General features: G+C 42.3%; 1 protein-coding gene across 1 annotated transcript; it reads left to right on the forward strand.

The window, feature by feature from the left end:
* The first annotated feature begins 21,464 nt into the window (after positions 1-21,464).
* LOC131244235 (repetitive proline-rich cell wall protein 2-like) lies at positions 21,465-27,042 on the forward strand. The gene is made up of 2 exons (XM_058243874.1): positions 21,465-21,719; positions 25,985-27,042. Exons 1-2 carry the CDS (start codon positions 21,548-21,550, stop codon positions 27,040-27,042), a joined length of 1,230 nt encoding a protein of 409 aa, XP_058099857.1. The 5' UTR covers positions 21,465-21,547.
* Positions 27,043-72,089: the final 45,047 nt, after the last annotated feature.

Here is a 72,089-nt window from a genome sequence, read left to right on the forward strand (position 1 = left end):
GGGGAGCAAAGCATACGCAGGTGATTAACTGTTCAAGCTATTGGGTGTCAAGATGTTGCTGACGGATAGGGGCAGGAGCTCGTTCGGTATAGCCTGTTGTATGTGATCTGCAATCTGGCAGAGCCCGGTCCAATTCTCATGCTAGAGATTGAGAGAGCCCCTCCCTACCTTCCATTGCACATGATTTTCTAGAAGGGGGGAGAGGGATTGGATGTGTTTCCACATTGGAGAGAGGGAGGAGCTGTAACGAGCTGACGTCCCATTAAACGTAGTCCCATACCTGGAGTTGACGTAATCAGCCCACAAGCTGTGGCTGGACCCTTTCTTAACCGACCATGCCATTTTGAGTCTGAGAGTAACCATCACCTCCTTGAGTTTCTTGATTCCGAGGCCGCCCTCCTCCGTCGGTAGTGAGACCTTATCCCACCTGATCCAGTGACACTTTGTGTTGCCTTCATGCCAGCCCCACAGAAAATTGGAAAAAAAGGATTCCATCCATTGTAGGATTTGGGTCGGTATCAGCGCAGCCGACACGACATGAATCGGAATCCCGCTAAGAACATGATTAATAAGAGTACACCTGCCGGCTTGGGATAGAATCTTTGCCTTCCAGCCTTCGATCTTATTCTGAATTTTCTCCAACAAGGGATGAAACAGAGCCACTCTGCCCCTACCTTTTGAAAGAGGAACCCCAAGATATACAAATGCCTCTAAGGAGCAAGGAGTCCCCAATCTCCGTTGAATGCTTCTAACCCTGTTAACCGGCAATTTTGAGGAGTGATGGACGCAGCTTTTGTGGAGATTAATACGTTGCCCTGACGCCGCTTGATAGTGTGGGAGGAAATCTGACACTGCTTTGATGGAAGAGCTCCCACCATTGAGAAATAGAACGGTGTCGTCGGCATAAAGAAGATGGGAGATTTGTTTGCTCCTACTTTTGAGTTTGAAAGGGGAGCAAATTTGATGTTAGATAAGATTAGCAAAACCTCGAATCAGAACCTCTGTCGCGATAATAAACAGGCTTGGGGATAAGGGATCACCTTGGCACAAACCACGCGTAGAGTTGAAGAAGCCAAAACTTGCCTCGTTGATGATGACTGAGAACCAGTTATTATTCCAGCATTTTTCGACCAGATGGATCCAAGACTGAGAAATGCCAAAGCATTGTAATACACTATAACGCCCTGAAAATCGGGGGTCGAGCAGAAGCTCAGCTCCCGAGTTCCAACGCATCACTTATGTAACATAGATAATGATGATTGAATGTTATTCATATTAGTGCATTAAACATGAGTAGGATTATACCAAAACAGCATATCATACTCCAGAGACAGTTAACTTTCGCAAGCGGAAGACTGTGATAAATATATAAAATATATAAACTGTTGTAAGTCTCCAGAGTGTGAACATGATTCCAGGTTAAATATATATATGTATACTTCAAAAATGAACAAAATGAAGATACATGGGTGTTCCAAAGGTGTAAAATAACAAGTGTAATGACATCTAATCAGCATCCCTATAACCCCGTCGATCAGAACATGGTCTACATAGACCCGCCTGATAGCTGCATATAAGAGAAATCCTCCTCATCATCATAAAAGTTCGGCTCCGCCTCATACGCATTGCCATCATCTGAAACTAAAATAAAGTCTGGTGGGTGTTTAAAACACCGTCCCGTAACGTGGGAGTGAGTGATCAACTCAGTGAAACAATAAAGCAAAGGTTAACATGTTATCAATTCAGTCAAGCAGTAATGATAACGCAATACAACAATCAGGTCCTAAGTACTCTTGTTAATGCAAGAATGATATGAAATAATGATGCATGCCCTCGCCTGCGCTCCCTTAGTGACTTCATCTCATGATCGCGCATGAAACACTTCCTTAGTGCTTGACCTGCTACGCCAAACGCACACGTAATGCGGTGCATGAACGTGATTACCAAGTTCTTATTAGTCCTTTTCATACAGCAAGATTGAGAAGCTAAGGTACCTCCCTTATATCAATTCCCAAACAATGATCCATTCTAGGGTCGTCAGTCCTAGCAAATCTCATACGATGTTGCGGTTTTAGGTACAAAGGGCTCGTCACCTGATCAGTTTAGGCCTAGTTTATACTCTAGTTGTTACGGAAAGACTCGTCGCCTCTGCGCGGTCTTAGAGTATGCTCGAGGTCACTATGAATAGCTCGTCACCTAGATGTAGGCCGATACCTTGAATACAGTGTCCCATACTACCGTATTCAGCTCACAACTCTGGGTTGCTCACTGGACACTACGGGGAGGCTTGTTACCCCAGCGTAGGCCGACAGCTCGACCACGGTGTCCATACCACTATGCCCGGCTCATGAGTCTTAGCGGATCGAGATACTAAGGTTAAAGGGGTTTCCACTGGTGAGTTTGATACCTTAGATTCAAGTAGTAGCGTCTATACATGGTGAATACACATCGGGTCAATCGGGTTACGTGACGAGCTCAACTGTACGAGTACACGTTAACTTAATCGACATGGAGTGCGTAAGCATTCCGTATGGCCTAACTACTGTCAACAACCCAAGTACGACTCGAATTCATCGAACACGTCTGGCGTTGCGAAACAACCTTAGCCACCAACTCAGGACCTGTTACCGATTGCCTGGACTATATAATAGTCCCAATCACACTCAATTCCAACAAGTAATCACATGAGATAGTCAAAATAGTAATGAACAAGTAATTCAAGTACTACAATCATTTGAGCATTTTATAAGGACACGTATTGAACATGTTATCCTAGGCATGTATTTCATGCATAAATCATGCAGTTAGATTTTAGTCACATGAAGGAATTTATACATATAGCCAAGGTAGTTGAGAATCTCATCTCAACACCCTTAGAAAATACAATTCAACAAACACTTACTCTTTCAGACATTTTATCGAACACTTAGACCACCTTTCAACATACATGATGTATGTCGGTTACAACATATATTAGGACAAATCCTTTCACCAGGGAGTTGTCACGTACACAACGATTATGTATTTGCATGCAATAGCCATGGCAAGCACAATTTATAATTCCGCATCCATTCAAACATTTCAATAAACGCATTGAATGCATTTAAAAGCAACATAGTTTATATCTATGTGTAATATATGGAAACATCGTATCTAGCATATGTGATAGCATTCAAGTCAGTTATAGATCATTAGCTGACATTGAAAGCCTTGAAAATCATAACCTAAACATTTATAGTCCGCACCTTACACCGGTAAACGCATAACAAACTCAGTTTAACCACTAAGTCTTTATCTACAGCACCACAACAACCTATATCAGGGAATAGGTTAGTATTTCATCTATTACACTAGTTGGAAACCCTAAAACAGGTTAGGGTTAGGATTCCTTACCCAAGTACGTTGTCAGAAACGCCGGTATAGCGATATAGATGGGGTGGTTGAGTGCGTGGAGTAGCGGGATCGAATCCCAAGAAGAATTGCCAACTCAGTCTCTCACTTCTCTCTCTTTCCTTCTCTTTTCTCTCCTCCCTCTCTTAGGGTTTTCCAAATTCGTATGGAATGAGAGAGAGAGAGGGTTTAAGGGGCTTATATAGGCCCGGAACTGATGGGAATGGCCTCAGGGCCATGATATACTTAGGTTATAGCCAAAGGGCATTTGTTTCGATCCAACGGAGCACGTATGGAGGCCCCTTTTCTACACGTGGCCGGACTTAAGCTTCCTGACATTGGATCTAGGTCAGGTTAAGTTTTTGGTCCGATCGGATTTACAGATCGACCATGGCGGACCATTTTCAGTTTAACGGTCACCCGCACTCGATCAGGGCCACAAGTACACTGACATGGGTTGAAAATTTTTCCTAATCCAAGGGTATAATTGGGTCAAATTCTGACGGTTTGAATACTTATATTTGGACCTGCAAGTGAACGACTCAGTTTACTTAAGTTTGGGTTTATTTCTTAAAGATATTCGCGTTTCTCACACACTTTGCTTCGGGCTTAAGTTGTGCGTTTCTGAATATTATTAGGACTTGATTTCTGGATAATTTTCAAGTCCAACAAGGCGGTCATATTCGTATAGTTTCGTAGTTATCGGTCTTTCGTCGTACCGTCCAAGTCCAATATGGAGTTTTGATGTGCTCCTGAGGGCAACTGGGTTTAGAGATGGATCCTAAGTTTTTAGGTAACATAGCGTTAGCAGTTCTACTCATTTGAGTCTTATGGTTTGTATTTAAAGTAGTTCAAGCTAATTCTACTGAGTATTTAGTTTAGTATTTAACTAAATTATGCCCTAATTATGATAGAATATGGTCGTAGGGTAGTTCTACGCCCATTTTTGAAACTTCTAATTAGTATATTATTTTAATTATTTTTTTACTAGTTCATTATCAAGTCTAGTTCATCTCTACCAAATTTCATTAGATTTTGTATTGTAGAAAAATTTTAAAAATTCTAACAGTAGCAGTTGTCCAAATTAATAATTTTCAAATAGTTGTCACAACGACCTATATTTAACTATATTAAAATTTTTATTATATTTTTCATTATTTTTATATGAAACTAGGCTTATCAAGCTTTAATCTGGCTTTTAAATCACCTAAATCGGAGTTATAACGAGGGAGATATGACTTTTCAAAGTCGGACGAAATAACTGCAGAAAACAGCAGTAAACGGGCCGCCCGGCCCACTGTGGCCCTCCTGGCCTGCTGGACGGCGAGGCCATCGCCACTCGCTGTCCTATCTGGGGTGGTTTTACCACCCAATATTTGAAATAGGTATATTTTACAAACCGAAATGAGTTATTTGACGTGCAATATATGTTTTTGGGGCAGGAGAAGCTGATCTATCCAAATAGCCTACTTATTTTGTGAGATTCTAAAAGGTTAATGGTTAAAAATCTATTTTTCATATTTAATTACTATTCATTGTAATTTTTTGTTTAAGTATTATTCTTCATCACCTAAACTTTAAGATTTGTATCTAATATGAAAGTACTTAAAAAAATTTGAAGAATAAAGTGGTGAAAGGTGAGATTTTTGAAGGAAATGAGAGATTTTGAAGGAAATGGGTTGAAAGAGAATTTGAGACTTTGGGATTGAGTTTTTGAGAAGTAATTAAGGTGTTAGGATTAACCCATTGTCTAAGTACGTCTAACTCTAGGTTGGTAAAAATCCGGGGCGTTACATATACCCACCAGAAAGTCCCATTCTAGGCGATCATATCCGTTTTCCATGTCTAACTTAAGAATGATGTTTCCGCCTCTAGTCTTTCGATCAATCTCCCTAACCATCTCCTGGGCCAAAGCCACACTTTCCACTATGGAACAGCTCTTGACAAAAGCCCTTGCTTTGGTGAAATGTTGTTGGGGAGGATCATTGCCAACCTGTCAGCAATTACCTTGGCAAATATTTTATATACACAATTATATAGTGTAACGTCTCAGAAAAATCCGTACAAAGACCCGAGTACCGCTTCAGGCAGAAATCGCTAAGGATCAAATTATGAAGAAATTAAACAAAGATTAATTAAGTACAAAATAAAATTAATTAGGAGATTAACTTGAACTATTTTCTATACGAACTGTAAGACTCAAAACCAGTAGAATCGCTAACTCTACATTACCTAAAAACCTATGATCAATCTCAAAACCCAATTGCTCTTGGGAGTATCTTGAAACTCCGTATCGGACTTGGACCGCGCGTGGAAAGCTTGATTAATGCGAAACTATACAATCATGACCACCTTATTAGGCTTAACAACCATCTCGAAAATCAAGTCCAAATAGTATCCAGAAACGCATAACTGGAGCCCGGAGCGAAGTGTGTGAGAAATGCGAATATCTTTAGAAAATGAACTCAAACTTAAGTGAATTGGGCCGTTCGCTTGCAGGCTAAATTTAAAGTTTAAGACTGTCAGATTCTGAACCAACTACACCCTTGAATCAGGAGAAATTCCTTACACATGTCAGTGTACTTGTGGCCCTGATCGAGAGACGATGACTGTTCAACTGAAACTGGTCCTACTGAAACTGGTCCTACGCGGTAGATATACGAACTTGATCGGACTGAAACTTTAACGTGACATAGATCCATTATTAAAAAACTTTCACTGGACCGTATGCAGGAAATGGACCTCTAGATGAGCTCCGTTGGCCCGAAACAACCACTTTTTGGCTATAACCTAAGTATACCATGGCCCTGGGGCCATTGACATCAGTTATGGGCCTATATAAGAGCCTTAACCCACCCCTCTTATTCCATACAAATTCCTTAAAACCTAGGAGAGAGAAGAGAGAAAAGAGAAGGAAAGAGTGAGGAGAAGTGAGAGAGAGTGAGAGATAGTTGCTAGGATTCGTTCCCGCCACTCCACGTGTCGAATTATCCTTCCTGTATCGCTATACCAGTGATTTCGACTCCATTTTTGGGTAAGGAATCCTAACTCTAATCTGTTTTAAGTATCTAAATAGAGTAAATGGTGAAATTGCTAACCTATTTCATGCTATAGGTTGCCGTTGTGTCGTAGACAAAGATGTAATGTTCTAACTGAGTACGATACGAGTTTACCAATGAAAGGTGCGAACTATAAATGTTTAGGTTATGGTTTTCAAGGCTTTCAATGTCAGTTAATGATTTATGACTGACTTGATTGCTATAACATATGCTTAGATGCGATGTTTCCGCGTATTACATATATATATGAACTATGTTGAAATTAATGTATTCCATGTGTTTGTTGAAATGTTTGTATGAATATGAAATTATGATTTATGCTTGCCATGATTGTTATTCGGAAATACATGATTGTTGTATGTGTGGAAACTCCCTTGTGAAAAGATTTGCTATAATATATGTTATAACTAATTTATTACATGTATGTTGATATGTGTAGTTTAAGTGTTTAATAAAATGCTCGAATGAGAAAATGCTTGTTGAAATGTATTTAATGATGGTACTAAGATAGGATTCTCAATTACTTTATCTATAGCTACAGTTTCCTTCATACAACCTAACTTTCTACTGCGTGATTTATGGATGAAATGCCTATGTATAATAACATGTGTACTATGCATTTATTGAAATGCTCAAATGAGATTTATGTTTAATTTGGTTGTCACATGCTGATTGGACTATCATATATGAATGCCTATTGTGTTTGAGTATGATTGTGACTAATACGTAGTCCAGACAATCGGTAACGGTTTACGATCAGTGACTGAACTAGTTTCGTCACGACAGATACGTTTGATGAATCTGAGTCGTATGCTGATTATCGATAGTGGTTAGGCCACGAGGAGTGCGTATGCACTCCATGTCGATTAATTCAATGTGCGCTCGTACCAATCAAGCTTGTTAAGTAACCCAATTGGCCTAATGTATGTTCACCATGTATGGACACTACTGGCTGAATCTAAGGTACCACTTACCAGTGTAAAGTTTGTTTAACCTTGGACCACGATCGACTAAAACTTATGAGCCGGACATGGTGGTGTATGGGACACCGTAGTTGAGCTGTCGGCCTACGCTGGGGTGACAAGCCTCCCCGTAATGACCAGTGAGCAACCCAAACTCATGAGCCGAATATGGTGGTGTATGAGACACTGCATTCGAGCTGTCGGCCTACGCTAAGGTGATGAGCCTTTACCGTAGTGATCTCAAGTATAAAATAGGCCTATGATCAGGTGACGAGCCCCTCGTAGTGACTTCGAGTGTGAATTAAGCCTACGCTAAGGTAACGAGCCTCCCGTAGCGACCTATAGTGTAAACTCGCGAACTTGCCTATCGTATGTAATTAACTAGGATCGACGACCCTAGATGGATCATTGTTTGGGTAAATGATATAAAGGGAGGTACCTTAGCTTCCCAAACTTGTTGTATGAATAGGTCTAAATAAGAACTTGGCTAATCACGCACATGCACCGCATTGCATATACCTTTGGCTTTGGAGTTGAGCACAGCGGGAGTGTTGCATGCGCGACCGTGAAATGATGTCACAGAGGGAGTGTAGGCGAGGGCATACATCATTATCGCATCCCATCCTTTTATTAACCAGAGTACTTAGGAATACTTGTTGTATTGCTTTGTCATTACTGCTTGACTGAATTGATAACATGTTAACCTTTGCCTTATAGCTCTACTGAGTTGATCACTAACTCCCACTCTGGGACAGTGTTTTAAAACACCAACCAGACTCTATTGTAGTTTCAGGTGATGTCGAGGCTTACAAGGCGGAGCTTGACTTCTATGACGACGAGGAGTTCTCCTACCTGCAACTCTTTGGTGGGCCTATGTAGACCTGAAGTTGCATCATCGAAACTATAGAGATATGGATTAAATGACATTACACTTTATCATTTTGTATATTTTGGAACTAAACATGTAATTATTTAACCTGGTAACATGTTCATATTCTGGAGACTTACAGCAACTTATGTGTTTCATATATCTATCATAGTCTTCTGCTTGCGTAATCTAATTATCTCTAGAGTATGATATACTGATCTAGGGTAATCCCATTCATGTTTAATAAACTAATATGGACAACCTTTAATCATCATTATCTATGTTGCATAAGTGATGCGTTGGAACTCAGGAGCTGAGCTTCTACTCGACCCCCGATTTTCAGGGCATTACAAGTTGGTATTAGAGCATGATTTGGATTAAACTGGACCTAGGTTATGGTCACATGATGCATACTGACATACTTTGATTTAGGAGGGAGTGTTAAAACGTAGAAACAGTCTTAAGATTTTCAATTTCGCCGACAGGTGAAACTGACCGTTGAAATCGAACCCGTAGGCATCTATGATCATGTGAGGTGATCCCAATTCTTTTCTAGATTGTCAATCGATGGGTTTAAATGATAATTTAACATGTTCCATACTCAAATAACCCAAAGAGCATGAATATACTCGAGACAGGGGGACCAAAGTGGTCCCTGCACACATACGGCACCCCCCCGGGGGGGGGGGGGGGTAGCATCGCCCCTGGGTCGAGCCATCACCCACATGTCTAGTGGACGACGATGGCATCGCCCCAACCGTGAGCCCTCGTGGTCCACGGACACCGGGCCGACTGGGCCGGTTAGACCGGCGCTTGTACACACCTGTGGGGCCTATGAAATGGTGTAGGGACCCCCCTTTCCTCCCCATTTGCTCCCTTTCCTTCATTCCTACCCCTCCAAGCTCTCCAAACTTCAAAAAAATCTCATGTTCCCACCTCAAATACTCCCTCCATTCTCATATCTTCTTCATCTTCTTCACTATATACCCATTTCCATCATTCCTTTCAAACCCATCTCCTATCTCCCTCATTTCCTTTCATTTGAGCACACAAACCCTCCTTTGTGTCTTAAAAATCTCAAAGTCCAACAACCCATCCTATCCCTCCATTTTATTTCACCCTCATGGCTCTTTTTGAGCTCGTGACGTTTCTCTTATGGGAAAGAAGAGGGCTCCCAAGAATGAACCCAGGCCTAGCCGCCCTACCCGTTCAAGGCGGCAGAAAGGCGTCGAGGCTAGCATAAGCGTCTATCGGGAAATAAGGACGAAACGGGATCTTAATTCCCAACTTCCTCTCGAAAGAGCTCTACTGGTGGATATGGCACATGGAAGGTTTCAAGGTCGTAGGGTTCTCTTTGAAGCACACGTGGATGAGAAACTATGTGGGTTTAATCTAGCGATGGATCTCCTATTAGATGCCGGTTGGGGTCCCGTATTTGAGGGCAAGTCTCGTGCGAATGAGAGCATTGTCCGAGCCTTCTACGCCATATACGAGAGTTACTGCTGGAGCCCCTACAGTTCTCTATCCCCGTGGGAAGGCGGGAAGCCATTGTCAACATGGACCTGATAGCCCGGATCATGGGGATGCCCCGTGGAGAGGTTCATGCTAGCGAGAAGAACCTCAAGAGTGCACGTGAAAAAGATCACCGCACGCGATTTCTTTGTGGCTGATTGGTCCACTGGAATCCAGGCAATTCCGTCCTGGCGTCCAGGATGACTCCTGATTTTTGCCTGCTTCACCACATCTTCACACATAACGTGTATCCTAGGTGGAGCAATTGCAACAAATGTACGCATCTGATGGTTGACTTCCTATACCGAGAGCTGGGCAAGGAGACAAGCTGTGTCTGCCTACTTACGTCTTACTACAGATAGTTCAGACCACGCGCTTTCCTAGGATAGACATTTCACTCCCATTCGGCCAACTTATATGCAAGCTTGCTCGTGGACTTGGCTCAGAAAGGCTTGCGCCGATCCATTTCATCAACGACACTACTCTCAATAACATGAATATTGGGCCATGACAATGTCAAGCCCGACTCGATGAGAGTAACGATGAGACGGGAAGTGCAGAGGAAGAGAGTGATGAAGAAGGCGGAGATGAGATAGATGAAGAAAGCGAGGAACAGGAAGAGCAGGAAGAGGAAGAAGAGGAGGCCCAAGACTCTGATGGGGGCTCTCCACTCGTTACACATGAGCCCCACCGTGATCGGGCTGCTATAGAAGCCCACTTGGCTCAGATTGAAGAGGGTCAGGCTGCCCTGTGACAAAAGGTCAGTGAGACCCGGGCCAAGCTTGAAGAGGGTCAGGCCTCCATGAAACAAAAATTCAAGAAGGTGTCTCGCACCTTGAAGGCTATCCTGTGTTATCTGCAGGTCAAGGGTGCTCCTCCTCCATCACTAGATTCTGACGATTGGTCCTATGTTGTATTCATCTTTGGGTTTTCTTTACTTTCCTATTTCCTGTGTTATAGCCTTGATAGGCTTAGTAGTTGGGTAGGTTTGATGGTGTATTTGGTGTTTAAGGCTTTAATTAGGTTAGCTTATATGCGTTTCCTGTCATGATTCATGTAAAGCTATATCTCATGTATTGTGACAAATTTTGTTAAATAAAATGCATGCAGCTCCTTTTGCTATGAAATGTGTAGAATGCTTGAGAAATTGAGTGTTGTTATGCAAAATCTTACACGTGTTGCATCCTATGTTGTATATAGAAAATGCCACATAAGGCCACACGGAGTACGACACGTCTTACACTTGACAACTGGATTGACGGGGCACCTCCCCTCAGCGATAGCCATACGGACCCCAGTTTGGGTCCGGATCGCGAGACTATGCCGGATTCTCAGCCGGCCACTGGCCCCACAAATGGGCTGACACCTTTTGCACCACTAGTTTCGGAGCAGAACCGTGCGTCCTCGTCGACGCCCCACATGCCTCAGGTGGCTTCTCCTCCTTATAGGTTGGAGCAGATGATGCCCCTTATGCAGCAGCAGCAGCAGCAGATTTGGACCACCATAGCAGGGGCCCTTGCCCAGAATATGAGTGTGGTTCCACCTGCATCACCTATGCACTCTGCTGGGAACATGAGTGCCAGCGGCTTATTTGACTGATTTCAGCGCTTCCGACCTCCTACTTTTACAGGTACTCACAGACCTGAGGAGGTCGAGTATTGGCTTGACCGCATCTCTAAGATGCTGAAGCCACTACACTGCACTGGCCCCACAAATGGGCTGACACCTTTTGCACCACTAGTTTCGGAGCAGAACCGTGCGTCCTCGTCGACGCCCCACATGCCTCAGGTGGCTTCTCCTCCTTATAGGTTGGAGCAGATGATGCCCCTTATGCAGCAGCAGCAGCAGCAGATTTGGACCACCATAGCAGGGGCCCTTGCCCAGAATATGAGTGTGGTTCCGCCTGCATCACCTATGCACTCTGCTGGGAACATGAGTGCCAGCGGCTTATTTGACTGATTTCAGCGCTTCCGACCTCCTACTTTTACAGGTACTCACAGACCCGAGGAGGTCGAGTATTGGCTTGACCGCATCTCTAAGATGCTGAAGCCGCTGCACTGCACTGAGGTAGAGCATGTCGAGTTGGTCACCTACATGTTCGAGAAGGAGGCTAGTCTCTGGTGGGATAGCGTCCTATGGACAGTGCCTGCTGCATATGTATGGACATGGGAAGCCTTTGAGACTCGCTTCCATGAGAAGTACTTTCCCCTCATGTACCATAATGAGAAGGAGAGTGACTTCCTTTGCCTCCGTCAGGGAGGAATGACAGTAGTAGAGTACGAGAATAGGTTTACGGAGCTGGCCAGATATGCTCCTTTAATCCTAGCAAACGAGCCGATGAAGATGCGGCGATTTTCTGAAGGTTTGCGACCTGAGATCTACTTGAAGATGTTGCGTTAGCATTAATAACTATGCTGAGCTAGTGAGCATGTCCCTACGAGTTGAGCAGGATAGGGACAGATTATCCCGTATGTGCATGCCCATGATTCCTAGGCCTCGACCAAACTTACCGAGCCGACTGTTCCTCAGTAAAAGGCCGCGAGCAGATTATTCTCATCGGCTTACGGTTCCATCGACACAGCTGAGACGGCCTGATATATGGTGCCACTACTGCAAGAGGTCGGGCCATGCTGATACCTACTGTTTCACCAGGATGAGGGACAATGACTTTATGCCTCCTCAGAAAATCAACCGGCAGATGTCACCAGTTATCTCAGCTCCACCTCTACATTCTGTACTACTTGCACAGCCTTCTTATAGGCCACCTGCACCTCGATCTAGGCCGCCTCAACAGCGTATGGTACCGCAGTCGAATTGTTCTCAACAGGCTCGTGTGCACTCACTTGCATCTGAGGCATCCGAGACAGCAGTTACAGCACCGATGGCTTTCGAAGTCACGACACATATCAAAGGTATATCAGTCTTTTTATTGGTGGACACCGGGTCCACTATCTCTATCATATCATGTGTGGCGGTCAAGCAACTAGTGTTGGAAACAGCTCCTACGAAGGGGTTGAGAATCATTACAGCCACAGGGACCTTTTCGGACGTTACTAAGATTTGTAAGGATTGTGCGATAGACTTAGGAAGCAGGACGATACTCGTTGACCTAATCGTTGCCCCACTATACCATTACAACATTATTCTCAGTATGGATTGGCTCACTAAAATGAAGGTAGAGATCAATTGTGATACTAGAGTGGTGACAGCCCATGCACCAGAGGGCATGACCTTTACTTTTCTAGTTCAGGTCAGTTTGTCCTGCCACATGAGTTGTTATGCTTCCTTACTGGAGAATGTTGATGGTCTGACACTGGGGAACACACCTGTAATCAGAGATTTCACGGATGTGTTCAGGACGATACCTGGATTACCTCCTCAATGCGAGATCGATTTTACCATCAACCTTGTACCTAGTGCGCCACCCATTTCCCTACCGACATATCGCATGCCTCCCTGTGAAATGGAGAAACTGAGGAGACAGATTGATGATCTATTGGATGCAGGCTTCATATGACCGAGTGTATCTCCTTGAGGAGCGCTCGTGTTATTTTTGAAGAAGAAGGATGGATCACTGTGATTGTGTATTGATGATCGCAGGTTGAATCAAGTGACGGTGAAGAACAAGTATCATTTGCTCAGGATAAATGATCTGTTCGATCAGTTGAAAGGGGCACAATATTTTTCAAAGGTTGACTTACAGTCAGGGTACCACCAATTGCGCGTCAGGGATGAGGACGTGCAGAAGACAACGTTCAGAACCAGTTTTGGGCACTACGAGTTCCTTGTGATGTTGTAAGCCCCGTATCCTAGACCGTACCTTTCCATAGACTTCCGTGGTCTTCCCGGTCGAATTCCGGCAACCTTCGACCCTTAACCGGTATTTGCGCACGATCTTGATTCACACGCCGTCAACCCAAGTCGACTCAACCTAAGACCTTTACCATAGCGACTGCACCGTCGCCGTGGTTCCGATGCCGCGACTCGCGTGCCGAGGCGATACCCTGGTCGGGAGATGTGGGCCAACGTTCGGTGCGAGGAAAACGTCGCGCGTTGCAAGACCCGAGAGAATCTCTACAACATGTCACCTCAATCCATCAATCAATCCCATCATATCAAGTACATGTCAAGTACACATCACCTTTCACCCCTTCCCAAGCAAGTCCCAAAGTCAAAAAGTCTCTTACACACCCATCCCTCTCCATCCCTCTCTCTCTCCCATCCATCACTCCTTCACTCCATCACCCATCTCTCTTTACAATTCTCTCTCCTTCATTTTCAAAACACAATCCAAGCAACCCAAAACCTTCATACGTCCAAGCCTCCCAAGCCTTCTAAGAGAGCCACAAGGTGGCCCACTTTCCTACTCCTTCATCTCCCATCTCAACCATCCAAACCTCATCTCCTCCGTTGGAATCGAAGCTAAGGAGCTAAGGAAGCCAAGGGAGCAAGAAGATCAAGCGGTGGGTGCTTTGATAGGGTAGTTTTAATATTTTTAAGATGGGCCAAGTGAGGCCAACCGATCAATGGCTTGGATCTCACTTTGGACCCTAAGATATGGCCGATCGCCCACTTGGATCATCATGATCATTCCATGATGGGGCATGGCCCCATCATGATGTTTATTTTACTTGCATACTTAGGGTCATCTAGACCGTCTATTTTAGTGGAGAAGGGATCTCCACCGTTGGATTTCGATGTAATTGGCCCACATGTAATGGGACCCACTTGATTTATGTTGTAGATTATTGAAGGGAGGGCCCATAGTGCCGGGGTCCCTCCATCATACGTGTCCCACTCTCTATCCCTCTCTCTCCCTCTCTTTTTCATTTTCTTTTATGAGATCATGATATGGTTGTGTGGCCCACTTGAATGGACCCCACCATGAAGCATGTATTTGATTCAAGCCATTTGTAGGTGGGAGCCCACTTTTCATATATGTTGTGACCACACCATCCATCATTTGGTGGCCCACCTGAACAGGGCCCACCTTAAGGTGCTATGCAACACTGTCCAGCATCCAGGGACGCTGGACGTGTAAGGGAAACAAAAATATTAGCTTGATTCACAAGCTTTTTAGGTGGACCACTTGTTTAGGCCCCACCTTGATGAATGTCGTTAATCCAAGCCATCCAACCTTTTCCTCAGACTATTTTAGGCGTTAGGCCGAGAAATGAGGTTGATCCGAGTATCTGGTGGGCCATAGCATTAAAAACGGTGATTTTCCCCTTTCAAATTTGCTTAAAATTTCTTACGCGCCAGGACATGTCCAATATTGGGCTCGATGGACTTGTCATAGTCTGTAGAGACCAATGGCTGGTGTGGATTTACATGATGTGGGCCGCACACTCGAAAAACCGTAAGAAAACGTGTTTTTAAAAATTAAAAAAAAGGCAGCAGCTGCCGTTGTCAGTAGCGCAGGCAGCGCCTGCTGCTGCATGCAAAGGGCGGGTGGGCGAACTGCAACCCACGACCCTTGCCATGGGCCCCACCATGATGCATATCTGACATCTAACCCGTTCATTGGGTGGGCCACTCCTTGAAGTGGGCCTACTCTAAAAATCAGCCTGATCTAGAGCTCAGGTGGCCCACACCGCAGGAAACAGTGGAATTAAACGTCTGCCCTTGGAACCCCTTTTCTGGGCCATAGAAGTTTTAGATCCAGCTGAGATTTTTTTTTCCTATTCATTTGGGACCGCGGGACCTCGTCAACGGATTGGATGGTATGTAAACATTATGGTGGGCCCCACATGGAGCCCACAGTGATTTATGAGTTTTACTCCCACCGTCCAGGCGGACGGTGGAGCCCACTATAATATTTGTGTTTTATCCCCACCGTCCAGGGGACGGTGGGTGTGCGTGTGTGTGTGTGTGTGTATATATATATAATATTATATTATGTATAATATTGTGTGTATATATATATATATATATAAATTATATATTATATTATGGGTGGTGGGCCTTCATGTGGACCCCCCACCATGAGGCAGGTGCTGCATCCAATCTGTCCATCCATTTTAAAAAGGTTATTTTATGGCATGGGCTTAGAGAATGGGCCAGATCCATAGTCCAAGTGGACCCCACCTTGGCATGTTGTAAGGCCCATTAGATGTATTTATGGCCCATGGGTTAAGGCCTATTAAGATGTATTGGGGCCTATGGGTTGAGGCCCATTTGATGTACATATAAGGCCCAATTGGTGTGGCCCATTTGATACACATAAGACCCATGAGATTAGGCCCATTTGATGCATTCTAAGGCCCACGGGTTATGGCCCATTGCAATGTACATAAGGCCCATTGGTGCGGCCCATTGATGTGGCCCACTTGATGAATATAAGGCCCATGTGATTTGGCCAATTTGATGTATTTAAGGCCCAATGGGACGTACCTAAGGTCCATTGCAATGTGTGATCCCAACATGGTTTATGTAATGATGTTTATGACAGTCGTGCCTTGGGAGCAATGTTGGTTTGACGTCCACATTGCAAGTATAATGTTGGTTAAATGTCCACATGACGACCCTCCCTAAGGCCCATTGATAGGCCTGTACTCGTTGTGTGTAGGCCGTCTAGGCCATCTGCGTTGTAAGGATAATGCATTACTTCATAACATGATTAGTATAGTTCCATGATTCATGATCATACGCATCATATGTATGCTTGATATGAGAAATGACTGATCATATCATATGCCTTCGGGCAGATTGTTTAGGGGCTCCTGGATAGGCGGTGTTGCCCTACATGAGCGCATGACACGCGTAGGATTTCTTCATGACTGGATAGTGTGATTCATGCATTCGCATTGTGTGACACGGTTACCATACGCCCTAACGACATCAGGGCCGTAGCCTCCACAGGCGTATCGTGGTTGGCAGGATTGGATACCGAAAATCTTGTTCTACATGGGGTGCTATAAATATCCCTGGGTGAAAGTCCCTAAACCCTTATGGTACCAAGAGGTTGCTCCAACGTCTACACTGAGTAGGTGCATGAGCGCCGAGTGCCGATTACCAGACGGTTGCGCTTTCCACTGTGTCGTGGTCGGTTGAAAGGGGGTGCGGCCTTACCCACCCGAGAGTAGGGGGCAATGCTAGGCTGAGTTTGACCAGCTCGAGGAATGGGTCCCCTATTGATGAGCCGAGCCCGATATTGGTAGGCGGATAGTGAGGTCTCTTCTACTCACCTTATTGCGCGCGATGGGGCGGCAATCTGGTTGGAGTGTATTAGACCCCGGTGATATTCCAGAGTTGAGCTGTATTGATATGTGGACTTAGATGAGGATTTGTATACTTGAGTTGCATTTCGCATTGTATGGCCTTGGTATGGCCGACATCATTCATGCTTTGCACCGCATGGCCTTGGTACGGCTATGGTATTCTTGGCTTTCATCAGCATGTTTCGCATTACTCTGATACTGCATAACTGCATTACCACCTTGAGCACACACTTTCACCACCCTCTAAGCTTTCTATAAGCTTACGCACGACCGTTGCGTGCAAGTGATATTGGATCGCAGCAGCGCTGAGGCTTGAGCACGTGGCAGATTATTTTGGAGTTTGTTCATCATCATTGTATTTCCCTTTATGCTCATTGTACTTGTAAAGTTTTTTATCATAATGGAAATGTGATGGAGTTTTTGGTTGTTGTTTGTGGGTTATGCCTTTGGTTATACTTATTACGAATCAAACTAATGTTGAAAATCCTCCTCGTAGCATCCCAGGATCGGAACCTGGCGAATGGGCGCTGGGAGTCGAGAATGGGGTTCTACGGAGGCTGTCGGCGCCGGATTAGGCGATCGAAAATTTTATGAGCCCGATTTCCGATTTTGGGGCGTGACAGATGTCATTTGGACTCACCAATGCATCGGCCGTATTCATGGACCTAATGAACCGGATGTTTCGGTCGTATCTATACCGATTCGTCATCATATTTATAGATGACATCCTGATATACTCCAAGAGTCGGGAAGATCATGAGGAACACCTGCGAGCAGTCTTTGATATTCTCAGGAAGAACCAATTGTTCGCTCAGTACAAGAAGTGTGACTTCTAGAAAGAAGAAGTGAAGTTCCTGAGACATGTGTTGTCCAAGGAAGGAATAGCTGTGGACCTTGATAAGGTGACCACAGTTCATGATTGGGAGCAGCCCGGTTCGGTTACTGAATTGTGGAGTTTTCTTGGCCTGGCAGGTTACTACTGTTGATTTACTAGGGACTTTTCCAAGATAGCCAGACCGTTGTCTCAGCTAACTCGGAAGAACCTTAAGTTTGCCTGGAATGAGAAGACAGAAGCAGCCTTTCAGGAACTGAAGGGCAAGTTAACGTCCGCCCCTATGCTAGTATTGTCAGAGCAAGGGGTCAAATATACGATATACACCGACGCGTCTCGTGTTGGTTTGGATTGTGTTCTGATACAGATGGACAGGGTTATTGCCTATGCATCGCGACAGTTGAGGAAACACGAGGAAAACTACTCTACACACGATCTAGAGTTAGCGGCCGTCATTTTTGCATTAAAGCTCTGGAGACATTACATCTATGGAGAGGAGTTCGAGCTCTTTTGCGACCACAAGAGCTTCAGATACATATTCACGCAGAGGGACCTGAATATGAGACAACGGCGATGGATGGAAACCTTGAAGGACTTCAAGTTTGAGGTCTCCTACCATCCTGGCAAGGCTAACCTTGTGGCAGATGCGTTAAGCCACAAGAAGACTATAGCATTTGCGGCTCCGCTGATGATCGATGAATGGAACATGGTCGAGTTTTTGCGAGACTTCACGCAGAAGCTTAAGATAGAGGAGCCGTTGGAGAGCGTCGCACACATTCGGGTACAGCCACTCATTGATGACCGAATCATAGTGGCCCAGGGGGAGGATGAATGGTTGGTGAAGATGAGGAAACGAGCTAGTGGTGATGAAGACTCGGAATGGAGAGTTGGTTCGGATGGGGGTTTACGTTATCGTGGCCGCCTATGCGTCCCAAGTCTTCATGACTTGAGAAGGGAAGTTCTTGAAGCTACTCACAATTCGAGGATGGCGATGCATCCGGGTAGTATGAAGATATATCAAGATATAAAGCGCTCGTACTGGTGGGACAACATGAAGGCCCACATTGTAGACTATGTATCTCGTTGTCTCACATGCCAGCAGGTCAAGGTTGAACATCACCGACCTCTTGGATTACTTCAGCCCATACCCATTGCTGAATGGAAATGAGATTTCATCTCTATGGAATTCATTTCAGGGTTACCGAAGACGAGGAAGGGGCATGACTACATTTGGGTGATCGTGGCCCAGAGAGCACTGACCACCAGCCACCAAACTGGTGGCGAGGAGTAGCCAATCCCTTCCCGGGTGGGTGCTCTGTGGGCCCCACCATAATGTATGTGTTTCATCCATGCCTTTCATCTATTTTTCTAGATCATTTTAGGGTATAAGACAAATGAGGTTTATAACAATCTCAAGTAGACCACATTACAGGAAATAGTGTTGAATAAACGTTGACCATTAAAAAGTTTTAGGGTCCATAAAAATTTTGGATCAAGCTGAACTTTGTTTTTTTCCCTTCATTTAGGCCTTAATGACCTAATCAACATATTGGATGTCAAATAAATAGTACAGTGGGCCTTATGAGGATTTTAATGGTGGATATCCAATCGCTTTTGTTTTCCTTTGGTGTGGTCCACCTGAGATTTATATCCCTCTCTTTTTTAGGATCGAGCCATTAAATGATCTTTAAAAATGGATGAACAACATGGATGAAACAGATACATGATGGTGGGGCCCACAGAGCACTGACCACCAGCCACTGGGCTGGTGGCAGGGGAGTAGCCGATCCGTTTCTCTAATCCGCGCCCTTCACTCCAGTAGTTAGAGGATTACCGGACGTGGACGCGAATTGCCTTTTCCAGGAAGTTCCTGCGCAAGGATGATGGGTGGGACCATCACAATGTTTGTGAGAAATCCACCTTGTCCATCTATTTTGTGAGAAATCCACCTTGTCTATCTATTTTAGGACATGTGACAGAAAATGAGGTGGATCTAAAACTCAAGTGGGTCACACGAGAGCGAAAATTGGGGAAAGAAATGCCTACCATTGAAACCTTCCTAGGCTCTACCTTGATGTTTATATTCCATCTAAGCCGTTTATAAGTTCATTCTCACTGGGATGAAGTGAAAAAACAAAAACTTTATCCTTATGCATGGAGGTGTACACGAGTCGAGCCGAGCCGAGTATTACCCAGCTTGTGCTCGGCTCGGACTGCTCGAGTCCCAGCTTGTGCTTGGCTTGACTCGGCCTTTGAGCTCGGAACAGTAGCTCGTGCTCGGCTCGTCCGAGTTTGAGTCAAGTTCGAGCAGAGTCGAGTACTTGTCCGGATCCATCTGGCGATCCGAGATCCTGACTGTCCCGCTGCGCGGTGCCGAAGCAGCAGATCAATGGTGGATATTCATAGAGGAAATCCATCCCGTCATCGAAATCCTCGTCTTCTTCTTCAACGTCTGTGATTTTTCCGCTCTCGGGCTCTGGTTTTTTACTCGAGCGGCTGGTTTTCTTTTGGGAAGGAGAGGAGAGTGTTGACTTTGACTTCGGTCGGCCCCTGCGTTTGGGTATTGTCAGTGGTGGAGCTCCGTTCGTGCCATCAACGGTTGAGATTGAAGCTTGATTTCTTCACGATTGATGGAGATTGAACGGTCAGATTGGAAGGAGGTATGAGACTTGGGAATGGGGGGAGGAAAGATGGACGAGAGCCATGAGAGGAAAGCTAGGGTTTTTGTTTCATCCCTCTCTGTCTGCTGCATTATCTAGAAAGAGGGTTTTGGGAAAAGGACAGTTTTACCCTTGTGTTTTTCTTTAATGGCTGATTCGATACATAAGCACGAGTGCAAAATTCCCAAGGGTGATGGGGACATAATCGACCTTTTATCCTGGTCCCTGCACCGAGTTGATTCCGAGTTGAGCCGAGTCGAGTATTATTCGATTCGAACCGAGTCGAGTTCTTGCTCGGCTCGAACTCATTTCGAGCACCAAAAATTAGCTCGTGCTCGGCTTGAACTCATTTCGAGCCGAGTCGAGTAGAGCGAGTTACCGAGCTAACTCTGCTCGTGTACAGCTCTACTTATACAAAACTTTTATGTCCATAAAAATGTTTCAACAGTGCTCATTGATTCCTTACTGTTTCCTCCCGTGTGGCCCAATTGAGTTTTGGATCCACCTCATTTTATTTTCATCTAAATTAAAATGAGATAAAAAAAAACAGTTGGATGGAGTGGATTTCTCACAAACATCTACGTGGCCCACTCAGCATCCTTGCGCAGGAACTTCCTGCTAAAGCATTTAGCAAGAAATCCGCGTTCAAAATTACCTACTTTCAACTAAATTCCTTTTCCAAATTACCAACCGTATCTGAACCTTTAACCATATTCCTTTTTCAAACCTCCAACCGTATCTGCATTTCCATGACACATCTACAGTACTTATTGTGGGTGAATTTATGAGGAGAAAAAGTAGGTGCAAATAAGAGGTGCAGTTGGTATATTGGAGCATTGATTGAAGAAAATGGACGTTTAATCAGAAAAATCGGTGCTGGCCTTTGTTACAAGTTGATGGGACCGTGATAAATGTGAAGCCTTTAGGACCGTTGATGTTCTCTATATAATGTTGAAGGTGATTCATCATTCTTAGTATAACAGGAATCAGATACCACTTCTCCTTTGGCTATCTTCTTAGCCATCGATCGGCTCCGGTTCGACCATGCGGGCTCTTTCGGCCCCTCGATGGGCCTATTTTGTTCTATGGGCCACACTGGTCAACTTCTGTTTGTGTGATGATGCGACGAAGAGCGATACGTCTGTCGTCGTGGTTGGTTCCGGAGAATGTGGCGACTGCAAGCAGCTGAATATCAAAAATTCAGATGCATTTTCAGGTAAATGATTATTTGGACTTAATCTAGGTACATGCAACTGTTTTTTCCTTTAGCTTGAAAAAACTTCATTTAATAGAGACTGAGTGTTTGATGGATATTTGGATATGGACAGAAAATTGATATGCATTCTCTTGTTAGTTTACTTTGTTTACACTCATTTTTCTAATTTGGGGAATTGGAATGATATACAATTGATTCTTGTTAGTAGATCTAGTCAATAAAAAATTAAATGATTTAAGAAAAAAACATATCTTTTAAGCTAAAGTCAATCAACTTCAAACCACCTAAAAGGGTTGATGTAACATGGGTGGCTGGTCGCAAGAGTTTCGCCATGCAATCATAAAGCCGAACAGAGCAACAATCATCTAGAACACATGTTTTATGTGCTATTTAGGGCTAACATGTTGTATATGTGAAATCCACTTTAACCATCGGGTGATTATATTGTGTTTTTATAAGAAAGATAAACACTACCGGATCCATATGAAAACCTATAGTTGGTATCCCATTCTCACTGTTTCTTGTGTTGTGACTTGCAGCCTAGTATTAAATAAGTGATTAACGCACAACCTGAATTTCAGGTTTACAACACTGTAGCCCAAAAGAGCTTTTTGTGTGTTGCTTAAAATAAGTGTTGCAGAGGATTCAGTCCTTCCTATATGGCCAATGCCAAGCTATGATAACAGTCACAATGCTGATGAAACAGCGTAAAAGCACACCTTCTTTCGGTGCAAGCATGGCAAGTGTTTATTCCCATGATTACATGACCATAGTCTAATTATGATTACACTAATGCAAATTAAGATTGAAAAATGAGAGAATGGTTTTGTCTTCTATGCATGGTTCAAAAAAGATTTGATTTCAAGTAATCCCATGCCCGTGGAAAAAAGGGTTACTGTCAAATAAATAGCCAATTCTAAAACTTTTGACAGGTAATTATAAAGCTAATCCCAAACAGCTATAATGATTACGATGATGATGAAATGGTAGAAAAATGTAACATCTTTCGAGGCCATACAAATCAACTACGACGGGCATACATTCTCCTGCTTCAATTTAATTAATTCTAACAATTACATGCATGGCTTTAGTCTAGTTATTATATTTTCCTTACGGGAGTTGGAGTTGAAGCTTGTAGCAAATGTTCCATCACATTCGTCACAACCAATTCACCCTTGGGTACATAGTTTAAAATCCTAAAAGCTTGACTTGGCTCGATTTCATCCGGGTTGAATTAACTCAAAGATTGGATTGTACCCAACTCAATATTTAAATGAGTATAAATTAAAATATTTGAAGAATCTTCTTAGGAAATTTACAGAAAAATTCTTCCAAAATTTGCATTTTACCCAAGAATTACCAGACAAAATGAAATTCCATGGAGAAACTTTTTGCAAGGAGAAAGTACCAAGAAGCCCATGTTTAGTTTTTAACTTTAAAAGGCAGTGAAGTAGAGAATTGTGGTGTCTATAACATCCAATCCATCTAACACATGAACCATTAATTAGATTGGTCAAATCACTAGATGAGCTATGGATGAATTTTGATACGCCCATGTTTAGTTTTTAACTTTAAAAGGTAGTGAAGTAGAGAATTGTGGTGTCTATAACATCCAATCCATCTAACACATGAACCATTAATTAGATTGGTCAAATCACTAGATGAGCTATGGATGAATTTTGATGTTTTTAAATGGTCGTATGTTAGTTTTTATGGTCTAGCCCATTTCATCATTGGATACACCATATTTTTGGCCCGTATGGTGATCATGGTGTGGTGCATCGGATGGATAGGTTCGATGTGAGGTATATATACCGACGTAATCCTCACAATTCTTGATGCACCACTTTTTGAAGGAAAAATAAAATAAAATAAAATGAGAGTGTTTAGGTAATTTTACTTCTCACCACTGCCCTGCAATTTCAGCTCTCGGAGACATAACATGGTAAAATCTGAATTTCTGAGGAATTTTGTGGTAAAATTCCCAATTTTTTAAAGATACTTCGTCAGTTATAACTTCTGTAAAATGAGGTGTTGTATGGCTTGCTGATGGACTGTGTATACTCAACCGTCCATCTCTTTCCTGCTTTTCAATTTTTACTAAAGACTGGTTTGGCACTGCAAGTGACTCAAGTCAAGTTGAATTATCGAGTTATGTCAATGAATTTTAATATTATGGTATTCAATTTTCATATTGTAGTACATTGACAATGCAAGTCAACAAATTAATGTGACCTGTGACATACAACAATTATTAGAAAATAATCGATATTGTACCTCTATTGATAAAGAATTTTGATATTTGGTTCTAGAATTTTAGACCAAACTTCTAACAAACTTTGATTATGATATCCTAAGTTATCACCACAAACCTCGAGATATTATTACTATGAGGGATGAACAAAGATCGAGAGCTCTAATACAGAATAATTTCAATTTGAGTAGGTTTTTAATTATAAGCAGTAACGTAACTAGAGTTAGGTATGTATATATATATATATATATATATATATATATATATATATATATATATATATATATATTGCATTTTTTGTGAATCCTTAAGAAAGGCAAACACATTAAATAGTGACTTATGTATGTAGATTTCTTTTGATGGGAAATTCAAAACTTTTCCCATTTATTTGGTAGTGAAAATGGAAACCCGCGTTGCTTTTGGAGGAAAACGTTTTGAGAACTTGTGAGAACTTTTTGAGAACTCAACCCACATGATATGATCACAAAATATGAATGGTCCATGTGATGTAGCATCCTGTGAAACCTTTGGGGCTCAACTTTTATCCCTGATCCAAAACTTTGGTAGGCCATGGCAAAAGGAAACAGTTTCCTCCCTTGATTTGGCTCTCTCTTTGCTATTGGCCCGCAAGAGTTTTAGATCGGGTTGAAAGTTGAGCCTTGGGGGTTTTGTGGGGAGTATTCATGGACAGTTTAGATTTTGTGCGCAAGTGCTCATATGTGAGCAAGACTCTCTCTCTCTCTCTCTCTCTCTCTCTCTCTCATATATATATATATATATATATATATATATGAATGCTTTGATGCGTAGCAGTTCGCATGGAAGTCTTGTGAACTTTTTTGATAACTCATCATACATGATGTGACTCTAAAATCTGAATGGTCCACGTGAAGCGGCCCCTCATGAAATCCGTTGGCCCAATTTTTACTTTGATCCAAAACTTTGGTGGGCCATGAAAAGTGAAAAAAGTTTCATCCCTTGATTTGCATTTCTCTTTGCTATGGCCCACTAGAATTTTAGATCATGGTGAAAATTTATCCCTTGAGGTTTCATGGGATTCCGCATCACATGGACTGTTCGGATTAGACGCCCATGACACCTGTGTGCAAAGGTGCGCACATGCGTAGGTACGCAGGGTTTCCAATATTCTATAGCCCACCAGATTTCTGAAGTAGGCCAAAATGCTAGCCGAGGTGGTTTCATGAGGCAACTCATCTAGTGGACTGTTCGGATTTTGTCTTCACATCACGTGTCAAAAGTTCTCATGAATTTCCATGAGAATCAGTTTTAGGAGAGCATTTTTTGTATATATACACTCCTATGAACTGGTCCATAAATAACTTTCACAAGAATGCATCCCATGTGATTTGTGCATGACATCCAACCCATCCATTAAATATGTCACCTCTTGAAATCCCTAAAGCCCAAAAGTCAACCCGATCCGAAACGTAGGGCCCACATAGGTTGTAAAACAGCCTAATCATTTGGATGACCTTTCATCCAAGCCAGATGAAGGGTTTACATGTGCTGGAATGTATATACCTAACACGAGGGGATGAGGTTTGAAATGGTTCTTATGGATTATCATGAGAGCTAGTTCAAGGGAGAAAATTTTCTTAAATAATAATAATAATAATAATAATAATAATACCTGAGAATTTAAGCAAGTCATTGAGAAGCTTACTCTTGAGATTGACTCAACCATGACTTGATATGACTTGTTGAGTCAACTCGAGAACTTAGTTGTCTCAGCGCAACTCTTTATAATTTAGGTGGGTCACTCATAAGGTGAAACCATTCTCTCACGTAAAAAAACCAAAAAAAAAATATATATTATGGTTGGAGACTCAAATTTTATTTCCAATACTTTGAATTTGTAAATTTACTAGTGAAGTATTAAGTTTCAAGCCATCAAGTCCATCTGGCTTAGCTAAACATTCTGTTCAGCTGAGTTTTTGGGTTTTTGAACTATGATTGATCTTTATACCTACTTGCACATTTCCTTGAGCAGGTCTCCTTGTAGCAATTAATTGCAAGACTGTTAATGGTGAGTTCAAGACCAGGGGCTTCAGTGAGCTCGACAAGGATGGAAAATTCCACATTGAACTTCCCAATGAACTTGTCAATAATAATGGAGAGCTAACTGAGGAATGCTTTGCGCAACTCCATAGCGCGTCCCACGATCCATGCCCCGCCATAGAAGGCCTAGAGCCGTCGAAGATCGTACTCAAGTCAAAAGATAGTGGAGAGCACACGTTCGGCATGACTGGAAAATTATCATTCACACCAGCAACATGCACGTCGGCTATCCTCTGGCCCCTTTACAAAAAGTCATTTTCCCCATTTCCCAAAATCCCTCCTATCTACAAAAAGCCATTGCCTCCTCTTCCTGAAATCCCTCCTATTTACAAAAAGCCATTGCCCCCGGTTCCTGAAATCCCTCCTATCTACAAAAAGCCATTGCCTCCTCTTCCTGAAATCCCTCCTATTTACAAAAAGCCATTGCCCCCAATTCCCGAACCCCCTCCTAAAAAGAAAAAACCCCCTCCTAAAAAAAAACCAATGCCTGAAGATCCCGAACCCCCTCCTGAAAAGAAAAAACCCCCTCCTGAAAAAAAACCAATGCCCGAAGATCCCGAACCCCCTCCTAAAAAGAAAAAACCCCCTCCTAAAAAAAAACCAATGCCCCAAGATCCCAAACCCCCTCCTATTTACGAAAAACCATTGCCCCCTATTCCCAAATTTCCTCCCATCTATAAAAAGCCATTGCCCCCTATTCCCAAATTTCCTCCCATCTACAAAAAGCCATTGCCTCCTGTTCCTAAATTCCCTCCCATTGACAAAAAGTCATTGTCCGAAATTCCTAAGATCCCTCCTATCTATAAAAAGCCATTGCCCCCAGTTCCCAAAATTCCTCCTATATACAAAAAGCCATTGCCCCCTGTTCCTGAAATCCCTCCTATCTCCAAAAAGCCATTGCCCCCTCTTCCTAAAATCCCTCCTATTTACAAAAAGCCATTGCCCCCAATTCCTGAACCCCCTCCTAAAAAAAAGAAACCTCCTCCTTAAAAAAAACCAATGCCCCAAGATCCCAAACCCCCTCCTATTTATTAAAAGCCATTGCCCCCTGTGTTCAAAATTCCTCCTATTTATAAAAAGCCACCCTCTCCTTTTGGTGGTTCATATCCTCTTCCACCTCATCAACCAACCCATGAAGCATCCCAAAAGCCATAGTTCGTAAATAAGATGCTTTCATATTGTCATTTCCATTTGTGTTGTAATAAGGTCTATGTTAGAAATAAATGTATGTGTGTGGCCTGGACTCATGTGATGGTTCAACATCATTTTAAAATGTCAGTGACTCATCCTTCTCACATGTAGCACTTATGTACGACTATCTTAACCATCTGAACTTTTGAAGTACAACATGGATGGAGCATATCTCTAAAATCATACTGACAGAGCAGTCAGATACATTGGAAACCCAATGGCAAAATCAGATGTTTACAATCATTTTCTCAGTGTGATTTTTGGATTGCTCTTTATCCACATTTGGATCAGCAATATGGACAATCTAAATTGTTCTCGTACCACTGCAACATGTGTATGGTTGTAGAGTCACCACCTTTTGAAAATGTGTAGCACATGAGTCTACCCTTATTCATGTATGTGTGTGAGAAAAAGTGGGATTTGTACTCATCATTGAATTACTCTATTAATGTTATATGGTGAGTGAACTCTTTTTTGTGATAATTCTAGGGCTTCATTGGGTTCAAACGTCCTGGAATGATTTTTTTTGAAAAACTTTCGATGGAACTGCTATTTTAAGGCATTGTTTCTTAAAAGTTGATTTTATCTAAAAATATTATTTAGTTGATACTATCTATTTTAATTTTTTTAATGCTATTTCATTGTCCAAAAAATCATTTTATGAAAAGTGGTCAAAGGATGATCATCAAGACGTGACTATTATAATCATCATTTGAGCATCACCACCACCATTACCATCTTCATGGCATCATCATCATCACTATCCCCATTAAGGTCACTATTGAGAGAGCTAATACACACACACACAAATATATATATATATATATATATATATATATATATATATATATATATATATATATATATATATATAGAGAGAGAGAGAGAGAGAGAGAGAGAGAGAGAGAGAGAGAGAGAGAGAGAGAGAGAGAGTTCTCTCTTCACATAAGCCGTTAGAGAGAGGGAGAGGAGAGCTAGTAGGTGGGAAGAGTGCAAGGGAGGGGAGGGAGAGTGAATGGGTGGAAAGAGTGTGAGGGAGAGATGAGGAGAATATAACAAACATGCAATGGGAGAAAGGATATCCTTTTTTTGGTTTTTAAGGAAAAATGACTCATTATTTCTTAGTGGTTTAGAATGCCCTCTTTTATGCCAAAGTACTTTTTTATTCAAAAGTGCTCCCAAAATATGTGGCAACGATCCCTTGCATGCAAAGTGAGCTAAATTATAATATTTCTCTCTTTCTTTTTTCCAACAACAAAATAGGCTCTAAGCATTATTAATCCCTCATAGTGAATATTTAGGGCCTATTTGGTCAGTGGGATTAAATGGTATGGAATTGTATTAGATGCGATTAAAACCATTATTGCACAATTATTGCATGTCAGGAAATACCATAGTATTTTGGCCATCCAATCCCAATTTTTGGGATAAAATTCTTGCTATGGGAAAAGCACTGGATTAAGCAAAACCCTGTTTGGTGGACCATGGAATTGTAATCAACGAACCAAATTCACAATGGATGTAAGTCACTTGTATACATATATAACCAGAATGTCACGTGTAAAGGGCATGTTTGGATGGACAACAAGGATAAAACACATGCATCAATGGGGACCATATGTGTAGTGGATTTCAAAATCCATGAAAATCCCGCATGGGACCAAATGGAATAACATCCCACCTAATTCCAACCCTTCCTGTTGTAAGACTTACAGTCCTGTGAGACCGACTGTACACTTCATTTTCAGTGCCGGCACATCCTACACGGATCAGATTGGCGAGTTTCGATTGTAACCCTATTTTAGTTAGAGTTGTACACAAGTCGAACCGAGTCGAGCTTGACACAACTCGACTCAGCTCAGCTAGGTCCTTGAGCCTGACTGGCCAGCTCGACTCGGTTTGGTCAACAACTCGGGCCAGTTTGAGCCATTGCGGCATTTTCTCAAACACATGAAGTGCACCTTCGATTTCTAACAGTATGCAAAACAACCACAATAGTTTACATGTATTTCATCAAACACTCAACAGGCAGCATCAAAATCAAGATCCTAAGGTAGTTTTATCATGTAATGTTTTTCTTTTGGTAGTGATTCGTTTCATATCCATACCTTCCTCGCCACCAGCCGATCCCACGGAGAATGTATGCACCCGAAACAACACTTCATTGAGTCATTTCATGAAACACTTGGTGAGCAACATCAATATTAAAATAACTGAGTCATCGAACTGGTTTGATCGGAGTTCGATTCGAGTTGAGGTTCGATCTGAGTTCAAACAAGCTCGAACTCGGCTCAAAAAAATTTTGAGCTCTAAAAATCAGCTTGACTCGACTCGAACTCTATTTCGAACCGAATCTAATCAATCTTTTTCGAGTCAAGTTGAGCGAATTAACCAAGGTAACTCGATTTGTGTACAGATCTGATTTCAGTACCGCAATGACCTGATACCTGTACCTTGGCGACTACGCAGGCCTTGCAATTCTAACACCATATGGCATGTCCCATTGAGACAGCCAAATTAGAAGTTGTATGTTTTGGCATAATCCGAGAACGACCATGCAACACATGCATGGTGCGGGCCCACTTGCACAAATACCAAGGTAGTCCAATCAATTAACTCATCAATCACACCCATCTCTCTCTCCCCAATTAGTCAAATAGCCCATGCCTTACATCACTCACCCATACCCTTACTCATGCTAAGCCACTCCCCTCTCTATTTCCCTCTCCCCATTGTACCCATCTATCTTTCCCTATTTCCCTCTTTATCCAAAAAGTTCTACCACAAAGCTATCAAACCCTCTTATTTGAAAAAAAATAAAATCCTAGCAAGTGAGAGTGAGAAAAAGAAGAGAGATATATATATGAAGGAAGAAAAGATTAGAGAAGATTAGAGAGAGAAGAAAGAGTGCTTGAGAGAAAAGAGGGTTGTAAGAGAGATTAGAGAGAGGGATCTTGAAGGGAAGTTCAAGTATTAGAGGAGGCTAGGAGCTAGGACAATTCAATCCATTCGATCGTCGATCCAACCCAATCCGATCGTTCAACATTATAGGGAGTCTCCTTCTTTTCCTTTCATTTTGTGGGCCCACGAGGGTGGGACCCACCTTGATGCCATTGGATTTGTATGGAGGGATCAATAGCGGCGGGAGGACCACCTGATGAATTTACACAAAAATAAGTCAATTCCACAATTCTATCCATCCATTTGTTAGAGACCATCTTTGCTTGGAAAAAGGATGGCCATTGAAAATAAGGCCCCACCAAGGATGAATTAGAGCATCCGATAAGTTCTACTTTTGTATGGTTGCCTTAAAAATATGTGATGGACTTAATGGATGGTTGGGATCAATCCATTGGACTGTCTAACTAAACTGATGCAACTAGGGCTCCAGGAGCACTGGTGCATTTCTTTGCAGCCGAACACTCTTCTGACCACAAACCATCTATCGATACGTTTTGTTCTCCAAACGTTCTTCGTATCATCCCATCCATACAATTCAACCTGGATCGTTTATACCATTGTGCGACTGATTATTGTCGGTCACAAATCTTGTCAATTTATTTTTGCCCAAACTTCAATGTTATTATTATTATTATTTTTTATTTTTGTAGAATTTGTGGAAAAAGTATATTTTATTTTAATAAAATAAGTGACCTTTAATAGAATTAGTAACTTTTGCCCCCAAACCCAATATGATTTTTTTTTTTTTTTTGTATTAATTGAGTGGAATTTATGTTTATTTTTGCATGAAATTGATTTTTAAATGCTCGGCAATATCACACGAAAAGTTCCCTAAGTTGTAGCTTTTGAAAAAAAATAAAAAAATAGAGACATTAAAAAAGGAAGTAAATTCGAAAAAAATGATATTTAAAATAAAATGAGAATTTTGATACAAAAAATAATGACATCTTGAAAAAGAAAATTAAAAAGTTTTAAAAAACTATGATTTTGAAACAAAATGTTGAGAAGTTTAAAATTTTACAATGTTTGAGAAAAATTGAGATTTTGTATATAAAAAAAATTCATTCAATAAAAATCAGAATTTTGAAAAACAAAATTGACATTTTCAAAAAAATTGAGAAGTTTGAATAAAGTTGATAATTTTGAAAAAAAAATAGATTTTGATAAAATTTGACATTTTGAGAAGTTTATAAAAAAATGTGATTTTGAAAAACGAAGTTCAAAAGTTTGAAAAAAAAAATAACAATGTTAGAGAAGAATTGATATTTAAAAATAACTGAGATATTGAAACATTTGACATTAAAAAAAAACAATTGGCACTTTGAAGAAAAGAAATCGAGAATTTGAAAAAAGAAATGTGATTTTGAAAGAAAAAATTGGCATATTGAAAAATTGATAAGTTTGAATAAATGGATTAGTTTGAAAAGGAAAATTAGGTCTTCAAAAAAACATTGTGTTTTTTAAAAAGAAATTGAGATTTTGTATTTTAAGAAAGAAAAAAATTGAAAACTTTATAACAAAAATGAGATTTTGAAAAAAAAAATTGAATTTGAAAAAATAAATGAGAAGTTTGAAATAAATTTTTTTTTTTTTAAAATGAAGAAGTTCTAGAAAAATAGAAATTTTAAAGAAAAAGATGAAATTAAAAAAATCGAGATTTTGACAAAAAACTGAAATTTCGAAAAGGAAAATTGAAAAGTTTAAAAAATTATGTTGAAAACAAAAATGACGATGTTTGAGGAAAATTGAGATTTTTTAAAAAAAATTAAAAAAAATTGAGATTTAAAAACACACTAAGATTTAGACAAAAAATTGTCATTTTGAAAAAGAAAATTGAGAAGTTGAAAACAATGTGATTTAGAAAAAATGTTAGCTTGAAAATTTTTGAGAAATTTGAATAAATTGATATGTTTGGGAAAAAAAATGATTTTAGAAAGAAAAAAAATTGAATTTTTAAAAAGAATTTGAGATTTTATATTTTGAAAAAAAAAAATGAAAAGTTTGATAACAAAAATGACATTTTGAAAGAAAAAAAAAAGAATTTGGAAAAACAAATAAAAATATTGAAAAAAATTGAAAAAGAAAATGAAAATTTTCGAGAAAATAGAAATTTTGAAGAAAACTTAGATTTAAAAAATCCAGATTTGACAAAAATGATGTTTCAAAAAGGAAAATTGAGAAGTTAAAAAATGTGATTTTGAAAAAAAGAAATGACAATGTTTTAAAAAAATTGAGATTCTGAAAAAAGAAAAGTGAGATTTAAAAAAATGATGAGATTTTGACAAAAAATTGTCATTTTGAAAAACGAAATTGGGAAATTGAAAAAAATTATGATTTTGGAAAAAACTTGACATTTTGAAAAAATAATTGAGAAGTTTTAATAAAATTGATAAATTTGAGAAAAAAAAAGATTTTGAAAATAAAATTGAGATTTTGTATTTTTAGAAAAAAATTTGCAAAGTTTGATTTAAAAAATGACAGTTTGAAAACGAAATAGAGATTTGAAAAAAAAAAATTAAAATTAAAATTGAGATTTTGTATTTTGCAAAAAAGTTGAGAAGTTTGGAAGAAATGAGAAGTTTGATATTAAAAAAAAAAAAAAACAGATTTTGAGAATAAATAAACATTTATGAAAAAAAAAAGATTTGAGATTAAATTTTTTTTTTTTTGGAAAAGTTTAAATTGAGTGGACCAAATTTATTTGACCATTAGAGATGAAAAATTATACTCATTCGGTTGGCTAGCCATCCGATTGGTTAACATTTATTGATCTATCAAAGGTGAAAAAGCTTGATCTAAATATAAAAGCTACCCACTGGGACCTAACTAAAGATGAATAGTCATGTAGGGATTTTGTGGGGCCCACATTGATAATTGTGTTTTATCCATGTCGACCACCCATTTTGATAGACAATGTTAGGGCATGAGTCGAAAAATAAGGTAGATTTAAGCATTGAGTGGACCACAACATAGGAAGTAGTGGGGATGGAAATTTAACTATTGAAAACCTCTTGGGGCGCAAAATTATTGGATCGAGCTAGTAATTATTTTTCCCTTTCATCTAGGTCTGTCTGATCTCATGAACAAGTTGGATGTCAAATAAACATTACAAGATGTAATAAATTAATAGGGACATTCACTAATTAAACCGACGACCATTTATGCCTACATACAGGTTCACTTGTACAAAAAATGATGGCTCACGTATAATGAAGCGTAATTGCAAGGACAACTTATGATGAGATTGATTAAATTCTATAATCAGGCTAGCCTAAAATTGATCCGAACAGTCAAATGTGTTCAAAACATGTTAATTAAAATAGAGAACAACATACAGCCTAATTTAACCTGAAACAAATCAAATCTGTCCAAAACACTCTTTAAAAGGGCACGATTAGTTTATGTATTAGATAGATTTTGGACAATCTGATCAATCTAAATTAAAGAGTAAATGATTTCAAATGTTTAGATTAAACTTCACTCAAATCTAATCATTAGATCGCAAGATATGACCCATCAAGTGGGTGATCAATCTTGTCCGCCCAATATGTTTCTCATCCGAAGCCTGATCGAGGTGAGTGAACAGTCAAATTGAAGCTCTTGATGAGTAGAATAGAGTAAATAGATTAAAATTTCAAATTAGGCCAAAATTTTAAATCAAAATTGTGCGTCAACTTTACGAGCTGATGAAAACTCAAGAAATGTATGGTTATTGGACCCCAATTGCTCTAATCCAGATGTTGAAAAGCCGTGAAACTCAACCTCAAATAACCTGATGAAATTAAATATGCCTTAAATTGGATAATGGGCCCAAATACTCAATACTAACCTAAAAATATACAAAGCAAGTGAAATGCTTTCCTACACACCAATTCTTGCAAAAGGACCTGTAGGAATAGTGATATAAGCACAAAATCTGAACCAATGCAGCACCCTATGAAACCGCCAAGCCCAACTTATACCCATATCCAAAACTCTAATATGCCACGGGGGAAATGAAATAATTTCCTCCCTTAATTCTCCTCTATTTTTTATGGCCTACCAGAGTTTTAGATCAATGTGAAATTTAGGCCTGGGGGGTTTCATGGGGCACGACATCACCTAGACTGTTCAGATTTTGTGCCCAGGACATGTATACAAAGGTTCGCTAGTAAAAAGGTGCACAGCATGCCCATAGCCTGGATAATTTAACCACAGTTGGGAAAAAATCGCTGCCTGCTGGGGTTGATTGTAATGGGTTTGAAGGGAAACGGATTGGCTACTCCCCGGCTGGTGGTCAGTGCTCTTTGGGGCCCACCATGATGTATGTGTTTCATCCATGCCATCCATCTATTTTTGTAAATCATTTAATTGTATGAGACAAAAAATGAGGTATATCCCAATCTCAAGTGGACCACATTACAGGAAGCAGTGTTGAATGAACGTCGACCATTAAAAACCTTTTGGGGACATAAAAGTTTTGGATCAAGGTGATCTGTCCGTATGACTTAATGAACAGATTGGATGTCAAATAAACAGTACAGTGGGCCTTAGGAGGATTTTAATGGTGGATATCCAATCACTATTGTTTTCCTGTGGTGTGGTCCACTTGAGATTTATATCCTTCATATTTTTGGGTTCTAACCCTAAAACGATATGTAAAAATGGATGAACAGAATGGATGAAACACACACATCATGGTGGAGCCCACAAAGCACCAACCACTAGCCACCTGACCGGTGACAGGGGGAGTAGCCAATCCGTTCCCAGTTTGAAGATGCTGTCAGCTGGTGGTTTGTATGGGGCTGCTTCGCTTAAGATGTGTGTTTGGAGATGTTTCCAATTGGAAGAGATATGCATTATCCATCTACAAGAAAGGTAGTTGGGATTGTATTTATTTGTGAATCGGGTTTCATTTGGATGAGAGTTGGAATCCTAAGAAAGAGAAATTCAACCATTTGCATTGTCTATTTTTCAAATTTCATCTATTTTGGCAATTTCTTCATGAGAATATGAAATAATTCTCGCATGAGATTCGATAAATTCCAGAGGCTCTGAAGAGTATTGAGAGAGTTGTATCACAAAGAGCATTGCAAATGAGTAGCTCATCCTTGTAAGATTTATGTGGTGGGCTAGCTCTTTGGTGCCTCATTTACTTGTTTCTTTCTGACTGTTCTTGATAGAAAGTGCAGAAGTGTGATCCCTCAAGATCTGACAGTCTACACGATATGGAACCTCCACAAAGCTGAAGATAGATGGTTTAGATCTAGCGGTCCGCCTAACCACTACTGGAGCAGATGGGTCTAATCACCCCTCTGATTCTATGGTATAGGTGGCTCCGGATTACGATCTATGGCTTAGATCATCCCATGGACAAGGTAAACGGACAAGTTTCTATGTACCACTATGCCCCTTTTTTTACTCTCGTTATTTATGATATCCTTTCACGAGAAAGCCTTAGCCTATTTATAGGAAAAGATGGGAGTTTGGATGAAACCATAAGTTAATTGGTCTTATCCCTATCTCCTCATCTAAAACCAAATTAAAATTGTCCAAATTTTTACAGTCTAATAAATATTCAAACTTCTCTGATGATAGAAAGTGCGGAAGTGTGAGCCTTGATATCACTGATAGAAAGTGGTATCAGAGAAGTTTGAATACTTATTAGACGAAGGTCAGTTGTTTGAATATTTGTTTGCAAAAGTTTAATAAAAATAACTTAATACTGCCAACGGATATTCAAAATGATCAGGTTATGCACTTAGGTTTGGAAATTATTCAAACTTCTGGTCTCATCCAAACTCTTACTTAGGTTATGCACAACCTTTTTATATAGAGAGCATTCTAGCACTAAGTTTTATATTTTCCAATGAAAAATGAGCTTAGATCTAATCACATCAAATCTAATTATGTCACATATATAAACATTATCATTGGATTTTAAAAAATGAAGTACTTAGATATAAAGAGAGTTCTATGATCACTAGTGATCATGTCCATTAGCGATGGATCCGATCATTATTATTAATGATCATTGTTGATGATGAATCTTATTATCAACATTGATCATCATGGTTGATGATTGTTTCGGTCACTAATGATCTTTAGATTATTAATTCTCAAAGCAGATTTTATCTACACCATCCATCCATTTTGCTAGCTCATTATAGGCATGAGCCCAAGATTGAAGCATATCAAAAGCTAGAGTGTCAATATCGGCCTTGACTCAGCCGAACCACTTTTCCTTTTTTGTTTGATATATTAGAATCATTTATCACAATCAATGTCGTGTTCGTTAATCTAGAGAATCGGGATAACTGAGACATGGGCCAAATCTTGTTCCAGTTAGATATGATTGTATAACCCAACATAAGGACATAGGTGTGATTAAAAGATCATATCAGTCCAATAAAATGATCACAAACATTAGAGCATATGATAATATTTTACCACAAGTTCAAGCTGTGTGGATTAGGATGGGCCCAAAAGCCTACAAACTAAAACCGACATAAATCAAAATAACTTACTCAAAAACATAAAATTAAGGAAATTACAAAACAGCCTCACAGGAATGGAAGGTTCAGATGCAACTCGCCCCGATTGACTGAACTTGGTTGAGTACGATCCCATTCAGCACTATGGGTTAGTATTGAGAATAAAGAGTGACTTGCTTGGACTCACCCAATCCGGCTGAGTCGTGACTTAACTCACGATCAAACAAGTCGGTTTGAGTCACTTCCTATTTAAATAGTAATAACTCCATCATAGGGATACTACTTCCGCACATTCTATCACTGGTGGGCAATTACTAGTGAGTGGATCCCATGTGCTTAGGCCTCTTCCGGCCTCTTCCTTTTAGTTGCATTTCAAATTCAAATTTGAATTTGGTTTTAGATAGGGAGATAGGGATAAGAACTTCTGGTCTCATCCAAACTCCCATCCTTTCATAGTTCTCTCGTCTAAATATATGAAAAATAACGAGAGTAAAAAGAAGGAATAATGGTACATAGAAATTTGTCCATTTAGCTTGTCCTACGGACAATCTAAGTCATAGATCGTGATTTGGGGCCATCTATACTGTAGAATCAGAGGGGTGATTAGACCTATCTGCTCCAGTAGTAGTTAGGCAGAATGCTAGATCTGGGCTGTTCATCTTTAGCTTTGTAGAGGTTCCATATCGTGTAGACCATCATATCTTAAGGGCTCACACTTCCGCACATTCTATCAGAGGCATCAGAGTGACTCAATGACGGATTTCTGATTTATTATTTTCATCACAAAAGGTAAGTGGCCATCTTTCTTTTTAAGGTGAAAATTCCTTTCAGATAATCTGCTTTGTACAAGATTCCTGTCCATGGTTTTTGAATGGTATCAGATCACTCGGTGTGTGCACCCTGACTCTCGATGTGCACATATGCACCGATTTTGGGCCCACACGGATGCATGTGCACGTGTAAAATTTGGACACATGGATGTGCATGCTGTGGACAGTGCCCACAATCACGGCCTGACAATTTGGATGATCTGGATTCCAATCTCTGTTTTTTTTTATGCATCAAATAGACGTGGCATACATATTTGGTGACCATGACTTTCGGTTTGTAGCTTATTACGTGGATGGTCCATGTACAAAATTGAACTTGATTTGTGGATGACACCCATTTTATACAATAGACTGTCCAGATGTTTTCCCCAGCTGAAATGGAGAATAAACTTCTAACCGTTCATCTTATTTGGCTTAGGTTGAGACTGTTGGCTATTTTATTCTTAGCCGTTCATCAGATGGTCCCCAGCATGGGGATGACATACCTCATAAATCCAAAAGGACCCACTCCCATCAATAGCCTGCAAATGTTCTGTGCAGTGCTATATGTTCACATCACATAGGGAAGAAGGCCGTACATGGATGGTCAAGATCATTCCAATCAATGGAGGTTTTGAGTTTTGGTACACACGCTTTGGGGACCACGGTCACGATCCAACATCATGGATGGAACCCTCCCATCATGGCCAGCAAGAAAACCCATCGTAGATCCACGTTCAATATAGAAAAGTTGTTGATCCACTATAGCCCCACTTGTGGACGGCTTGGATCATCATAGCATACCTATTCAAAGGGTATCGGTATGGTCAGATATTTAATTATTGTATCATGGGCCCCACTAAGCTTGCGCTGGCTGTGGCAGGCAATCTGCGTACGGACCATCCAAATCATGGGCTTCATTTGCACCGTCAATAGATTTTTATAATCTCACTTCACTAATTGAATATGGATTGCTGACCCTTTTAGAATTTTCAACCGTCCATTTGAATGCCATCAGTTGGACGGTTCGGATTGTATAATCGGTAAGAATTTTGGGCTTTGCGACCATCCAAGGTAGGCCGTAAATTTTAGATGGCCTGATCTATGAACATTTTCCCCACCTATACGGTGGATGGATCACTGCCATTAAAAAAATGGGGGTAAGCATCACTTTAATCTGGTCCTATTTTGGGCCAGCCCTGCATGCACACTCATCCACACGCAACTTTACATGAAGCACACGTGCGAACTTGCCACGCGTGTGGAAAAATCTTACCTATGCATGAGGTGGCCGCCGTTAAAAGTTATTTTATTTTATTTTTTATGAAAAGATAACCAGGCTGATCCGCTAATCAGGCAGGCCACGTGTGTACGTTTGATCTGGACCATTAGCAGTTTTATTTGAACCGTCCATACCTTAGGTATAAGTGTGGTCCACCTGGCTGGTCGACTAGCTTGAATTTTACAGATGGTCTTTTTCCCGATGGGAGCCACCTTAAGATTCGTGTAGACGTCTTGGACGCTTACAAGGTTGGGACGTGTGCTGCATATAAAGGCGTGTGAAGAGGGGTGCGTGTGAGACTGGAATGGCCTACAACATCCATTTTAGGCAAAAGCTAGGTGGGGCCCACTGTGATGTTTGTGTGACACCCGTGCATCTATTTTTGCCAGCTCATCACGACATCGGAGCTGCTGCAAGCTCATAGAATGCTTAATATCATTTTATTCACTATTGATCAAGATATCATTAGCGATCGAAACGGTCATCAACCATGATGATCAACGTTGATTAAAAGATCCATCATCAACAATGATCATTGACGATAATGATCGGATCCATCATTAATGGACATGATCACTGGTGATGATAGAACTCTCTTTATATCTAAGCACTTCATTTTTAAAAAAATCTGTGACTAGATCAAAGCCCATTTTTCATTGGAAAATGGAAAACTTAGTGCTAAAAAGCTCCATAAATATAAAGGTTGTGTATAACCTGAGTGAGAGTTAATTTTTCTTCATCAAATGATGCATGCAACCTATAACGAAAAGTTGCAAGTTATTCAAATATATTATTATAAAAGTATCAAATTCATCTTAAAAGGGCCCAGCCACCTATCTTATTACTTTACAGATGAAAGAAAAAAAAAAGAGTACGAAGAGAGGATCCAAATCAGAATTCCCTGAGAGCTCCAATCTCGGTTTTATCCAGGAAGTAGAGTCCTCGAATAAGCCTTGAAAGATTTGTGCAGTTGTTGGTCTAGAAAGAGGATTGACTCACAGCTCTTGCTCTAGCAAGACCATCCACCCAGCCGTTAACCTCATGAGGGATCCTAAAGATGCCGAAATTCGCTTTCTGCCTCAGCTCATTGATTCTCCACAGCCAGTAGTCCCATTTCCAATGAGGTTGCGAAGAGCCATTTATCACATCGACCACAAAGGAAGAGTCAGACTCAATAATCACATTAACCAACCCCTGAGAAATACTAAAAACCATGGCATCATAAAGGGCTCGCAATTCCGCCCTGTTGTTGGAGTCTCGACCATACCCCGAATGGAATGCAAACATCAAATCACCATTAGAGTTCCTGCAAATTCCCCCGCCCCCAGACGAGCCTGGATTCCCAAATGTAGCCCCACCAATATTGAATTTTACCCAACCCGAAGGTGGCCTGCTCCACTTCACCAGATGGCAACGTTTAGTCGGATTGGGGGTGTAGGGCAGACTGAGGTGTTGGGCGAGTAGCCTGAGCAGAGGGGAGTCCTGAAAGAGGTGACAAAGAAGCCACTTAACCCTGCTGATGATCTTGTTGTTGCTTGGGCTGGCACCATCAAATCTGGCAGAATTCCTCTTTCTCCAAATCTCCCAAAGGATCAAGCCAGGGGCTGTGCGACGGACAATGGAGGGGCCACTGCCAGGCAGAGAGGAGTTCCACCAGACGACGAACTTGTTGACAATAGAGGGGGAAGGTGTGGCATGGATGTTGAAAATATTGTTGAATTCGTTCCAGACCTTCACTGCAATCGCCCCTTTGCTGAAGAGGTGCTCAGAAGTTTCGGTTTGAGTAGAGTAATCTTGGTCACCATTGCAGCAGACGCACCTTGAAACCATGCAGATACCTCAGGATTGCACTCTCTCATCAGTTGAGACAACTCACTGCAACAAATGCCATAGAAACACAGAGATTTTGTTTGGAATTTTATGATTCCAAATGCATCTTTCCCAGTCCGTTCGATGCCCTGCCTGTCTGCAAACCTCCCACCCTGTTTTGATTGAGAAGACGTCGGTTCTGTGAAGGGTCTATATGCACTGATCCTGTTGGTCAGATATACAAATGCCCGCCTGAGTAATGTGTTCCTTAACGCTGTCGGGGAGCCGAGCATACGCAGGCGATTGACTGTTCAAACCATCGGGTGTTAGGATGTTGCTGACGGGCAAGGGCAGGAGCTCGTCCAGTATAGCCTTCTATATGTGATCTGCAATCCGGCCAAGCCCGGTCCAATTCTCATGCCGGAGATTGAGAGAGCCTCTCCCCACCTTCCATTGCACATGATTTTCTAGAAGGGGGGAGAGGGATTGGATGTGTTTCCACATTGGAGAGAGGGAGGAGTTGTAACGAGCTGACGTCCCATTAAGCTCAGTCCCATACCTGGAGTTGACGTACTCATCCCACAAGCTGCGGCTGGACCCTTTCTTAACCGACCATGCCATTTTGAGTCTGAGAGCAACCATCACCTCCTTGAGTTTCTTGATTCTGAGGCCGCCCTCCTCCGTCGGCAGTGAGACCTTATCCTACCTGATCCAGTGACACTTTCCGTTGCCTTCATGCCTGCCCAACGGAAAATTAAAAAAACAGGATTCCATCCGTTGTAAGATTTGGGTCGGTATCATCACAGCCGACAAGGCGTGAATCAGAATCCCGATGAGGACATGATTAATAAGAGTACACCTGCCGGCTTGGGATAGAATCTTTGCCTTCTAGCCTTGGATCTTATTTTGAATTTTCTCCAGCAAGGGATGAAACAGAGCCACTCTGCCCCTGCCTTCTGAAAGAGGAACCCCAAGATATACAAATGCCTTTGAGGAGCAAGGAGTCCCCAATCTCTGCTGAATGCTTCTAACCCTGTTAACCGACAATTTTGAGGAGTGATGGACGCAGCTTTTGTGGAGATTAATATGTTGCTCTGATGCCACTTAATAGTGGGAGAGGAAATCTGACACTGCTTTAATGGAAGAGCTCCCACCGTTGAGAAATAGAATGGTGTCATCGGCATAAAGAAGATGGGAGATTTGTTTACTACCACTTTTGAGCTTGAAAGGGGAGCAAATTTGATGTTGGATAAGATTGGCAAAACCTCGACTCAGAACCTCTACCACGATAATAAATAGGCTTGGGGATAAGGGATCACCTTGGCGCAAACCACGCGTAGACTTGAAGAAGCCAAAACTTGCCCCGTTAATGGATCCAAGACTGAGAAAAGCCAAAGCATTGTAATACACCCACCAGAAAGTCCCATTCTAGGCGATCATATGCATTTTCCATGTCTAACTTAAGAATGATGTTTCCGCATCTAGTCTTTCGATCAATCTCCCTAACCATCTCCTGGGCCAAAGCCACACTCTCCGCTATGGAATGGCCGCTGACGAAAGCCCCTTGCTCCTGTGAAATGATGTTGGGGACGATCATCGCCAACCTATCAACAATTACCTTGGCAAAGATTTTATACACACAATTACATAGACTAATAGGCCGAAAGTCAATGAACCTTTTGGGCGATGTTTTCTTAAGAATCAAACAAATTAGAGATGCCAAGAAAGCACGAGGAAGATTTTTACCAAGGAAGAAATGAATCACCGCTTTGTGTATATCGGGGCCTATGATAACCCAACTATTGGCAAAGAAGACCTCCAACAAGCCATCCGAGCCAGGGGCGCTGTCCCTAAGGAGGGCCATAACTGCACGCCTAACCTCATCTAAGGAGGGGTAACTCATCAACATACTGTTATCCACCGCCGAAATCACCTACGGAATGACATCCAACAAATCATCTCTCATCGTGGTTTGCTCGAACTTGAAAAGAGCGAAAAAGAAACTGACGGCTTCCTCTTGAATTTTCAAGGGGTCAGTAGTCTTCTTGCCCGAATCTAGCTCAATTTCATCTATACTAGCCCTCCTGATTTTGTCTGTAGCTGAGGTGTGAAAATATTTCGTGTTCTAGTCCCCTTCCTGAAGCTAGTTATTACGACACTTTTGCTTCCAATATATTTCCTTAGCTAGCTTCAGAGGTTCAAGGCGATTTCTGGCTTCAATAAGATTTTCCTGGCTGACCTGCTCGGATTCCTGGTCCTCCTCTTCCAAATGGGCTATGGATATCTCTGCCTCTCTAAGCTACTGGAAAATGTTGCCAAACACTGACTTGTTCCACTCTTTCAGCTGAATTCTGATCTTCCTCATTTTCAGCATGAGGTTGATGATGGGCTTGTCAGATAAGTCATCCTTACAAGCGTTTCTTATCAGCTCAGGATACTCATGACGCAGGGTCCACATCCGTTGGAAGCGGAAAGGTTTCAGGAATGATTGTGTGGCTGCAGGGAATGATAGAAGCAGTGGACAGTTATCAGACTTTACACGGAGGAGAAGTTTGACTTTAAAATGAGGAAAACAATTGACCTAGCTGCCATTGCAAAACCCTCTGTCTAGTCGAGCCCAAACATGGGCGCTTCTGACTTGGTTATTGCTCCATGTAAATCTATTCCTGGTGAAGCCCACATCCATCAACCCGGCCAACTCCAAAGCATCAGCAAATTCAGTGTAGCTGCCTATATCATGGTGCCTAGTGCCTTGTCTTTCAGAGATAGCTAAGACCGTGTTAAAATCCCCTCCCACGGCCCAAGGGCCTGCCATATTCCTGGCCATGGAGGTTAAATCCTCCCAAAAGGCCCTCCTTTGAACTCTGGAACATTTAGCATACACAATAGAAAGGTGGAAAACCAAACTAGAATTCAACATCTTGATTTGGAGAGTGATCACCTGGTTGGAATGCTACACCAGACACATTGAGATTGCTGTTGTAGAAGAACCAAACTTTTCCCCCTTCCTCCGCATTTGAGATTGAGGAATGAAAACCCAGCTTAAGCCCCACTTGCGTTCTTCTTTCCTCTCTAGACATAGGCTCTAAAATGGCTAGGCAAAGAGGTTTGTGGATACTCACCAATTTGCCTGCAGTTTTGAGAGTCGTAGGGTTAGCTACCTCGCAAGCATTCCAAATGACCGCACTATCCATCAGTTACATTTCCTGAATTGATCGCCCTTCTTTTTAGTCTTCGCAGGCGTGCACCCCACTGTTCCTGTATGAACCCTACTCCTGATATAGCTGACTTTCTCACCACATGTCTCTTTTTTCCTCTCTTTAGTGGGGGTTTTTGCTGAGGGGAACCAGGATTTCCATCAGTTCCTGGTCCCTGGCATCCATCTTTTTGAGCCTGAGAGTCATCATTGCTGGTCTCATATGACTATTGAATGGTTGAATCCTCCTGTGCTGAGTTTCTGTGATCTGATTGACTGGTAGACTTGCAATTTATTTGAATCTGGTAGGGAGAAAAATCTACCTCCAACCTAACAGGCTGCACGTCTTCTCTGGCTTGTACACATCAGACTAATAAAGCGAATCCATCGGTCAGCTAGTTAGTCCGTACGCCTAGATGATTAGCACCAGGTGTGTGGTAGGATCGAAAGGGGGGTAGTACCTAATCCACGCCATTCACTTCCATAGTCAGAGGATTACTGAAGTTCTTGCGCAAGGATGCTGGGTGGGGTCCATCGAAATCTTTGTGAGAAATCCACTCCGTCCATCAGTTTTTCAATCTTATTTTTCATATGCAAAAGAAAATGAAGTGTATTCAAAACTCAAAGTGGGTCACACGAGAATGAAAATTGGGGAAAGAAATGCCTACCATTGAAACCTTCCTGAGGTCCACCTTGATGTTTATATTCCATCCAAACCGTTTATAAGGTCATTCCCACTGGGATGAAGTGAAAACACAAAAACTTTAGCCTTATAAAAAAATTTTATGCCCATAGGAATGTTTCAACGGTGGTCATTGATTCCCCTCTGTTTCCTCTCGTGTGGTCCAATTGAGTTTTGGATCCACCTCATTTTCTTTTAACATATATTAAAATGAGATAAAAAACGGTTGGCGGGGTGGACTTCTCACAAACATCTACGTGGGCCCCAATCAGCATCTTGCGCAGGCTTTAACAGGAAATCCATCGTCCAGGATTACCTTCTGACGTAGATGATGAACGTGATGAGGATAACTACTCCGAATCCACGGAGCTTCTCTGGACTCTTCACAGAGACTTCTCGAATCCACGAGGAAAGAAAGCAGAAAATAGAAATAAATTCTAATAAATTTAAAATTGATTACTTAATGAATAAAAAGGAGTTCACCACCCTTTAAATAGGGGTACCAAGCAATGGGAAAGAAATCAGAATCAAACTATAACTAAAACTCTTAGAATCCGCGACTTACTATAAGTAGTAAACTTACTATTTATAGATAGTCATGATTAGGGCTGAAAGTTGGGTGGGTTCAACCCGACTGACCGGTGACCGACCCGACATTGGGTTGGGCTTAGGCAGGATATATTGGGTTTGGTCTCGAGCTTGGGCCATACAAACACCAACCCAATAAAACTTGGGTTAGGCTCGGGTTGAGGTCTCGGGTTGCCCGACCCAACCCGAACCCGATCAATATATAAGTTCCTTATAAATTAATTATAATTGAGTGTGGATCGTTTGTGATGAAGGCATAGGAAATTCCAATGCCGTTAGGTTTCATTGGTCCACGTCATTTTCGATGACTCAAGGTAACAAGTTACGTCGGATTTCTCTCTCCCAAATGGATTACTTGATACACGCTTGATACACAATACAAATTTTAAAGGAGGAGTAGTCCTATATATTAGCTTGTTTGTCATATATAATCAATAAAATTATAGGTACAAAAAAAATAAGACTTGTATTGAAAATATAAAAGACTAATGTAATAATGAAAATATTAGCATATATCTACCCACCAACTCGGTCAACCCGACCGAGCTCGCTTGGGTTGGGCTTGGGTTGAGGATTCCCAACCCGAGGTTGGGTTGGGTTGGGTTAGGGTTGAGGTATAGGAATCTTGGGTTGGGCTAGGGTTGAGCACCAACCCGACCCAACCCGCCCGACTTTCAGCCCTAGTCATGATGTTTACTAGTGCGCAAGGTTTTCGGCCAAAAATAGTAAGTGTCCTATTTGGCTTCACCAAACCGTTCTCCTAATTATTCTAAGCTCTTTTCACGTTGGACGCAACTCCTAAAGCCTGACGGATGAAGAGCTATAATCAAACTAAAACTTACTATTTATAGTAAAAACGAAATTAAAACAGGGAAACAACCGTCGATCCAGGGGTATTTCGCAAATTCGGATTACGCAACCCGGCATAGCAGGGTTGGTTAGCTAAAGTAGCTTGTTCTATGTAAGACCCGTATCCTAGCCCATACTGTTCCTTAGGCTTCCACGGTCCTCCCGGTCGAATTTCGGTGACCTGCAACGCATAGACAGCAGTTGCGTGTGATCCTGAGTCGTGTCCCATATATCAGAGTCGGCTCGACTCGAGACTTATACCAATGCAATAGCACCATCGCTGTGGTTCCAATGCCGCGACTCTTAGACCGATCCGATACCATGGCAGGGAAATGTGGACCCGCGTTCGGTTCAAGGAAAAACACCGCGCATTGTAAATCCTAAGAGAATCTCTACAACATGTCCTATCAATCAATCACATCACATCATGTCAAGTACAAGAGCAACCCATGCTTCCTTTCTCCACAACTCAAGCAAACCCCAAAGTCAACCAATCTCTCACATCACCCATCACTCACATCTCTCTTACAACCACCACACCTCTCTCTCTTTCTCAACTCACATTCCAAGCAACAATTCCAAGAGAGAAGAGAGGTGGATGTCCATGCATTTCTAAGGAGAGAAGTGATTTTTGTGGCCCACTTTTCCATCTCATAAACTTTCATCCTAGCCATTCATTTATCATCTTCCACCGTTAAAGTGAAGCACAAGAAGATCAGCATTCTAACGGACCGAGAAGATCGACCGGTGGGTGCTCCTATAGGCTAGTTTTCATATTTTATGATGGGCCAAGCGAGGCCTATCGATCAATGGTGTAAATCTCACTTTGAACCCTAAGATGTGGCCGATGGCCCACCTTGATTATCGATATCATTCCATGATGGGGCCATTCTCCATGGACCCCATCATGATGTTTACTTTTCTAGCTTGAATAGAGGTCATCTAGACCATCTATTTTAGTGGAGAAGGAATCTCCACCGTTGAATTTTGATTTAATGGGCCCACATATATTGGGACCCACTTGATGTATGATTGAATGCTTGAAACGGAGGGCCCATAGTATCGGGGTCCCTCCATCACACGTGTCCCGTCTCTCTCTCTCTCTCTCTCTCTCTCTCTCTCTCTCTCTCTCTCTCTCTCTCTCCCCCCCTTTTCTTTGTAATGATGTAGTTGTGTGACCCACTTGGATGGACCCCACTTTGATATATGTATTACCCATGCCATCCAACCTGTCCTTTTGGTGGCCCACGTCCATAGGTAGGGCTCACCTCAAATGTATGTAATATGTCCAAACTGTCCAGCGTCCAGGGACACTGGACGTTGATGGAAAACCAAAAATATTAGCCTTGGTTCAAGGCTATTTGGGTGGGCTACTTGTGTAGGCCCCACCTTGATGTATAAATTCAATCTAAGCCATCCTTCCTTTTCCTCAGACCATTTTAGGCATTGAGTTGAAAAATGGGGCCAATCCGATCTTCTGGCGGGCCATAGCATATAAAACAGTGGTTTCTACAGTTGAAAACCACCTTGCCATTTCTATACACCGAAAAATATCAGATATTAGGCTTGTTCGGCTTGTTTTGAACTATGGAAGCCAGTGGGGGGGGTGGATTTTGCCGGTGTGGGCCCCACTTGAGAAAAACCTCTTAAAAACTAACTTTTTCAAAAAAAAACAAAATACAGATAGCAGCATTGCTTCTGCTGCCATCAGAGACACAGGCAGTGCCTGCTGCTGGTGGGCGGACGAGCAGGGACCCACGGTCCCAGCCGTGGGCCCCACCATGATGTGTGGCCCCACCATGATGTGTGTATGTCATCCAAACCGTTCATTAGGTGGGCCCCCTCCAAAAATTAGCCACATCCAACGCTTAGGTGGCCCATATTAGAGGAAACTGTGGGATTGAACGTCTGCCCTTGAAACCCTTTTCTGGGCCATAAAAGTTTTGGATCAAGATGAAATTTGTTTTTCCTCTGTACGTGGGTCTGTGCGACCTTACCAACGGATTGGATGATATATAAACGTTATGGTGGGCCCCATGTGGGACCCACATTGATGTTTAGGTTTTATTCACCGTGGACGATGGAACCCACAATGTATTTGTTTGATCAATGTCGTCCAGTTGCTGGACGGCCAGTAGGCACCACCAATGGCGTATGTGTTTTATCTATACCATCCAGCCATTTCCTGGGTTGCTGGATGGTCACTGGACCCCACTCTTGATGTATGATGTATGGGTTACATCCAAACCGTCCATCTAGATGGCGGGCTAACCTTATAGGCTTGGGACTAATGAGGCAGATCTGCCTATCAAGTGGACCACACAACAAAAAGCACTGGAGGATTAAACACCTGCCATTAGAATCTCCTTGGTTCCACAAGTTTTGGATAAATATAATATTTATTTATTCTTTATTGGTCTATGTGACCTTGTTAATAGATTGGATGGTAGATACATGTTATGGTGGGCCCCACGTGGGACCACTGATGTATGTTTTGAAATTCACTCCTTCCATTAGTGTGGACCCCACCATGAGGTATGTACTTCATCTATGCCGTCCATCCCTATGGGACCCACCATGTTGCATGTTTTACACCCAAGCCGTCCAGCCATGTGGCAAGCTTGTCTTATAGGCTTGAGGCTAAAAATAAGACAGATCTATAGTTCAAGTGGACCCCACCTTAGTATATGTATGGGGCCCATCTTGATTTATTTGTGGCCACCCATTGAGGCCCACCTTGGTATATGTATGGGGCCCATTTTGATTTATTTATGGCCGTCCATTGAGGCCCACCTTGGTATGTGTATGAGGCCCATCTTGATTTATTTGAGGCCGTCCATTGAGGCCCATATGATATGCATATGACCCATGTGATTAGGCCCATTTTTACGTATTCTAAGGCTCATCTTGATGTAGTTATGGCCCATCCATTGGGGCCCACCTTTGATATGTTTATGGTCCGTTGTTGAGGCCCACTTGATGTATATGAGGCCCATATGATGTGGTCCATTTGATGTATTTGGAGCCCATGGGTTGAGGCCCTTGTGATGTATCAGGGCCCATGGATTAAGGCCCATTGTGATGTATTAGGGCCCGTGGGTTGAGGCCCATTTGATGTATTTGAGGCCCATGGGTTGAGGCCCAATGGGATGTATACAAGGTCTATTGCAACGTGTGATTCTACCATGGGTTATGTAATGACATTTATGGCGGGCCATGCTTTGAGAGCAATGTTGGTTTGACGTCCACATTGTAAGAATAATGTTGGTTAAATGTCCGCATTATAACTCTCCCTAGGACCCATTGATAGGCCCATACTTGTTCTATGTAGGCCATCAAGGTCCATCTTCGTTGTGAGGATAGTTCATCACCATATAAAATGCTTAGTACAACTCCATGATTCATGCCATACACATCATATGTATGCCTGATATGAGGAATGTTTGATCATAGCATACGCCATTGGGCAGACTATTTACAGGACTCCTTATGAGACGGAGTGCCCATATTATCGCGTCGTATGCGCAGGATTGCTGCATGACTGAATAGTGTGACTCATGTATCCACATATATATGACTTGATCATTGTACGCCCTAGTGACACCAGGGCTGTGGCCTCCACAGGCACATCGTGGATGGGTAGATGAGACACCGAAAATGCTTGGTTCTAGAACTGTGGGCACGTAGGATGTCCTTGGGTGAAATCCCATAACCTCTTTGGTACCAGGAGATGCTCCAACGTCTAGACCAAGTGGAATATGAGCGCCGGTGCCTATACCATGAGGTCGTGTCTCCCATTGTGTCGTGGTCGGTTGGAAGGGGGTGTGGCCTTATCTGCCCGAGTGAGGTCGTGTCTCCCACTGTGTCATGGACGGTTAGAAGGGGGTGTGGCCTTATCCGCTCGAGTGAGGGGGATATAAGTTAGGCTGAGTATGACCAGCTCGTAAATGGGTCCACTATCGATGAGCTGGGCCTGATATTGACAGGCGGATAATGAGGTCTCTTTCACTCACTGGGCTGTGCAGCTAGGGAGGAAGCAGTCGGAGTGGAGTGTAATAGACCCCGGTGATTTTCTCAGCGAGCAACCATACTAATATGTGGACTTATTGAGCAGGAATTGCATATCCATTCATTCATTCATTCACTATATATCCACTCGGATTGGTGGTGCGTGACTATTTGTTACAGGTACCATTGCATGGTCAGGATTTCGGTTGAGCGCGCGACTAACCTGAGATCAGGAGTTTACCACATTGAGTCGGACTATCCAAATTTAGGTATGGGACTGGTTTGGATAGAAGTCCCTTGTGGTGGACCCCGTAGCCTGCGATACTACGTACTATCATCCCGACTTCTCATTCCAGCATGGTCATTTCATTCACACCACATATTACATTGCATCCGCAGTACTTAGCATTTTGTGTTACTATGTTTTTGCACTTATATGGCCTAGATGAAGTTGATGGTATTCGTAGCTCGTCAGGATTTGTATATTGCATTGCATCCTCAGTATTTGTTATTGTCTTATTATGTTTTGCATCGCATAGCCTTGGTACGACTCATAGCACTTATGGACTTACCAGTATATTTTCGCTAACGCTGATATTGTATGATTCATGTCTTGTCAATATTTCAGCTTATTCTGATGATGTATGATTTATGGGCTTTATGGTATACTTGCACTTATCTTGTGCACACACTTTCACCACTCTTCAAGCTTTTGTAAGCTTATGCACGATAGATGCATGCAGGTGGCGTCAGGTTGTAGCAGCGTTGAGCTTGGAGCGTGCAGCTGTCCTCTGGAGCTTAGATTTCGATATATATGTATTTCTCTTTCTGCATTGTATTCAAATGAATATATTAGTGGATATGTGATGATGATGTTGCCTTTATGACTTGGGTATACTTGTGGTTATGCTTCTCATGAGACAAATGTACGTTGAAAAATCTCCCTTATAGGATCCCAGGATCGGAACCTGGCGTATGTACGCTGGGGGCTGAGAATGGGGTACTACGGAGGCTGTCGGCACCGGGTTCGGCGATCGGGATTCCGGATTTGGGGCGTGACATTCTACCCCAAAATCATATATTTTACCCCTGATAACTCATTCCGGATTGTAAGATACACCCGATCTAAGGTTCGACGGTCCGGATCACTTCTGTCGTCGACTGGGCCTTTTCTAATCCATCTTGGCCATGAAACTATCCGCGACCCGCTCTACATCAGTCTCCTCCACTTCAAAAGAACTCATCCTTGAGTTCTTATCCTGCTCTGGTTCATGATACTTGGTCAGGTCTGCGACGTTGAAAGTCCGTGAGATCGCCATATCATCTGGAAGATCAACAACATAAGCGTTGTCATTGATCTTTCGAATGATTGAGATGGGTCCAATATTCTTATTTTTCAACTTGTTGTATGTCCCGGTCAGAAATCTCTCTTTGCGCAGATGGACTATAACGCGGTCGCCCACCTCGAACACTTTTCGTCGCCGGTGCTTGTCTGCTTGTTTCTTATACTTCTCGTTCGAGGCATGTAGCTTGGTCTCCTGCAATGCTCGTGCCTGGGTGCTTGGGCAAAGGGACCAAGTCAAGTGTGTGGCGAGGCACTCGTCCGTAGATAATCTGGAACGGTGATTTCTTTGTCGAGCGATTCACCATGTTGTTGAATGCAAACTCTTCTTAAGACAAGGCCAAATCCCACTGCTTCGGTTTTTCTCCTAAAATACAACGAAGGAGGTTTCTCAACTTGCGATTCACAACTTCGGTCTGTCCATCAGTTTATGGTTGGTAAGCACTACTGAATTAACGTTGTGTATCGAATCGAGTCCATAAAGTCCGCCAAAAGTGGTTAATGAACTTCGTGTCACGATCAGAATTAATGGTCTTGGGGACCCCATGTAGCTGTACGACCTCCCTGAAGAATAGATTCACCACGTGTGTTGCATCGAGGGTCTTCTTACATGGGAAAAAGTGTGCCATCTTGGAGAAATGATCTACCACCACAAATCCATGTCGCGTTGTGTTCATGGGAGACTAAGTATGAAGTCCATTGATAAATTCTCCCAAGGACCGTCAAGCAAAGGTAACAGGGTGTAGAGGCCCGTATTCTGAGATTGCCCCTTGGAGGTCTGACAAACATGACAATATTGTATGGCTTTTTCCACATCACGTACTAATTGCGGCCAGTAATACTGCTCTTTCACAAGAGCTCACGTCTTCTCTCGCCCAAGGTGTCCACCGAGGCCTCATCCATGTAGCTCCTGAATAATCTGCTCCCTCAGAGAACGTTGGGGGGTGCACAATTGATTCCCTTTGAAGAGAAAATCATCCTGTATATGAAGGTCACTGGGGTGACCTTCTTAGCACTTCATCCAAAAATTTTTGAAGTCCTCATCCTCGGCATACAGCTCCTTGAGATAGTCGAAGCCAACCACCTCGTTGCTCATCGTAACAAGTAGTGATGCACGACGACTAAGTGCATCAGCCACCTTGTTATGCTGCCCTGACTTGTGCTTAAGAACGAATGTGAATTCTCGTAAAAACACAACCCATCTAGCATACACACGATTCACGTTAGTCTGACTATTAATAAACTTTAATACTTGATGGTCAGTATACAAAACAAACTTTCTTTGAATTAGATAATGCTGTCAATGTCGCAGCGCCTGAATAATTGCGTATAACTTAAGTTCATAAGTCGACCACTTCTTTCGGGCTTCGCTGAGCTTCTTGCTATAGAAGGCTACCGGCTTGCCTTCCTATGATAATACTCCCCCAATTCTGACGTATGAAGCGTCACACTTAACCTCAAACAATTTATCGAAATTACAAAGCACCAAGATCGGTGTTATAGACAAACGATGCTTGATCTCATGAAAGCTCTTGTCAACTTTATCGGTCCACTGGAATGGTCCTTTTTTCATGTAATCTATTATAGGCGCGACTATGGTGCTAAAATCTAGCACAAATCGACGATAAAAAGTCATCAACCCGTGAAAACTCCTCACCTCATGAATGTTTGTCGGGATCGGTCATTCCCTAATAGCTCACACATTTTCATCGTCCACAGAATGCCTGTGGACGTTACAACAAATCCTAGAAACAACGGGCTATAAGTTAAAAAACTTCACTTTTTTCAAGTTGAGGTACAACTTGTTAATTTTTAGGACCTGCGGTACTGCCTGAGATGTTTCCTGTGCTCCACCTCATCCTTGCTATATATCAATATGTCATCAAAATATACTCCCACAAATCGGCCAGTGAACGGTTTTAGAACTTGATTCATCAAACGCATAAAAGTACTTGGTGCATTCGATAGGCCGAAGGGCATGACCAGCTACTCATACAACCCTTCCTTGGTCTTGAATCTTGTCACGCTCGAACTCAGAAACCGAGCTCACAAATTCCCGATCGCCGAATTCGGCGTCGACAGGATTCGTAGTACTCCATTCTCGACTCCCGGCATCTATACACCAAGTTCCGATCCTCGGATCCTACAAAGAGGATTTCAAATATAATTTTGATTCTGTACAAGCATAACTATAAGCATAACCCACGAACAATAACCACAAGAACAACATTACAAAATCTATATGATCAAAAACTTTGAGTACAAGGCCTATGAAAGGGGAAATACAATATAATGAAAGTAACAAAAACTCCAAAAGTTCGGTTACGTGCTCTAACCACGGTAAGACTATGGCTGTGTCCTGGCGTCACCTGCACGCATTGATCGTGCATAAGCTTATAGAAAGCTTAGAGGGTGGTGTAAGTATATGCGCAATATGAGCGTGCTCAGAATGTAAGACCAAAGTAATGTGGAATCATGCTGATGAGTACATGAATGCAAACAGCCGTACCAAAGCTATGCGGTGCAAGATATGAATGCTATCGGCCATATCAAGACCATGTGATGCAAGATGCAACTTAAGCATGACAATCCTCATCCAGATCCTCATACAGCTCATCAAATATCAGTACAGTTCTCATTCTGTATAATCAATGGGGTTTAGTACAGTACAAATGGCATTGCCGCTCTCCTAGCCGCACAGTCTAAGTGAGCATAAGAAACCTCACTATCCGCCTGGCCAATAGTCTGTCAATACCTATCTGGCACGTCGATAGCGAACCCATTCATGAGCTGGTCAAACTCAGCCTAGTATTGCCCCCTACTCTCGGGTGAGTAAGGCCACACCCCTTTCCACCCGACCACGACACAGTGGGAGACGGGGCCTCCTGGTATTCGGCCCTCGTGCACTCATATATCCACTTGGTCTCAATATTGGAGTCATCCTCTGGTACTATCGAGTTTAGAGATTTTCACCTAGAGACATCTATGGCGCCCCGATGCTTAGTAACAATATTTTCGGTATCCGATCCTGTCATCCGCGATGTGTCTGTGGAGGTCATAACCCTGATGTCGCTAGGGCGTATAGAAATCATGCCATACAAATGCAAAGCACATGAATCACACTACCAGTCATACATCAATCTTGCACGTACCGCACGCTCATGAAGGGTAACTCTGCCTATTAGGGAGCTCATAAACAATCAGCCCGAAGGCATATGCTATGATCAGTCACTCCTCATATCAAGCATACATATGATGTATATGATATGAATCATGGATTTATACTAAACATGTTATATGGTGATGGGCTCTGATCATAATGAAGATGGACCTAGACTGCCTACACACTACAAGTATGGGCCCATTAATGGGCCTTAGGGAGAGTGATAATGTGGACATTTAACCAACATCATCCATACAGTGTGGACGTCAAACCATCATTACTCCTAAGGCATATCCCACCATTGACATCATCACATAAACCACGGTCGAAACACATTACAATGGGCCTTATGTACATCCCATTGGGCCTCGACCCATGGGCCTCCAATACATCAAATGGGCCTCATACCATGAGTCTCATATATATCAAAGTGGGCCTCAGTGGGCGGGTCACAAATACATCAAGTCGGGCCTAATCACATGGGCCTTGCATACATCACAATGGGCCTTAAATTAATCTCCATAATGATTGGACGGTTTGGATGAAGCATATGCATCATGGTGGGTCCCATAGGGATGGACGGCATAGATGAATTACATAACTCATGGTGGGGTCCACACTAATGGAAGGTGTGGATTACCATACATACATACATCAGTGGGTCCCATGTGGGGCCCAACATAATGTTTATTTTCCACCCAACCTATGGATAAGGTCACACAAATCTGGGGCCCACCAAAATGTTTATTTTCCACCCATCCTATTAACAAGGTCATACATACCTTGGGGCCCACCAAAATGTTTAATTTTCACCCAACCTGTTGATATGGTCATGTGGACCTAGGGCCACCGTAATGTTTATTTGCACCTCAACCTGTTGGTGAGGTCACACGGATCAAGGGCCCACCGTGTTGTTCGTTTTCCACCCAGCCCGTTGATGAGTTCACACGAACATGGATGAAGAGTAAAAACAAATATCATATCTGATCCAAAACTTTTGCAACCCAAAAGGGTTTCAATAGCAGGCGTTCAATCCAACTGTTTTCTGCGACGTGGGCCACCTGAGATCCAAATACGATTGATTTTAGGGGTGGCCCATAGTCAGAAGGAGGCCCATCAAAATGCATGGTGGTGATGTTCACAAACATCACGATGGGGCCCAGGGCTAGGACTGTGGGTCCCTGCCTACCCAGCGTAGGACGTTGTTGCGTCCTTGGGTGGTGTCAGCGGCAGCAGCAGAAGCTGCTGCCTATTTTTTTTTTTGAAAACTGAAATCCTTTGATTTTTCCCATGTGGGGCCCTAATCAGACGAATTTGCTTCAACCATTGGATCGTACGGCTTGAATCCTTTGATTTTTCCCATGTGGGGCCCGCATCAGACGAATTTGCTTCAACCATTGGATCGTACAGCTTAAGACCGACCAAATGAATCCAATATGCGGCCTGTTTCTAGCGAGTAAAAAGATCCAGGTGGTTTTCAACGGTAAACACCACTATTTCCTATGGTATGGCCCGCCAAAAAATGGGATCAGTTTCGTTTTTCGGCTCAACGCCTAAAATAAGATGGGGAACGGAATGGATGGCTTGGATTATATACATACATCAAGGTGGGGCCTGCATACGTGGCCCACCTCAAGCCTAGTACACCCCAACGTCAGTTACAGTTCACTGCTAGCCACGTCCCTAGCCAGTTCACACTTCTCTATTGAGCCACGTTATCACGCCCCAAACCCGAAAATTGGATTCACAAGAATCCTTATCGTCGAACCCGGTGCCGACAGCCTCCGTAGTACCCCATTCTCGGCCCCCAGCGTACATATGCCAAGTTCCGATCCTGGGATCCTACAAGGAGGATTTTCCAACGTACATTTGTCTCATAAGAAGCATAACCACAAGTATACCCAAATCATAAAGGCAACATCATTATCATATATCCACTAATATAATCATTTGGATACAATGCAGAAAGGAAAATACATATATATCGAAATCAAAGCTCCAGAGGACAGTTGCACACTCCAAGCTTAACGCTGCTGCAACCTAACGCCACTTGCACGCATCTATCGTATATAAGCTTACAAAAGCTTAGAGGGTGGTAAAAGTGTGTGCACAAGATAAGTGCCAAGTATACCATAAAATACATAAATCATACATCATCGGAATAAGCGGAAATACTGACAAGACATGAATCATACAATATCAGAGTAAGCGAAAATATACTGGTAAGTCCATGAGTGCTATCAGTCGTACCAAGGCTGTACACTGCAAAATACAATAAGACAATAACAAATGTTGAGGATGCAATGCAATATGCAAATCCTGACGAGCCATGAACTCCATCAACCTCATGTAAAAACATAGTAATCGAAAATGCTAAGTACTGCGGATGCAATGTAATATGCAGTGCGAATGAAATGACCATGCTGGAATGTGAAGGGGGGATGATAGTACGTAGTATCGCAGGCTACGGGGTACACCACAAGGGACTTCTATCCAAACCAGTCCCATACCTAAATTTGGATAGTCCAACTCAATGTGGTAAACTCCTGATCTCAGGTTAGTCGTGCGCCCAACGAAATCCTGGCCATGCGAAGGTACACATGACAAATAGTTACACACCACTAGCCCGAGTGGATAGTGAATGAATGAATGAATGGATATGCAATTGCTGCTCAATAAGTCCACATATTAGTACTGTTGCTCTTTGGAGAAATCACCAGGGTCTATTACACTCCACTCCGACTACCTCTTCCCTAGCTGCAGAGCCCAGTGAGTGGAAGAGACCTCACTATCCACCTACCAATATTTGGCCCGGCTCGTCAATAGCGGACCCATTTACGAGCTGGTCATACTCAGCCTAGCTTATAGCCCCCTCACTCGGGCGGATAAGGCCACACCCCCTTCCAACCAACCCTGACACAGTGGGAGACACGACCTCTTGGTATAGGCACCGGCGCTCATATTCCACTTGGTCTAGACATTGAAGCATCTCCTGGTACCAAGGAGGTTCTGAGATTTTCACCCAAGGACATCCTACGTGCCCACAGTGCTAGAACCAAGCATTTTCAGTGTCTCATTTGGTCATCCACGATGTGTCTGTGGAGGCCACGGCCCTAATGTCGCTGAGGCGTATAATGATCAAGTCACATATATGTGAGATGCATGAGTCACACTATCCAGTCATGCAGCAATCCTGCAGATACGGCACGACAATGTGGGCACTTTGTCTCATAAGGAGTCCTGTAAATAGTCCGCCCAATGGCGTATGCTATGATCAAACATTCCTCATATCAGGTATATATATGATGCGTATGGGCAAAAGCATTTTATATGGTGATGAACTATCCTCACAACGAAGATCGGCCTTGATGGCGTACACACAACAAGTATGAGCCTATCAATGGGCCCTAGGGAGAGTTATAATGCGGACATTTAACTAACATTATTCTTACAATGTGGACGTCAAACCAACATTGCTCTCAAGGCGTGGCCTGCCATAAATGTCATTACATGACCCATGGTGGAATCACACAACGCAATAAACCTTGTATACATCTCATTGGGCCTCAACCCATGGGCCTCAACTCACAAGCCCTAATACATCACAATGGGCCTTAACCCATGAGCCCTAATACATCACAATGGGCCTCAACCATTGGGCTCCAAATACATCAAATGAGCCACATCATATGGGCCTCATATACATCAAGTGGGCCTCAACAACGGGCCATAAACATATCAAAGGTGAGCCTCACAGATGGGCCATAAACATATCAAAGGTGGGCCTCACAGATGGTCTCATACATATCAAAGGTGGGCCCCAATGGATGGCCATAAATAAATAAAAATGGGCCCCATACATATACCAAGGTGGGCCTCAATGGGCAGCCACAAATAAATCAAGATGGGCCCCATACATATACTAAAATGGGGTCCACTTGAACTATAGATCTGTCTTATTTTTAGTCTCAAGCCTGTAATACAAGCTTGCCAAATGGTGGATGGTTTGGATGCAACCCATGCATCATGGCTGGGGTCCACATAGATGGACAGCGTGGATGATAAGAGAACGGCATTGAAATCTGTTGAGGGTCAAATATTGCATATCAGACCCATTTATTGCATAGATTTACAAGCATGACACCGTTTAATAGCCTAATTTAATTGAATTTGTGATGCAGGGCGTCTTCATGAGCTTGGACTGAGAAAGGACACTAAAAAGCATGGATTTACCGATCTGATGACACTAAAGCATGGGACGGACTCTAGAAGACCAAGAGCGACGAAATTATACACCAGGGGTCCGCAGAAATCGAGGAATCGAAGCTCAAGGGGCCTGATTTTTCTGTCCAGAATGCAAGATCACGGGGTTCCTGTCATCTGATTGGTTCGAAACTCCATACGTGGCCTGAGGACCATAAATGAACCGTACACGTGAAATTTCATCCATTGGATCCCTCTGGAAGTGGTCCAATGCATAGATCAGCCCCTTTAATTGTTATGTGGGACCCGCCTGATATCTGGATATGCTTCAAAGTTGGTCTAGACGGTCTAAATGAGATGGCAAAACGGATGGATGGATTAGATTTTGCTGATACATCAATGTGGGGCCCGTATGCGATGTGTGTGTGCACAAAACATGCAGACCCGAGCCGCACCGAGCCAACAGACGCGGGTCAGCAGCGCTGACCCGCGTCTCCTTCCCAAACACGGCAGCAGCCGTTTCGCACCGCGTAACGAACGGACGATGTCCGTTTTGCGGATCGTTGTGGGCCCCACTCAACCGTCCATCTCCAACCAGAATTCCGAGACGAATCCAACCGACGGAGTGGATTTCCTCCCCAGCATCATTCAGGGCCTCCACCAACATCCCAGCGCGAGCTCTGTTCGCGCAGCCGGGACTTCCGGGCCGTTCCTTGATCAAGACAGCGATTGAATCAGCAATCCAGACCGTTCATTCGCATCAACAGGAAGCCGTGACCACCACCAAGAAGGCCGATTTTGGTTTTGGACAATCAGTCCTCCAAAATCTCAAGCAAAACGCGGGTCCTCCGCCTGTCACTGCGAAACGTGTTTATTTCCGACTCCAACACGGCTTCTGGTGCGGAAGGCTTCCGCATGGAGGATGGAAAGCGGGCTCGGACGAGAGTACTATATAAAAACGAAGGAAGAAAGGAGAGGAGGGAAGTTTTTTTTGAGTTTGGAGGAGTGGGAGAGGTGGCTGCCGAACGTGGAGCAGGAAAAAGGAAGAAAGAGAAGACGTGAGGGAATGAGAGAGAGGTGTTCGGTTTGAGGGAAAAACGGAAGCAGCAACGGCTGTGCTTCCTGCGGGACGGACGGCTGGAGAGAGAGGTTTTCCTTTTTGTTTTTCTTTTATTTCCTTCCTTTAATGATTTTTTTCTTCTTCTCCTTTTTAGTTAGAATTTAATCCATATCATGCTCGGCTAAACCCCTTAGCTAGGGCTAAGGGGAGAAGCTTGTAGCGTGATGGGAAGATTTTTTTTGCCTTTAATTCTATTTTAAACTGAATAGATTTGGTATTGGGTTGATTTTATGGGAATATTTTTTTTTTGTTTTCTTTAATGGCATGTTGTGACTGAAATTACAATGGGTTTGCAATGGCTTTGAATATTCCTTTCCTTTTTATGTTTATGAAGTCAGGAACCCCTGTTGTTCATCATTGTCCCATGGGCATGGTAGGATGACAGTACCCCTTCCTAACCTTCATAATCATGTTGATTGATTGGTAATTAGATTAATTCTGTTGTTTGCTTTGTCTCATGGGCATGGTTTGGTGATGGAATCCATTCTAATTCATCCATTCTTCATCTTTTGAAACCTATATCAATGGCAGTACAGTAAATTCTCATAATTTGTGATCCTGGCATACGATCTCCCTGATCTCTACAAGTGGATCCTCTGAATCCCTAGTTCCCTTTCTCTGAATTCCTGAAAGTCTTAGATAATTCTTCCACAATTATTCCTTAAATTATATTTGGTTTAAATCACATCTTAGTCTAGTTCTAGTTCTACTTGGTTTCAGATAACGTATAGTCCCTGTGGATTCGACCTCGGTCTTACCGAGTTTATTACTACATCACAACCCTGCACTTGGGGTGTGAACAAGTTTTTGGCGCCGTTGCCGGGGACTGACGGTTACGTTTTTCTGAAATTAATTAGTTTTAGAATTAGGTTAGGATTAGGATTTTACTTACTTTAGGATAGAAGTTTTTATTTTATTTTATTCTATTTTTAGAACTTAACTTGTTTCCTGTTTTATAGGATCTGGACATAAGTTTCTCAATTGGTAATTCCTTCCTAATCTCTCTACTTTTTCATATTTTTAGGTTATCCCTTTCCCTTCTTAGAAATTAACTTTCTATTTTTGTTTTATTTTAGTAACTTTCTAATTCTAACACTTTTAGAAACTAATTTTGTTTCCTAATTTATTTTTAGAATTAGAAACTAACCTTCCTATTTTGTAGGCCTTTAAGATAGAAATTTCTAATTTGGTAAGCTCCTTCCCTACTCCCTATCTTTCAGTTCTCTTTTAATAATCTACTTTCTAGTTTAGATTTTTCCCAATTTATTTTAGAAATCTCCACTTTCTTTTAAAAATTCCTTCTTTTAGAAATTGATTTACTGCCATCTTTCTTTTAGAATCTAACTTATTTTATTTTTATTTTGCAGGTCCTTAACTTAGGACTCCAATTTGGTAATTTTTTTCCAACTCTCCCTTTTCTTTTTAGATTTTCATTTCTTTTCTTAGGATTAGGCTTTGAATTAGTTGAGGGCTGCGAGTTTTCATGCCCAAGTGGGCCCGTGACGACACTCGACGTCTCTTGACTGAAGGAGGATTGGTTGAGGGGTTGACTATCCATCGCAGGACTAGACACCACTCGAAATCCCCTGAGTTAACTGAGGTCATGGCTGAAGACCAACCTCCTCTACTTCCACCCAGGGTGGAGGATACCCAGGATGAAAATGAGGTGCAACAGGCACCCCCGCCTCGTACTTTACGAGATTTTTTACAACCGGCGGGAGTGAGTACGCCCTCATGCATGATTTTTCCTGAAAATACAGGACAAATGGACATCAAGCCAGGAGTTATCCAACTCCTTCCCAAATTCCATGGACTTGAATCAGAGAGTCCATATTTGCATTTGAAAGAGTTCGATGAAATTATAGCTACATTATGTTTTCCTAATGTATCTGAGGATACAATTAGGCTGAAACTCTTTCCTTTTTCCTTAAAGAGAAAGCTAAGACGTGGTTACATTCATTACGCCTAGATCCATTGGCACATGGAACGATATGCGAGGGAATTCATAAAAAATTCTTCCCACATCATAAAACGATTACCCTCGAAAAGCAATTATGAACTTTGCCCAAAAGGAAGATGAAACATTCTTTCCAATGTTGGGAAAGGTTCAAAGTTTTGGTCGTTCATGCCCACAACACGGATTTGAAACGTGGCGCATTACAAATTTTTCTATGATGGATCGACATCTTCCATGCGCCAAATGGTCGAGACAATGTGTAATGGAGAGTTCATTAATAAAGATATCGACGAGGTATGGGATTACCTCGATAGTTTGGCTGAAAAACACAATCTTGGGACTATTACCCAAAGTCGAACACCACGGCCAGGCCGACTCAATTAAAGGAGAAAGGTGGATTATATCTCTTGAAAGAAGAGGATGATCTCAAGTGTAAAGTGACTACGCTCATAAGGAAAGTTGAGGCCATGGAAGGAAAGAAGGATAAGGTCAATGAAATTGTTTGCGGCATCTGTGATTGCAACATTCACACAACTGAAAATTGTCCTACAATACCTGCCTTTCGAGGAGTGTTGAATGAACAAGCCAATGCCGTAAATAACTATCAAAGACCTTTTACTGGACCTAACTTCAATACATACAATCCTGGCTGGAAAAATCATTAGTTAGAGGAATGGACAGACGGCTACTCCTCCAGGTTTCTTCAATCAAAATCCAAATCAAGTGAAACCTCAAGAGGAACCGGTTCAAAATCCCATACAAGAGCTGGCTCAGGCAATGCGGGGAATTACAGATTTTATGCAAAAGATAGATTCTCGTATGACGGTTATAGAAAAGGGGATGCTTCCTGCACAACCTCTCCCCAATCCTAAACCGCAGTACGAGAGTAATGATCCCAGCTCTTCAAATCAGATGGGGCATGCTAAATCCATCACCACTCTTAGGAGTGGGAAGATCATTGATAAAACTCTTTCGGTTAGGCCCGAAAAGCCTCAAGAACCAGAAGAGGACAACAATGATGGATCCAGTGATGGCCCACAAAAAGTAGAACCGGAACTTTTAGAGAATCCAGTTGCTCCATTCCCCTAACGGTTGGTTTCACCAAAACCTCTCTCTAACTCTCAGGATACCCTAGAGGTGTTGAAACAAGTGAAAGTCAACATTCCTCTACTTGATGTCGTGAAACAGATACCTTCATATGCCAAATTCCTGAAAGACTTATGCATGACCAAAAGATGGAAAATTATTCAAAAGAAAATCTTCTTGACTGAGAAAGTGAGTGCCATCCTGAAGCAAGACGTGCCGCAGAAATTTAAGGATCCCGGTAGCCCAACCATATCATGTGTAATCGGGAACCATCGAATTGATCACGCACTTCTTGACTTAGGAGCGAGCGTCAATTTGATTCCCTACTCGGTATACAAACAGTTAGGTTTGGGTGAATTAAAACCCACCCTAACCACACTACAACTTGCTGATCGCTTTGTTCGTGTACCAAGAGGGATAATTGAGGATGTGTTAGTCCAGGTCGATAGATTTTACTACCCTGTAGACTTTATCATCCTGGACACCGAACCCATCAATAACATGAGCACTCAGATTCCCGTCATTCTTGGTCGCCCATTCCTTGCCACGTCAAATGCAATTATCAATTGTAGGAATGGTATCATGACTATGTCTTTTGGAAATTTGACATTGGAGTCAAACATTTTTTTCAATAACGGCAGCAACTCAGAGGATGATGACGATTTCCACGACATTAACATGATTGACTCTTTCGTGGAAGATACGACACCTCTGACCTTATCCTCCGACCATCTAGAGACGTGCCTGGCCCACTCCCATGATTTTGATGATGACATGATTAGGGAGACGTGCGCCTTGCTTGATACTGCACCGGCTTGAAGTTAACCGATGGAGGCCACAATTTGAAGAATTACCACAAACTGATGTAGTGCCTCTACCGTCTAACCTCAAGCCGCCGAAGCTTGACCTAAAACCTTTGCCCTCTGATTTGAAATATGCATATTTGGGTCAAGATGAGACATACCCGGTGGTGATCTCTGCCCACCTGGAGAAAGAACAGGAGAGTATGCTTATATCTACTCTCATTGAGCATAAAGGAGCCCTGGGATGGACGATAGCGGACCTCAAAGGAATCGATCCCTCGATTTGTACTCACCGCATATATCTTGAGGATAATGCAAAAACCGCTCGGCAACCACAACGTAGACTAAATCCCAACATGAAGGAAGTGGTTAAGGCCGAGGTTCTTAAACTATTGGATGTGGGTATTATATACCCTATATCTGATAGTCAATGGGTGAGTCCAACTCAAGTGGTCCCTAAGAAGTCCGGAATCACCATCGTGGCCAATGCTAATAATGAACTCGTGCCAACTAGAGTCACTACTGGTTGGAGAATGTGCATTGACTACAGGAAGTTGAATACCGTCACGAGGAAAGACCACTTTCCTTTACCATTCTTTGATCGATCCTGGAAAGGTTAGTTGGTCATTCCTATTACGTTTTCTTGACGGGTATTCGCTACAACCAAATAGAGATAGCCTCGAAGACCAGGAAAAGACCACATTTACATGTCCCTACGGCACCTTTGCTTACGAAGGATGCCATTCGGACTATGTAATGCCCTGCCACCTTTCGGGATGTATGCTTAGTATCTTTTCCGATATGGTAGGACAATATCTAGAGGTCTTCATGGACGATTCTCTGTCTTCGGTTCCATCTTTCAGCAAGTGCTGGGAAAGTCTTAAATATGTCTTGAAAAGATGTGAAGAAAAGAAATTGGTACTTAATTGGGAGAAGTGCCATTTCATGGTTCGAAGGGAATTGTCCTTGGGCATATCATCTCGTCCAAAGGAATCGAGGTAGATAAGGCAAAAATCGATCTTATCTCTAACCTACCTCCACCCAAGAACATCGGAGACGTGCGATCCTTCTTAGGACACGCAGGATTTTACAGCGATTCATAAAGGACTTTAGTCTTCTCTCGTCCTTTATGTAATCTTCTTCAAAAGGATGTTCCGTATGTGAGCAATGCAGGAAGCTTTCACCAAGCTTAAGGGCACGTTAACCACCGCACCTATCATGCACCACCCGAGGAACCTTCCTTTTGAGCTTATGTGCGACGCTTCGATTATGCTCTTGGGGCGGTCCTAGGCCGGAGAAAAGACAAGAAGCCCTACGTCATTCATTACGCAAGTAGGACTCTAAATCCGCCCAAGTGAACTACTCGACTACGGAAAAGGAACTCTTAGCCGTAGTGTTCGCCTGGATAAATTTAGGTCCTACGATCGGATCCAAGATCATTATATATACAGATCATGCGATCAAGTATCTTCTTTCTAAGAATGATTCTAAGCCCCGCCTGATAAGATGGATCCTTCTAATCCAAGAATTTGATTTAGAAATTAAAGATAAAAAGGGAGTAGAGAACGTAGTGGCCGATCACCTTTCTCGCCTTAATACCTCTGATTCCCTTGAGACGACCCATATCAATGATATGTTCCCTGATAAATAACTATTCATAGTCTCCCATTCACCTTGGTTCGCCGATATTGCTAATTATCTTGCTACAGGTGCCATACCGACACTGTGACCGCGCAAGATAAGAAGAAATTTTTCACCGAGGTGCGCAACTTTTTCTCGGGATGATCCTTATTTATTTAAATATTGCCCGGACCAAATTCTAAGGAGATGTGTACGGCGAAATATTGCCCACCAACTCCTATCACTCTCAGGCCTGTGGGGTCACCTTTCTGTCAAAAAGACTACTACCAAATTTCGTTAGTGTGGCTTTATTGGCCCATTAGGTTCAAGGACACTCATGAGTTTTGTAAAGCTTATGAGTGTTGTCAAAATTGGGAGCATTGTCCCGTCGAAACATGATGCCTTTGAATCCCATTCTTATCATAAGCATTTGATTTTGGGGCATCGATTTCATGGGACCATTCCCCCAATCGTTTGGAAATCGATATTTTGCTCGCCGTGGATTATGTCACTAAATGGGTCAAGCGATTCCGTGTCGAAAGAATGACCATCGACGGTCATTAAATTCCTAAAAGAAAACATCCTTTCTCGATTCTAACGCCTCGAGCCATCATTAGTGATGGAGGCTCACACTTTTGAATAGACCATTCGAGAGCTTAATGAAGAAATACGGTATCTCTCATAAGGTGAGCACCCCATACCATCCATAGACAAGTGGACAAGCTGAGATTTCCAATAGGGAGATTAAACACATTTTGGAGAAAACGGTTAACCCCGATCGTAAGGATTGGTCAATCCGATTGACCGATGCCTTATGGGCATACCGTATTGCCTTTAAAACTCCTATTGGAATGTCTCCCTTTAGACTTGTCTATGGGAAAGCTTGTCACTTGCCTGTGGAGCGGAACATAAAGCATACTAGGCGATCAAAAATCTTAATTTCAATCTGACAACAACGGCTCGCTACGCAAACTTCATTGAATGAACTTGAAGAAATCCTAAATGACATACGAGAATTCGAGAATTTACAAGGACAGATGAAGGCGTTTCATGATCAACATATTCTACGAAAATCATTCACGCCAGGAAAGTCCTTTTGTATAATTCTCGATTACATCTCTTTCCGGGTAAGCTTCGATCTCGTTGGACCGGCCCTTACATTGTTGTTACTGCTTATCCTCATGGGGCCGTCGAGATAAGAGATCCCGACAATGGCAAGGAGTTTAAAGTAAATGGACATCGTTTAAAGCCATTTGTCGAGAAATTTGATTCGAGAGGACATGTCCATGCCTCTGATTGATCCTGTTTACCAGGATCGATCTCCTATTTGGCGGACCCAGGTTATCAAGATTGATTAATTCATGGTCCATTCTTGTCTAGTTGAAGACGTTAAACTTAGCGCTCCTAGGACGCAACCCAAATTTTCATTCCATTTCACTTTTCTCATTCATTAGTTCAATGTTTGTGGGTAGCATTGCCGCAAACCCTCACGAGACTACAACTCGTCCACTAGGGGTAACCTAGGGGTTTAAAGGCTTGTTGCATGCGCTAAATGCAATCGAGAGCACCTGCGAAAGTGGTATAGGTAGGATTTTATTTTTGTTAGTTTTGTGTCACTTTCTCTCTCGTGCTGACCGGATTCCATGCTGCGATCTCTTGGAAAGTCTCTCACGATTCATCATCCAGGTACTATCTTCCCTTCACTCTTTCTTTACTTTTGTTGTCCTATGCGCATTCCATACTCATATCCTTTACATTGAGGACAATGTAGCTTTTAAGTTGGGGGTGGGAGATTAGGTTACCTAATCAGTATTTTCTTGAGCAAAAATTGTGAAAATTTTTAAATTTTTCTGGACTTTCTGGTGAATTCAAAGTGATTTGACGACCATCTTTGATTTAGAATTACAGGATATGGAATGTTGGTGATTTACTGCTCTTGGATTCAGTTGCTCGTTAGATTTCACAGTTAAGTTTAATTATTAATCCATGATTAGAAGTTGTAAACATTGATTGAGTCATGATTTCACATGTCACATCTCGCTTACACATTAAGATTTCAGTTTGAAACTGAAGGGTTAATTTGGTGATCAGTAAGCATAGAAGGAACCAACTTGAACAATTGCCCGTCAAGATCAATTAAAAGGAAGAGATACCGTTAAAAAAGGTTAGGCAAAGAATCTTCACTATAGGTTTGCTCCTTATAAGTGTGGACTTCATTAAAAAAAAAAAAAAAAAAAAAAAAAAAAAAAAAAAAAAAAAAAAAGGAATGAAAAGATGATCTTTGAGGCAAGCTTTGGTTATTATGAATTCTCTTGTTGATTACTAACGATATCCTGAAATAAAGAAATGAATATTAATGTTGAAAGTTGGGATTACACTTTACATCTGTGGAACTCAATGTTTAGGATTATTTCTAATTAAGGGACTAATACTTTGAATGAAGTTTATCGTGTGTTTGAGTCTAGGAGAGAGTAAGGCCCAACATTCATGAATTGTTGAATTCTGAATATCTAGATTGTTTTCCAAAATCACTCGAGTTCATAGAAATTCTCCTGTAATTCTCAACTTATTTTTCGCATACTTTGCTCGGGACTAGCAAAATGCTGGTTGGGGGTTGTGTTGAGGGTCAAATATTGCATATCAGACCCATTTATTGCATAGATTTACAAGCATGACACCGTTTAATAGCCTAATTTAATTGAATTTGTGATGCAGGGCGTCTTCATGAGCTTGGACTGAGAAAGGACACTAAAAAGCATGGATTTACCGATCTGATGACACTAAAGCATGGGACGGACTCTAGAAGACCAAGAGCGACGAAATTATACACCAGGGGTCCGCAGAAATCGAGGAATCGAAGCTCAAGTGGCCTGAAAAGTGTCCAGAACGCAAGATCACGGGGTTCCTGTCATCTGATGGGTTCGAAACTCCATACGTGGCTTGAGGACCATAAATGAACCGTACACGTGAAATTTCATCCATTGGATCTCTCTGGAAGTGGTCCAATGCACAGATCAGCCCCTTTAATTGTTATGTGGGACCCGCCTGATATCTGTATATGCTTCAAAGTTGGTCTAGACGGTCTAAATGAGATGGCAAAGCGGATGGATGGATTGGATTTTGCTGACACATCAAGGTGGGGCCCGTATGCGATGTGTGTGTGCACAGAACATACAGACCCGAGCCGCACCAAGCCAACAGACGCGGGTCAGCAGCGCTGACCCGCGTTTCCTTCCCAAACACGGCAGCAGCCGTTTCGCACCGCGTACGAACGGACGACGTCCGTTTTACGGATCGTTGTGGGCCCCACTCAACCCCCAGTTTGATGATCCAAACCGTCCATTGGATCCGTAGGATGGCTAAGACCCTCACCTAGGTGTTTTTTCTCCACCATGCAACCTATCGCACTTTCCTAGCCGTTTAACGCAGAACGGGCGGTGAAATTTGAATCAGCAATCCAGACCGTTCATTCGCATCAACAGGAAGCCGTGACCACCACCAAGAAGGCCGATTTTGGTTTTGGACAATCAGTCCTCCAAAATCTCCAGCAAAACGCGGGTCCTCCGCCTGTCACTGCGAAACGTGTTTATTTCCGACTCCAACACGGCTTCTGGTGCGGAAGGCTTCCGCATGGAGGATGGAAAGCGGGCTCGGACGAGAGTACTATATAAAAACGAAGGAAGAAAGGAGAAAGGGCAGGTTTTTTTTGAGTTTGGAGGAGTGGGAGAGGTGGCTGCCGAACGTGGAGCAGGAAAAAGGAAGAAAGAGAAGACGTGAGGGAATGAGAGAGAGGTGTTCGGTTTGAGGGAAAAACGGAAGCAGCAACGGCTGTGCTTCCTGCGGGACGGACGGCTGGAGAGAGAGGTTTTCCTTTTTGTTTTTCCTTTATTTCCTTCCTTTAATGATTTTTTTCTTCTTCTCCTTTTTAGTTAGCTAGGGCTAAGGGGAGAAGCTTGTAGCGTGATGGGAAGATTTTTTTTGCCTTTAATTCTATTTTAAACTGAATAGATTTGGTATTGGGTTGATTTTATGGGAATATTTTTTTGTTTTCTTTAATGGCATGTTGTGACTGAAATTACAATGGGCTTGCAATGGCTTTGAATATTCCTTTCCTTTTTATGTTTATGAAGTCAGGAACCCCTGTTGTTCATCATTGTCCCATGGGCATGGTAGGATGACAGTACCCCTTCCTAACCTTCATAATCATGTTGATTGATTGGTAATTAGATTAATTCTGTTGTTTGCTTTGTCTCATGGGCATGGTTTGGTGATGGAATCCATTCTAATTCATCCATTCTTCATCTTTTGAAACCTATATCAATGGCAGTACAGTAAATTCTCATAATTTGTGATCCTGGCATACGATCTCCCTGATCTCTACAAGTGGATCCTCTGAATCCCTAGTTCCCTTTCTCTGAATTCCTGAAAGTCTTAGATAATTCTTCCACAATTATTCCTTAAATTATATTTGGTTTAAATCACATCTTAGTCTAGTTCTAGTTCTACTTGGTTTCAGATAACGTACAGGTATCCCTGTGGATTCGACCTCGGTCCTTACCGAGTTTATTACTACATCACAACCCCGCACTTGGGGTGTGAACAATACGGTTTGAATGTAGCACATGCATCATGGTGGGGGCCACTAGCCGTCCAACAGCTAGCCATATGGCTGGACAGCATTGATAAAACACATACAATCTGGTGGGTTCCACCGTCCACAGCAGTCGACGGTGCGAATAAAATGCATTCATCCTTGTGGGTCCCACGTGGGGCCCACCCTACTGTTTATATGCCGTCCAATCTATTCATACGGTCACAGAGACTTGGACAAAGAGTAAAAGCAAATTTCATATTCACCCAAAACTTCTGGACGCCCAAACGGGTCCAATGGCAGTTGTTCAATCGCCACTATTTCCTATGATGTGGGCCATATGAGTTTCAGATCGGGCCGATATTTTGAGGGGGCTCACTTCAGGAAGGGGCCCACCAAATGAACAGATTGGATGACAAATACACATCATGTGGGGCCCACGGCTGGGACCGTGGGTCCCTGCCTAGTCTTCCGCCCGCCTCCACGCGGCAGGCGCTGCCTGCGCGCTTATGGCAGCAGCAGCAGCATCTGTTGCGTCTTCTATTTTATTATTATTTTTTTAAAATCACATTTTCTGAGGTTTTTCGTGTGTGGGGCCCACATCAAAAGAATCCACCCCGCCTATTGGTTCTCATATCTCAAGACAAGCCTAACAAGCCCAATATTCAATATATTTTGGTGTGTGGATACATCATGTGAATTTTTAATGGTGAAAACCACCAGTTTCTATGCTATAGCCGGCCAGAAGGTCACATTGGCCCCATTTTTCGGCTCAACGCCTAAAATGGTCTGAGGAAACGGATGGACGGCGTGGATTGAATACATACATCAAGGTCGGGCCTATATGAGTAGGCCACCCCATAAGCTTGGAAACAAGCTAATATTTGTGTTTTCCCAGTTCACGTCTAGCATCCCAGGGACGCTGGATGGCTAGGCATAATACATGCATTGAGGTGGGCCCTGCTTAGGTGGGCCACCAAATGGTAGATGGTATAGATACAACACATATATAAGGTGGGGTCCATCCAAGTGGGCCACACAACCATATCATCACAAAAAGGGAGAGAGAGAGAGAGAGAGAGAGAGAGAGAGAGAGAGATAAATAGGCACGTGTGATGGAGGGCTCCACCACTATGAGCCCTCCCTTGCATTCAATCATGCATCAAGTGGATCCCAATACATGTGGGCCCACCAAATCAAAGATCAACAGTGGAGATCCTTTCTCTACCAAATGTAAGGTCTAGATGACCCTATCCATACAAGAAAAATAAACATCATGATGGGGGGCATAGAGAATGGCCCCATCATGGAATGATCATGAGGATTAAAGTGGTCCATCGACCACATCAAGGGTCCAAAGTGAGATCCATACTATCAATCGGTAGGCCTCACTTGGACCATCATCAAAACATGAAAGATCTAGCCTAATAGGCACCTACTGTTCGATCTTCTTAGTCCGTTGGAGATCCGATCTCCTTTTATCTCACTTTGATGGAGGGTGATGAGGTTTGAATGGCTAGGATGATGGATCTTGTGATGGGAATGGGCCACTCTTAACACAATCTTTTCTCTCACTTAAGAATGCATGGACGTCCACATTTTTGGTGCTTGGAATTGTGTGTTGAGAAAGAGAGGGAGAGAGAGGGTTGTAAGGAGAGAGAGTGATGGATGTAAGTGATGGGTGAGGTGATGGTGTACTTGACATGTATGGGTGTGTAAGAGAGAGGGTGAGAGAGTTGACTTGGTAATTGCTTGACTTGTGGAGAAAGAAAGCATGAGTGTATGTACTTGACATAAGGTGATTGATTGATAGAACATGTTGTAGAGATTCTCTTGGGATTGCAAACATGCGGCGTTTTTTCGAAATAAACGCTGGCCCGCATCTTCTGATCAAGGTGTCGGATCGGTGCATAAGACGTAGCGTTAAAACCGCAGCGATGGTACGGTCGCAATGGTACAAGTCTCGAGTTGAGCTGACTCTGATATATGAGACATGACTCAAGATCACGCGCAACTGCTGTCTACGCATCGCAGGTCGCCGAAATTCAACCGGGAGGACCGTGGAAGCCTACGGAACAGTATGGGTTAGGATACGGGTCTTACACACATCCAGCGTCTCTGGAGGCTAGACGGTGTGGAATAACACAAGCTTCATGGTGGGTCTCACATGGACATGGCCCACCATGGATGTATATATATATTCTATATATAATATAAATATATTACATATATTTAGATCTAGTGGGTGGGATTTCCTTGGTATGTAGTGAGTCACTTTGTCTGATGGATGGAGTAGATCTAACA

The sequence above is a fragment of the Magnolia sinica genome, chromosome 4 (assembly GCF_029962835.1).
Source record: "Magnolia sinica isolate HGM2019 chromosome 4, MsV1, whole genome shotgun sequence".
Taxonomy (NCBI): Eukaryota; Viridiplantae; Streptophyta; class Magnoliopsida; order Magnoliales; family Magnoliaceae; genus Magnolia; species Magnolia sinica.

Bases quoted from the DNA above. Each gene is read 5' to 3' on its own strand.
- LOC131244235 (XM_058243874.1), top strand. From the start codon at position 21,548: ATGCGGGCTCTTTCGGCCCCTCGATGGGCCTATTTTGTTCTATGGGCC. The intron at 21,720-25,984 runs GTAAATGATTAT...TTCCTTGAGCAG, and splicing joins AAATTCAGATGCATTTTCAG to GTCTCCTTGTAGCAATTAAT.